Source organism: Nothoprocta perdicaria, unplaced genomic scaffold, assembly GCF_003342845.1.
Source record: "Nothoprocta perdicaria isolate Ctin4 unplaced genomic scaffold, notPer1 scaffold_5, whole genome shotgun sequence".
In the NCBI taxonomy this organism is placed as follows: Eukaryota; Metazoa; Chordata; class Aves; order Tinamiformes; family Tinamidae; genus Nothoprocta; species Nothoprocta perdicaria.
In genome coordinates, this window is record NW_020455754.1 from 5,362,075 (window position 1) to 5,423,022 (window position 60,948).

Consider the following 60,948-nt stretch of genomic DNA (forward strand, 5'->3'; position numbering starts at 1 on the left):
GTTGCAGGCTCCTGCTTGCACCATGCTGGGTATGGGGTGGGCGGCTGGTGAGCCTGGGTCTGTCCTGTGTCCGAAGGGGGCTCCGCACCCTGCGTCGCGCTGCCTCCAGGGAGCCCAACCAGGATGGGCGGCTGCACCTGGGGGAGAGGTGGGAGCCGGCGCTGCCCATTCCCATCCCGCATTAGGCTGGAGTGGCTGGTGGGATGGCTCAGCGCACTGGGAATGCCTATTCATGGTCTCGGCAAAGTCACTGTAGCCGCCGTCCCCAACGCTCCTGTTCTCCGGCGTTGGAGGCAGGGCGCGGAGATGCTGCCCTTCATGGCAGACTGCAGAAGATCGATGTGTTTTTGAAGCCAAATCTGAGTTTTTGCCCTCAAACCGCGCGGGAGCCTGCTCCGAATGCTAAGCAGCTCCTTGGACGGCGGCTTTCCAGCACAAAGGGAAGTGAGGACGCAGCGCTGAGCGCCCGGCCCCCGGGGCCCGCGCTGGCCCTGTCACACAGCAGCGACGACAGACAGAACTCGAGGCAAAGTCCCCTGGGCCAGGCCTGGCCCCGGCGCTCGCAGAGCGTCACCGAGCCCTGTGAGCGGGCGCCCCTCGGCACGGGGCTCGCGGCCTCTGCCGCCTGCTCTGCCTGCCTCATGGAAGCGATTTGCGCCTCCTCTCGCCTGGAAAACCATCCGGGAGGATCCCGCGGTGACATCCGCAGCAGCCGGGGAGGTGGCTGCTCCTCCCGGTGGGATTTTCTCCCCGCTGCTGTTCGAAGGGGAATGGCTGGGGCTGTGGCAGGGGGAGCTTCGCCGGGTCCCTCTGTGTGGGGACCGGCACACGTGGAGGGCAGGAGATGTCACCAGCGTTGGCGGCTCGTCCCCACCACGGCCACCTGGTCCCAGCAACGCGCTGGAGCGGGACGTGGCTGGGAGCATCCTGGCTGTGGAAGTGCCTCAAGAAGCCTCTGGAAGCACCAAACCCCAAATAATGACACCCTTGGGCATTTATTTATTGGGTTTTGCCCAGCTGGGCATAGTAGAGCCTTGAGGAGGTACAAGCCCCTTGTCTTGATGGTGTTGATGTGGCTTTGACTGGAGAGGAGGAGGATGGAGAGCTGCCCCAGCTCTCTAAATCCTTCCCGGATTGGGCTTCATTCCTTGCCTGTCTGCGTCCTGCCCTGACAGTCACCCCGGCATCCCAGCCCTGAAAGCCAGAACTGTTTGTTTGCAGTTTCCTAGGAGAGAAATCACGTTAAAAAAATTAATTACACACCTGAAAACAAAATCTGGCTGCTCAAGTGCACATCAGGGATAAATGTTGTGTTCCAAATTAGACAATTTACAGCTTGGCTAAGTAATGAAGAAACCCACCGTGGCGTGAAGCCGGCGGGGGCGAGTGACCCGGGAGGAGCCGTGGGGACAGGGACCTGGCGGCCGCTGTGGTGGCTGGCCCAGGTGCCACGGCCTGTCCCCCCCAGCACCCGCTTTGCCCTGTCCCCCCCAGCACCCTGCTCTGGGAAACCTGGCTTTGCTTGTGCTCATCCTCTTGGGCTGAATCAGCGGGGAGGCTCTGGCTTCAGCGCAGCAGCCACAGTGTGGGCTCGGCCTGGGGCTTTTTGGGGTACATTTTAGCCCTTTTAGGGCTGTGAGTTCAGCCCCAGGGTCAAGGAGCAAATGGGGATGTTGCAGGAGAGCAACCAAAGCAGACGAGGTGCCGGCTGCTTGCCCTCCCCTTGGCGCCCAGGATGGGGAGTCCAGGGTGCAGGGGCACCCGTGCTGCACCCTGGGGCATCTGCACAGTGCCCTGCACTGTGGGGCACTCACACTGCACCCGAGAGCCCCTGCACTGCACCAGGACCTACCTCGTGCCGTGGTTTGCACCATGGGGCACCTGCTCTGCATGCCGTGCCCCGTGTTGTGGGTCTGGGTGGTCCTAGGGGGGATGCCAGCACATTTAACCCTGTGCAGAGGAAGGACCAGCAGGCAACAAACAGGGAGTTTCAAGGAGAAACCAGAAGCCTCTTGAGCAGTTAAAAATACCGGCCCTGTGCTGGGGGATCATTCCCGGGGCAGCACCGCGGGGCGGGGGCCTGCGTGGGCGCCGGGGACCCGCTGAGCCCCGCGCCGCCTCCTCCCCGCGCCCGCGTCCCCAGCGCGCTGGCCTCTGCAGCCCGCGCTGCGTGGGAGGGCTGCAGCGTGCTGCCAAGGAGCGGGCGCCTCTCCAAGCCTTCCAGAGAGAAGAAAATCATTTCTTTGCCTTGTTATTATTATTATTTTTTTTTTCTCTTTACGGTGCCCCAGCCCATTCTGCGAGTGCAGAGATTTAAAGGGACTCCGCCCCGGTGCTGGGGACCCCAGGTGAGCAGCAGGTGGGACGGTTTTGGTGGCACCCTGGCACCCTCCTGGGCAGAGCTGGGGTGCAGCAGCGCCCTGAGAGGGGACACCCTGTCCCCCTCATTGTCCTGGGGACCCTAGGGCTGCTCCATTGCACCCCTCCACCATGTGCCCCTGAGCTGTTGATGGGCTCCATTGAGGGCAGGACCCCCTGAAGCCCCCCAGGCTGCTGCAGCCATCCCTGTGCAGGGCCAGGACCGGCCTCTCCTCGCCGCTTGCCTCCCACCTCTGCTTGGAATTGCATCGGAAACCAGCCAGCTAATGATGCGAGCTGCGGAGCAGATGGGGGACCTGACGCGCTGCTCCTCAGCAGCGGATTAAGCATGCAAATGGATGTATAGCGACGCCGTGTCTCCGGGCCCGCATCCTCCCACCCCCAGCATGTGTATGGCATCTCAATTGGCAGACCTCAGCCCCCCAAAATCATGCAGGTACAGGCTGGGCTCACGCAGTGCAGCCCTCGGGACGCAGGCGAGGGGTGCGGAGCCGGCCTGGCCCTGCCTGCATGCAGGACAGCGCGGGAGCTGCCAGAGCTCCCCGCTCTGCTCTGCAAACACACGGCCCAGCTGCATTTGCTGCATCGCTTCTTTGGCCCCTTGCTCGCTCCTTTCCTGCAGCGTTGGCCGGTGCCATAGGGAGCAGAGTTGGGAAGAGGGTCCAGGTATCCTGACTCCCGGCAGCTGCTCTGCCCCGAGCCTGTGCTGTCCCACACGGCTGCACCTAGAGCAGGGGAAAGGCTGCTCTATGGAGCAGAATGGAGGTGCTCTGTGTGTGTCCAGAGAGGCACCGTGTGGGTTGGTGAGGGACGAGCGGGCTCTGGAGCAGGGACTCCAGGGAGAGACACCAGGACTGCACATGGAGCTGCTGCCATGCCGGGAAAACCCCAAGGAGCTGCAGCTTGGTTCCTGCAACACCCCTGGCTGCTTCCCGGCCTCCAAAAAGTCTGGAGAAAGCAAGATGGGAGGGTTTGGACTGTCCAGCTGTTGGCTGCAGCTCTGTGGGTGCTACCTCCAAAACCTGCGGAGCACAGAGAGCAGAGGACCCCTCTGCAAAGCTGCCTGACTGCCCCAATGCAGCCTCTGGGTCGCCCTGGAAGGTGCCACCTCACCGGGGAGAGGAGGAAGGACAGGAAAGGTAGAGAAAGGGCCCCCTGCACCCCCGCACCCCCCAGAAAGGTGCCGCGTCCCCGGGCGCCGCCGCGGGCACGGAGCCGCCTGCACCCGCGGCAGGGCTGCTCCCAGACGGCGCCAGCCTCCGAGCGCCGCGCGCCGCCGCGCCGCCGGCTCCCGTGCCCGCCAGCGGGGAGCGGATTAATATTCATCGCCAGGGAGCGCAGCATATGGAATATGAATAATGCTAATTGTGTCTGTATAGATTTAGCGTAAGAAGCTTCGATGCATTAAGGAGGGAGGGAATTAGTCCTTCTCCAAAAGGTTCCAGGCTCGTTTGTGTCGGAGGGACGCCTGCCTGCCCGTGGATTTCGACACGGGTGTGAGAGTAAAACTTCTGTCCCATCGGAGTGCAGAGCAGGGTCAGGGAAGGCAGCATGCGGAGCTGGGGGACCCTCAGCCAGGCAATGTCAGCAAGGAAATTGGTGCCTCAGTGTTCATGCCATTCCCTGCCCAGGGGCCCTGTTCAGCCCCTGTTTTAATCAAACTGGTTCATGGCACGTGGGTAATTCCTCAGCTGCAGCGAAGGCGGTTGGGAGCGGAGAGCTGGACGCTGCGTGCGGTGGGACTGGGGCCCTCATCCCACGTGGGACTCGGCTCCTCCATCCCAGGCTCCCTCTTAGAGCTGGGATCTGGACAGGGAGGTTCTGGAGCCCCGGGGAGGGCACAAAACCACCCCGAGGGCTCTGCTGGTCCCAGAGCAACCCCCGGCACCGGGGCAGGCTGCGGGGCTGCGCACAGGGCTGCTCCGCTCCCTGCCTTTCCCGGGCTTTCCCGAGCCTGCTGCGGGAATTGCTGCCGCTGGACCATGCAGTTCTCTCCCTTTCCCTGTGCATCACTGAGGATGTGGGATTCCTCTCCTGCACTTTGATCTCTCCAATTTTTAGCTCATTCTGGCTGCCTTAGAGGCACTAATCCCTCTGCAGGCATCAGAGAGAATCCACCTACACTTGATGCAGCAATCACTTAAGTCTTATTGTGTAAACAAAATCTCAAACATGAAATCCCTAATCCGTAATGGCTGAGCCTCCGATACCTGTCCCCCCGTGTCCTCCCTGATAGAGGGTGCACCGGGGGGAAGGTCGCTGTGACATTCACCCAGACCCTCGACCTGAGCCCAGATTAAGCAGCCACTCGTGCTTTTAACCTTGGGCTTTTTCTTTCCCTTTCAATGTGTCCGAGCCCGTGAGCCGCCCCCATTCCCATTCAGCTGCGTTTACTCAGCTTAGGGGATCAAACCCGGTGACATTTGGAATTGGGATATTTAAAATGCAAATCTCCCCTCAATAGATAGTGGAATTTGCTCCCTCTTATGAAGGGAACCTCTGGGGAGAGCTGAGCGCCGCGGACGGCCGGTGCTGAATGCAAAACCCCGCCGGAGGGGGAGGGAAATCACTGCCTCCCGCTCCCACCACGCTCGTCCCCGGCCCTGGCACTCCTGGGCGAACACTTGCCGGATAATCTCCCTCGTCGCCAGGGAAGGACGGCAGCCGAGCTTCCCCCAGCCGCAGCTGGAGAGCATGGAGGTAAGAGCTGCAGGTTCGGCCGGGAACGCAGCAATATTTCTGGGATACGGAGAGGGAGGGAGAAATTGCAGTGGCCGTTTGTGCAACCTCAGAATTGATGTTTTCTTCCTCTGCAATCGGGGTGCTGCTGATATATTATTGTCTCTCTCTCTCTCTCTCCTTCTCTCCCAGCTCTGAAATGGAAGCTCTCACCACTTTCCTTGCTGCAGAGGAGCGAGTGTGTGTCTGAGAGGGAGATTTACACTTTGCTTTCCCTTTTGGAAATGGAGCGTGATTTTCCAGCTACTGCAGGCGCTGGGCCTGTCCTGACGCATTGAGCCGGGCTGCCAGGCAGGGAGAAGGAGCGTCCTGCTGTGCCCTCCTCCCTGTGCCCGCTCCTCCACCTGCCCCTTCCCTCCTCCCACCGGCATCCAGGCTCCGGGCTCTGCTCGCTCCCCAATGCACACGCTGTGCTCGAAAACCCCCAAATCACCCCAAATATCTTGGAAAAACAAAAAGAGGGGAAAAAGAAAAGGGCTAAAAGGCTTTTTTGTCCATCTGGTGCAAGATGTGAGATGCGTGGGGGGACTTGGTTTGGAAGGGCCTGGGGGGGTCACAGCCTCCTGCCACAAGGACGTGGTGTGGGTGCTCAGCAGCCTTGCTCAGCGCAGCAACAGTTTCCCTGACGGGGGGAAAAAATCATGAAAAAGGGAAAAGTTCAGCTGCGGCTTTGTGCAAAGCGTGTTATCTCGGGAGCTTTTCCTGAGCTCTTGCAAAGACGTTCGAGGGCAGGCTGAGGGCTTCCTGCAAACAAAGATGCACCGAGGAATAGCTGGAGCCTCCTAAACGCACGCGGGGAGAGGAGGGAAAGGGATTTGAATTTCAACTTTGATGCATAATGTGCTTTCTCTAGAAAAACAGCCTTCTTGGCAGGGACCAGCCAACTTCCCACTAAATCTCCTGGAGGAGCGTTGCCAGTGGCGGAGATAAAACCTCAATGAAACACAATTAGCTTCCACTCGGATTAGCCGAACTCGCCTCCCTCCGGCCGCCGCAGCCGGGCGCCGGGATGGGGTCTCGGCGGGACCCCCCGCGCGGCTGCGGCACCGACACGGTGCGGGGAGGCTGAGCCTCCCTTCACGGCTAACGGGATGTGACGCGTGATGAATCCACGCAATTCGGAGCGCCGCAGGGCAGCTCTGGCAGTGGCGCCGAGGACGGGGGCTCGTCACGGCCGCTTTGCTGCAGTTCGCCGCGTTTTTGGCGTCGGGTGGCAGCCCGAGCTCCGGAGCAGACAGGCGGCAGGGTGAAAGGGGGCAGAGGGGTGAGTGGCCGCAAGATTTGGGTTCCAGGTGGGGGTATCTTCAAGGATGGTATTTTTTAAGGCTCAGAAGTTGGGATATTTGCTAGGCTTGGGGTATTGATGCTTAAGCATCCGCCATGGCCAGGAGGATTTGTCCTAGTTTGCTTATTGCTTCCAAGTGCCTTGCTGGCCCAGGACACGTGTCTGTCACACTTGTGCCCTGGGGACCTTTCCGGACCTACAGCAAATGAGCTTTGGGGTTGGGAAACAGGGTTCCTCGGGCACCCGGAGCAGAGCAAGGGATGGGAAAAAAGCCTCGGACCCACCTTGGAAAAAAACCGGACCGCACGCTCCATCTGAGCCTGGGGCCAAGAGATGCTGGCAGGGCTCTAAGGGCAAACCAGCCCATTAATTAATAGCTTAATTACCCAGTAACGAACGGTGGACTTAGCTCAACCTTGAAACCGGCCAAGCGAATCAAGGCGGCCGGGAGCCCTCGGGGCAGGGGGGCTCGGGGGCCGTTCGCATCGGGATGGTTGGGACCACGGAGCGGAAACCACCGGGGCTGCAGCGAGTGCCTGGATGTGTCCCTGTCCGGTGTCCCCCTGGGTCCCCTGCTCCTGCTAGCGCAGCTGTCACTTGCAGGACGAATGGCCCAAGTGCAGCCCGGGGATGCAGAGCAGGGGGAGCTGGTTGTCCCTGCGGGAACGCGCCGTGTCCCAGGTGAAGGGAGCCCTGCGCCATGGGCATTTCTCTTGGCAGGGGAGGACGTGGAGGCTGTGAGCTGGAAAAAGGAGACGGATTTCTTTGGCTTGGCTTGTTTTGCTGCAGAAAGGCGGTTTCAGCTCCAAGGGTAGGGGAAATGAAACAGAAAAATACCTCCCATTAAGCAAAAAGGATCGAGAGCCCTGCGTAATAGTGCTGTCTGCGGGGGCTTTTCGCTCCGTGTTTGCATCCAGCGCAGCCTTGTGCCGGTGCCTGAAGGGAGCCTGAGCGCAGGGAGATTCGCTGCCTGCTGCCACAGCGGGAAGAGCTCCCAGCCGGTTGTCCTGGGGCGGAGGGGGGCACATCCATCCCGGCCCTGCTTCTCCCGCCAGGCATGGGCAGCACCCGGCTGCCGAGCGGGTGCGTGCGGATCCCTGCGGAGCGCCCGGCAGGCTCTGCGGGGAACCCTCCGGCCGGTGGGGAGCAAGGCCAGCTGGGCTCACAGCGTGTGCATCCCTCCTCCTTTGCTCCATGCCGAGGGGAGCGGAGCACGGGGATGGCTCCAGATCCAGGCTCTTCCCTTCCCCTCCCGTCTCAGCCCTGGGGCGATGGCCCCTCCATCAGCCCCGCGTCCCTGCGCAGGTGGCCGGCGAGGAGTGTGGCCGGGCCAGCTGTGCAAACAGGGCCGGGAGGTGACGGGCAGCACTGCCAGCAAGGCAGGAGCGCCCAGGGAGGGAATCGAGGCTGCTTTGATCCGGGGTGCTTCAATCCCGGGTGCTGGGAGCTGCTTGGACACCTGTGTGGCTGGAACAGGGATGTATCCTGCAACAGTGCGCGGGCTGTGGGTGCAGAGGGGAACTGGTAAAAGCAGGGCGGACGAGTGCAGGGTGCAAGGGGCTGTCTGAGGCTGATGCTGTCCTGGATCATGCATGGGTGCAAAGGAGAGGTTGCAGCAGCCGGGCTGGGGAGCAGCTTGTGCTGCACAGGGGCCGGGGCGCCACGTCCTGCACTGGCAGGGGGGATGGCAGCCTGTGCACGTGCATGTGTGTGTGTGTGTGACACCGGGCCGCGGGGGCGGCTGTTGTACTGTGTTTGCTGGGGGGGATACGGGAAGCGGGGCATCTGTTCCAGCAGAGCTGCCTCTGGCACCCGTCTCATTGACAAATGGTGTTTGGTTTGGTGCTAGAGCCTTAATGAAAGCGGCGCCTGCTGCAGGCACGGGGAGGAGAGCGGCTGCCTGGAGCGCCCGCTGCGGGAGCAGGGCAGGGAAAAGGAGCTGACAATGTTGTGCATAGCCTTTGGCCATGGGCACACGGCTCCTGGCAGCACCTTGGCTCTGCCTGCCTGGCGGGATGATCAGAGCTGCTGCAGAGCGGAGGTGCTGGCCCTTTGGGAGGCCCATTGAGGTGCTGCTCTGTCCCTTGTGCCCCTCTATGACACCAGCCCAGCCCAGCCTGCACGTGCCATGCCCGGAGCAGCTTTCCCTGTGTCCCAGACACCCCAGGGCTGGCGAAATCCCCTCTGCTCCCCGGGACTGCTGCCACCCAGCACCGAGGGACCCCATGTCCCTCCAGCCCGTGAGCTCTGTGGGAGGTGCCAGGGCATGAAGGCAACGTGTGTCTGGAAAACAGCTTTAATAAAGCGCTCTGGACACAGGCTCGTGAGCCCTGGGCCCTTAGGTCTAGAAATGGCCTCTCCTGGGGCCAGGACAGTGTCCCTGTGTCCCTGAGTGCTCTGCCTTTTGCTGCTGGCCCCTCAGTCCTGGGTGTTTTCCCTGTAGCATCAGCACACGGATCCATCCAGTGCCAGCAGCACCATCCATGGCACACGGGTGCCCGGGGCGCCCCAGAGCCACCAGTGGGGACGCGGCCACGGGAGGGTGTTTGCAGAGATGCTTTGGGACTGAATGGGGGGTAACCCTGGCAAGGCACCCCGGTGTTGGGGCCACGTTTCTGTCCTGCTTGTGCCCTCTAGTGGCTCCGTCCCCGCTCCGGTGCCACGCGGGGCACAGGCTGCTCCTGCGGCACCCTGGCCCGCCGGCGCGAGGGGCCCCGCAAGGCGTTTTGGACGGGAAATGCAATTCCTGGGGCTGGCACGGGGAGCCAAAGCCCAGGCTGGGATCCCTGGCTTGTAGCTATGTGGTGACTTCCATCAAAGTGCAGTTTATTCGAGAAAGAAACAAATCTTGGGATTTCTTAGGCAAATTTTCTGATCTTTTGGTGGCTTAGGGCTGTTCCCTACCACTACGTCTCCTCTGCGCTTCATCACACCATAACCTGAGGAGAAAGAAATAAATCAACCTAGCAGATTTGCTTTTATTCCACCGATGTTTGTGTTTCATCTAAGAGAAAGGAAAGCTCCTCTGCCTCCGGCCCGCAGCAGCAAACACTCCTCTCCTGTGCCGTTCAGGGAGGAGACGCTGCAGACCCTGCGGAGCTCCTGCATCCTGAGACTATCCCTGCCCCTATGCCCTGCCTCACGCGGGCACCGGGGGGATGTTGCTCCCGGCTGGTCCCCCAGCCCTAGCAGACAGATAGTTCCTATCTGGAAAAAGCAGCTGCTGTTTGGGAGCATCGAGGTGCTCCTGTGGGAACGGGATGAACGGAGCGAGGCTGGGATTAGCCTGTGCTGGGGCTACGGCGGCAGCCGCGACACGCACGGCAGCCTTGTGCCTTCCAACGCAGCCGCAGCACCATGCAACCCAGCTGCAGCCTCATGCGTGCACTGAGCGGTGCCAGGTCTCTGCACATGACAGGGTCAGCAATGCAGACAGCTACTGGCACAGATGTTCTGCATTTCGGCTTTCTCCCCCTTCCAGCCTCGTTAGTATTGAGATTAAAAGCAAGTGTTGGCGAAGTGTGAATTGGTAGCTGTTTGGTAGCTGTTCTCTAAGACCCTAATTAGCAAATCTCTTCATCCCCCCCAGAGCTGCAATCTAATAATCACAAAAAAAAAGAAAAAAAAAAACCCCAAAACAAAAAAACAAACTACCAATCCACCCAAACAAGCCCCAAACCTTGTTTGATGGATCGGCAGCGCCACTGGAACAGTTGGGAGCGGCTCTTCCTGCTTAGTATGGTAATTAAACGCTTCAATTGCAATTATTTTTGCAATTAGCTAAGTCTCTAATTGTTATCAGAGGTGGCAGGGCTCTGGGCGCTCCCTTCCCGGCTCCTTCCCGCGGCGGGGTGCGCGCGCGGGGGCTGCGGGCGTTGGGGGCGCGCGGGGGCTGCGGCCGCAAGCAGGGGGAGCTCCGAGCCCGCGCTGCCGCCGCCGGCCCTGCCCGCGCCGCCCGGCCCCCGGGCCCGCGGCTCGCAAGCGGTACCGGGGCTGGGGAAGCGGTACCGGGCTGCGGGTGTTCGGGGCTGCGGGGCTGTTCCAGGAAAACCCTTGTCCTGCGGCGGGGAGCTGGGCTGCTTTGTCCTCTCCCCTCTCCTTGCTGCTCCTGCCCTCCTGCAGCCGCCTCCTCCCCGCTGGCTCTGGGGTCCCAGCGGGCAGGCGCTACTGCAAAGCAAGGGGTCCCAAACAGCCCTGGACCTGGCAGAGGAAGGAGAGCGTGTCCAGAGAAATGAGTCGCTTTGTTTTGTTTTGTTTTCCTTCTAGGTTAAGCAGCATGGGGTTTTTTTTTTTGTTTGTTTGTTTCTTTTTTTCCCCTCCCAATAGCATTTACTGCTCCTATCCAGGCTCAGCGCACCAGCACCTCGTTCTTGCAGGGTGCAGGGTCCCAACCCCGGGGCCTCCGTGAGGTGCCCATCTCTTCACAGAGGGTATGGAGCAGGTTTGGAGAGGAGAGACTTCCCAGCATGATCCGTGGGGCTGTTCTGGAGTTGCTGCTTGTGGGGCTGCCTGTGTGCCAGGACACCTGCCCTACCATGCAGGGCAATGATGGGCAAAGGGCTCTTCTCCCTGGTCTGCCTGTGCCCCAAGCCTTTTCCCTCCCAATCCAACCCATGGATTCTCCCCACCCCCTGCTCAGTAGTGTTAGGAGACAAATGCTGGTGCTGGAACCCGGCTCCTTGGGCACTGCCTGGGGCCATGGGCCGGTGTGGGCTCGATGATGCTGCAGGTGTCACAGCCCCGTGGGCAACGGGGGAAGCTCTTCCGCAGCTCTGCTGAGGGCTCTTCTGACACACAAGCCTGCAGGGAGGAAGCTTGAGCAGGCAGAGGCTTCTCCAGGTGCTCCGGGATGGAGTGAACACTGTGTGCCAGGCTGGGCATCCTGCAGGAGAAGAGAGGCAGCTCAAGGGACTGGCAAGGGGTGGAGGGCTCCGTTTTGCCCCTTTTCCCCCTCCTTGGTATGGGGGGTGCTGCATGGGGACCCCCTGGCGCAGGAGATGGACTGTGGTGCTCGTGGGTGACCTGTCCCGTCCCGGAGCAGCCCGATGGGGCCGGCTGGTGGGGTGCCCTGCTCGCGGGGTGCAGGAAGGGGCTGGGGCGCCCACAGCCCCCCGGCCGGCTCTGCCCCACGCGCCCTCCGCACGGGACGGCGCTTCCGCTCCCGCCCCCACGGGGCGCAGAGGAAACCTGCGGTGGCGGCAGGACCTCACATCTGCAAACCTCTCCCCTCAGCCGCCCTCGCTTCCCCCGCTGATTGCATCGGTGATCTCTCGTGCGGGGAGCGGGGGTGTCGAGGGGGGACCTGGTGTTCTGCCTCTGCTTCATAGAAACTAGATGCGTTTTGCAAAATCTCTGCATCACAGCGAGGGAAAGGGCGAAGCGTGGGGCTGGAAACGGCTTCTCCGGTCCCTGCTTTTGGTTAATGATGGGGTCACAGATGGCTGTGCTGCAAGGGGCTGAGCACTGTCTGCCCCCTCCAGGTTTTGCATCTCTCCCTCCCATGGGGCAGGGGCTGTGGGCGCTTGTGCTAGCACAGACGGATGGATGAAGGCTGTGGCCCTCAGCTTCATCACCTGGGGAAGGCCTCCTCCTTCCCCCCGCTCCCCTTCACAGCAGCCGCTGGTGCCTGGCAGTGCCAGGGTTGTCCCTCCTGGGTGGCTCCCCTATGTGACCTTGGCTGTGGGGAGCAGCGACGAGGGGACGAGCGGCTTCGTGCAGTGACCTCCTTTCTTTGCAGGGCACGGTCAATACGGCAGAGCCCACGTTATCGGCAGCCGTGTTGGAGGGAGAGCGCGTGGAGGTCGGGGCGACCTTGCCAGGCTCTCCCGGCAAAGCGCTGCAGCAAGTGGCTCCCTGGGGAGCTCGTACGTGTCCTTGGGTGCCACGGGAAGCCACTGCACCCTCCAGCTGCCTTGTCCAGAGGAGCGCGGTGAGGCTGGATGCAGCACCAGCCCCCTGCCCCGGGAGCCGCGAGAGCTGCTGGTGATTCCTGCGGCGCCGGTGCCACTCGCATGAGAATGAGGCGCTGGCAGCGCGTGCGAGCGCGGCCGCCTCCGCACTGCGCCCGGCAGCAGCAGCCCGAGCAGCAGAGCCGGCGGGGCCGCTGCCCACGGGCTGAGCTGGGCCGGGAGGGCATCAACCTGGTGGCATCGTCCCTGCAGCGGGACGGGGCTGCCTCAGGTGCCCCCGTGCAGGGACAGCAGCCCCCTCCTGGGCTGGTACCTGGCTTCGTACTCACCCTGCGGCCCCTGCAGGAAACCTGGCTCTGTCCTTGCAGGATTTTGGAGGAGGGCAGCCAGGAGCCACAGGCTGGGTGGCGTGTGTCCTTGGGCAGCGGGCTGGCCTCGGCTCATGGGAAAGTGCCAGCGCTGGACAGGGGAAAGATGTGTATGAAGGCACCATAAAAGAATAAAAGAGAGAGAAAAAACACATCAATGGGCTGGTGCCAGGAGAGATGAGCCCGCCAGGCTCCCATTTTCACCTGGCCGCTCTCCCGTGTGCTCCCTGCCCTGACATCTGTCCCGCTCAGTCCTGCTGAGGCCGGCGGCAGAGGAGGGCATTTGAGGACTGGTGTTTTGGGGGTGGGAATGCAGCCATTCCCGGTAGGAATGGCCCCTCTCTGCCCATACAGCATGGCCACGTGTCCCAAGTGTCTCTGAGCAGAGTCTGTCACCTGCAGGATGGTGATGTGGAGCTGCGTGGCTGCTGTGACCGTGTGGTTTCTACCTGCTAGATACCCAGCTGGTGCTGAGTGCTCCTTTTCCATTATTATTATTTTTTTAATCCTATTTGGACCCCTGTGAATGGTCCCACAATGTAAAGCAGAGCCGCGCGCTCTGCACAGTCCTGTGGCTCCCTGCAGTGGCAAGTCCTGCGGCCGCCAGATGTGCAAACAGCTGCTGCTCTCCATGGGGCAGGGGTTGCCTGGCATTTCCACACGGGCCGGCAGGCGAAGGTGTGAAACGAGAAAGCAGGAGCCAGAGCAGATCACTCTGAGCAGAGTCAGACTCTTATCTGATCGCAAGCACAAACCGCAGCGGCGATGCTGTGTGGGATGGGGAAGCGGGTGCTGGATTTATAAAGGTCAAGAAAAGCCCCTGTGCTCACGTCTCCCCCACCACGTGTGTGGGTACGGGCACAGAGCTGGTGATGCCCGTCCCCTCGCTCCATACTGTGCTCCCTAGGAGCAAGCCCAGAGGGAAGCTGAGTTATTTCTCTCCCTGGAAGCATTCCTCCGAGTTTCCCATCGCTCTTATCCACATGTGCCTGAGGGATGGGAAGGGGCTAAACCTGCCCCTCGGCTCAAGGCGAGTGCCGTGGCTCAGCCCTGCAGCTCTCCTGGCCCTGTGCTAGTTCTGGTGCAGCAGGATCCGTCCTCTGCCCTGACCAGGACTTCCAGGTGGGACCTGTCTGCCAGGGCCACAGCGCTGCTCCAGGGACCGGCTGCTGCTGCGAGATACAGCCTGCCAGGAAACAAAGCCAGGGCAGAGCGGGTCTCCTTCCACCAGTGTTGCTTCCCTGCACAATTGGTCTGCAGGTTGCTCGACTCCATGTTTCCTTTGGACGGCTGGCGAAGCAGCGGGATGGGGCCGGCAGCCTGTGACGGAGGCGCAGACCAGAGGACGGTTGCTCCTCTTGCAGGCTGCTTCACTCCATCACCTCCAGCACTGCTTCAGCAAGGTCCCATCGAGCCCCATCCCACCTGCTGCTCCTCTGCCCTTGGCCTGGGGAACAGAAATCCCCTTTTCTTCCCCTTTTTCTCCTTCTGTGCTCATTAACTGGCACTTTCCAAAGGTATCGACTGTTTGCTTCTTCTTTCCTCTCTTTCGGTTGCCAGAGGGAAGCCCTGAGAGCCTGTCCCAGCCCTCCCAGCTGTGTGTAAGGTCTCATGCATGTGCTCTCCCAAGCAGAGGCCTCATCAGGAAGCCGTGCTTTAGCGTGAGGAACCAGCACAGCTCCACAGCTCTTTCCCTGACTCAGTCTGTTTGCAGAAGTATCTGTGTCATGCCAGACATGTGCTGTCTCTAGGTATTTTTATACACCTGCAACTCTGTTTGCCAAGTGTTGTGTTTTCGCACGCTTTATTATTTTCCTGGAAACTGTAAAGGAAGTCCCTGGATCTTGCAATCTTGAGAGCTGTTTGCATTCACCCATCTCTGCACTTGTATCCCGGGGCAGGGTGTGCCTGTACCTAGGCTGCCTCTCCCTTGGGATGAAGTCCCAAGGGAGCACCCGGGGGAAGCACCCAGGGTGCACGCGGAGCCGTTGGGGTGTCCCTGCTCTCCAGCCTGCCCCTCTGCTCTCTCCTTGCCATGGTTTGAGGCTTGGCGGAGCGGGGGGAAGCAAGGGCGTGTGCTGCAGGAGAGCCTGGTGTTTCTGTTGGCACACTCAGAGCAGAAGGACACCTTATCTACACGATGGAAAGTTTCTGCGCTGTTTATCAGGCATTGAGAAAGGTTAGATTAGAGGCTCAGGAGCAGCGTAGTTTGCAGCAGAGCACCGAGCAGCCGTGTCCGCACTCCCAAAGGAGGAGGGGGCCTTCGGGCCAGGCGCCGGCAGCACTGGCCATGCTCTGTGGGATGTGGGTACCTCTGCCTGGGTACCCCGGCCCGAGGGCTGCAGGAGGGTCCCAGCCCCGTGGTGTTCCTGGGGTGATGCTGAAGGAACTTTTGGCTCTAACCTGTATAGCTATACGTATTTCTAAAAACATTCACCAGCCTAAGTTTGGTTGTTCTTGCTCCTTTCCAGAGACAGGAGCGGAACTTGCTGGTGGCCAGCCTGACACAGAGCAACAGCTGAAACACAGAAGCTCCGCAATAAGAGCGTGTGTCTGAGCTGTGACAGGAACCCCCGCACTGCTCAGGGTGCCCACAGCCACGTTAACCCTCTGCACACCGGAGATAATGTGATGTTTCCCCTGCTGTGCTGGGGGGTGACCTCTCCCGAGCCCCCACAGCTCTGATGCATGCCCAGGCTTTGCTGGCCACCACCGTCAGGGAGCAGGACACGGCCAGCGTTGAAGAGCAGCAGTGACTGGTGGCTGCACCTGCACTTTGTGTAGCAGGATCAGAAGGCAAAGCTGTCCCCACCACACAGGGGACATTTGGTCCTTCCTTGAGACGATGCTGATGGCCTGGGTCAGTTGGGGAGCCCAGACAGTGCTCCCTGCACAGAAGGGTGCATGGGGGGTGACAAATTGCTGGGTGATTGTAGGAGCAAGAGCTGTGTGGCCAAGGGGAGAGCTCATTGCTTAACAGTAAAGACAGAAAAGTCTGGGCATAAAGGAAAGCCCAGATATAAAGGAAGTCCAGATACAAAAGGAAGGTCCAAGCAATGCTGGCTTCCCACCTTTACCTCTCTCTCTGGGGATGCACTTGCGCCCAAACCCCTGCCCGTGAGAAAGCTCTTACCTCTCGAGTGCTCCGTCAGCCAGCAAGGTCCCCGTCCCGTTCCTCATCTCCAGGCGCAGGGGTTTTCCCTCGTGCCCACCCTGGCCCTGCTGTTTGCTCCTGGGCTGGGCCTTGCGGAGGGCGGGCAGGCAGCCCCGGGGCCCCCCCGGCTTCCAGCAGTGCAGCAGGTGCTTGTAGGCCACGCGGAAATCCCTGTTGAGGGTGCCGTAGAGGATGGGGTTGAGGGCTGAGTTGGCATAGCCCAGCCAGAGGACGATGGACATGGGCGCTCCCTTCACGCTGCTGTCCCCCCACATGCCCCGGTAAGTGAATACTGTGAAATAGGGGAACCAGCACACAACGAAGGCCCCCAAAACAACTGCCAGGGTCACTGTGGCTTTGTGCTCTTTCACGATGGGCGGCATGGGGGTGTTGTTGCCGCAAGACCACGTGTGGTTTATCCTCTTGGCCTGCTCCCTTGCTATCTTGAATATTCGGTAGTAGGTGATGCACATGATGACCAACGGGACGTAGAAGGTGAGCAAGGCGTCCACAAGCCCGTACACCGGGTTCACCTCCAGCTTGCACTCCTCGCTGCAGTTGGAGGCCGTGTTTTGCACTGCTGTCCCATTAGTGTTCCAGCCCAGGTGGATTGGTAGGAAGGAGACCATGAGTGAAACCGCCCAAATAATGACCAAGCCCACGGTCACCCGCGAGGGAGTGACCAGCTGGCTGTAGCGCAGAGGGGTGGTGACCGCAAAGTAGCGGTCCAGGCTGATCATGAAGAGGTTGAGGATGGAGGCTGTGCACAGCATGACATCCAGACTGATGTAGATGTTGCACAGAATGCTGCCGAAGGGCCACTTGTGGGTGAGCTCGTAGAAGGCAGAGAAGGGCAGCACCAGGAGGCTCAGCAGCAGGTCCGTGATGGCCAAGGAGACGATGATACAGTTTGTCAGGCTGCGGAGCCGGCGGTCAAAGGTGACAGCCAGGCAGACAACGACGTTACCGCAGAGGGTGAACACAATGAGGATGGCGAGGAAGGAGCCCACCAGCACCTGCAGGTGGAAGTCCATGGGTTCTGGAACGTTTGTGAGGTTGTAGCATGGATCCATAGTGCAGGGGCATGGGTGGAGATGTTCCTGTTCTCCTTGGCTACTTGGAATAAGCTCCTCCTGGGCAACGTTGGAGCACTTTTCAAACCTACCATGTGCCTACAATGACCATGCAGAACATTATAGGGCCACTTCACATGCTCAACCTTGTATTTTAGGAATCACATAGCCTAGGGAAAGACATAGGCCTGCAAATCACGTGTGCATATTGGCCCCACCTGGGAGCTCAGTGCTGAGCTGATCCTCTGCAGCTGCTGATGGGTCTCAGCTGTTCCCTTTTCCTCTCTTGCCTTTTCCTTTCCTCTGAGAAAACAACAAGGTCAGGTCTTGTGTGGTCTTGTCCCTCTGTTGCTTTTTCTGTGTGTTTACATCAGAGAAAGCAAGAAGAAGACTGGGCTGTGTGTCTTCCCACTGGCAGTGCTGCAACTGGGACAGAGATTTGCCACCTCCCAAGGAGAACCTGGAAAAATGAGGTCAAGTCAGAGCTGCAGTGGGCAAAGGTCCTTTGAGCAGCCCCTCTTGGATCCCTCCTGGCTGTGGATGTGTTTGCTGCTCGCCTGGTGCTCCAGCCCATTTAGACCCAAGATGGAAAGTCCTTCGGGAGCTGGGAACACCAGTCCCTCCCAGTCTCCCTCCTCCATCCTCTGAGGGTGACTATATAACTTACAGCAAGGAGGTCTAAAGGCATCGAGTTCCTACAGGCTTATGGTGAAAAGGGCCCTTGGAAAGGATGCAAGAAAAGACTCTTTCCTGGGAATTTCTAAAGCTCAAGTGCCCTTTTAAAAGTAAGTACTTGCTTGTTAAATTTTGCCTTATTAGCTGTATTTTGGCCGGTCCTTTGGTAGCCTGTGCCTAGTGCTGCCTCAGTCAACCCAGAAAGGAAATCACTGCTTTGCTGGTGACATAGATGTGTCTGGAACGTGCTTGAGGTGACTTATGCTCCCAGTTGAAGGTGTGTGGGCCAAGCAAGGCAGCGTCCCCGAGACTCCTCAGCAAACAACTGCTGGTTGCTGAGACCTGATGGATTAGAGGGGATACCTGCAGCCCTGCCCTTTCCCAGGGAGTAGCTGATGAATGAGAAGGGATGATCCAGCACATGGGAGGGGGTCTGGCGAGAAGCGCAAACCTGTTGTTGCACGGGGGTTGTCTGGATACCGGGATTCAGCTCACTGGGGGATGGATGCGCTACCCTGGGCCGCAGCAGGCACGTGCAGAGCAGCTCCTCACCTCCTGCTGCAGCACAGGCTCTTGCCACGGGAAGCTCTTTGTTTGCCTACAAAAGGAGCACGGAGCAAGCTGAGCACTGCCTGCCCACTGGCAGAACAGGTTGTTCCTACAGAGGGATATTTCCAAGTGAAAGGGATGTTTTTTTCATTGCTCCCAACGTGCTGCAAAAGGCAAGGTAAATTATAGAGGGGGGAATAGCACACTAGGAAAATGCTGTGGGTGGATTGCAGCCTCTGCATCATCAGCAAACTGCTCCCACCACTGGCTCTTGCAGCGCAGGTGGGCTCTCCTGGGCACCCACTTGCAGCGCTGCTGTGATCCGGATGCATTGGTGTCCGCAGCATCAGCCACAGATTGTGGGGATCTGCTGCTTTCCTGAAGCTCTGACACCGTGGAGGATCCCTGTTACGCTGCCTGTGCTCCGTGGATGAGCCCAGCACAGCGTGGCCTCCTCCTTCCTCGCCAGTGTGGGGCTTTGGCTTCCAGCCCCTAGCAGGGACTTGTGTTCACATCTCCCTGTGCAGGCTGTGCCATTTGCCCCCCGCTCTGGCAGCTCCAGGGCTGGCACTGCAGTCCCAGTTAGAGGTGCATTTGCCTCTTACTGATTTTCTCTTAATGCAAGAAATGGGCGCTTTCTTTTTTCTTTCCTGACGCTTCCTCTTTCCTTTAAACCCTGGGGAGTTTGCTCTGGCCCAGGATGGAGCAGGACCAGGTGGCCACGGGCAGCTGTGCCGCAGTCGCATGCTCCAGTCTGGCCAAAAACCAAGTCTTCTTCCAAAAGCGAGACCTTCTTTGTGCCACGAGGTGGACGGATCGTCCCATGTCCCCTGGCCCATTACCTGCATGGAAACCTCCCCCCGAACGACCTCAGCCTCCGTGCCTGGGCACGGCCTCGCGGGAGAGGAGGTCAGAGGCCCGCAGGGATAGCAGGGCTGGCAGGGGACCCGGCACGGTGCAGTCCCCTGGGAACCGCACCGGGCTCGAGGTGCCCGCCTGCCCTCGCAGAGCATCGCGGCGCTGCTGGCCGCACGTCTGCCCCTTGGTGTCCGCCCGCCTGACCTGCGGCCGCGGGTCTCGCCGCGTGGCTTCGGCTCCCGCTGCGTTTCAGCAGAACGGGCTCCTTTCCTCCCTGACCTATGCATCGAGCAGCTGTTTCCCTTGATGGCCATTCTAGGAAAAGGCTAAAAAATCATGTCCTTGCGGTCCTGTTTCCTGAGCTTTTGCATTCCTCTGCCTGGCCCTGCTGCCTGGCCCTATTCCTGGTCAAAACCACCCCTAGTGTGGGTGCAGAACAGGGCAGCACTTCAAGGAAGTCCTTCCAGCGCCTTTTGCAGGGGCACTAGCACTCTGACGGATGCTCTCTGCCACAAAAACTTGTCTGACACATCCTAAGATTGCATTTCTTTCCTTACAGCTATCCTGAGGTTGCCTAAAAGCCAGATATTTGTCCTGTGCTCTTTTCAACTGCTGAGTCCCAGCATCAGGTGGCAATTTTTGCTGTTAATCCCTAAAAGCCAAACCATTTTGGCTTCTGCCACCCATTTTGTTTCTATCAATTTTCAGACTCTCCGGTTCTTCACTGTAGTGTTTTTAGTGCCTCATTCAGTTTAAAACTTCTCCCAAGCTTCTTATCAATATATTTTCATACAGGATTCTTTTTTTTTTTTTTTTTTTTTTTGAGCCTGGATATCACTAATGAAAGCCATTAAATAAAATTCATCTCAAGACCGATCTTTGAGAAACTCCGTTAATAGCCTTCTCCAGCGCGATAATGATCCTTCCATTGTAACGTAATGTCATCTCCCCATTAGGTGGTTCTTTAAACTCCTTACAATTCTTATAGTAATTCCTGCCTGAGTGGATATTTTCTGCTCTGAAGGCCACGTACTTTGATCCACTGTGTTTCCGTTTAAAATATCAATTATCTCCGCTAGGGAGGGGGCCTGTGAGTCGTATGTGGTAAATTTCTATTGCATTTTATCCTGTTTTGTTCCTACTTCCCTGTCTGCCTTGCAGCATCCTTTCCCGGAGCACTGTTTGTTCCAGCACTTTGTGCCCTGCTGCAGCAGGGCTCATGGGAGGTAGGGTCCGTTTCTAGCAGAGGTAAATGCATTTACTGCTCTCTACTTACGCGCTTCCACTTCTGGCACAAAAGGGTTATTTAAAATTAGTGGAGAGTCTAGGTACATCTGCAGCCCTGAAGGATGCAAGTGCAGGAAGGAGCTCTTGGGGAGGCTTAACGTGGCAGCCCGTCTTTGGGAAGGGTTTTCCACCACCTGCAAGGCCATGGGCAGTGTCAGTGGATGCAGGACAAGCCCTGCATTAAGTGTTTTAGTCATTCTGGGGATGCGGTGGCTCTGCACCCAGGCAGACCCTCTCTATCTCTTGCTTTAATGTGCCTTTGAGCAAAGAGCTGGCAAAAGTCAAGTAGGAACAAAGCAAGTTCCCTGGCCTCGCAGCACTTGCAGCGAAGTGTCGGTAGCTTTTTCTAAGATTGTGCTCAAGTGCTTCCATGGATTAAGCATCTGGGTGTCCTGTGTGGTGCTTGGGGCTGGGCTGTGCGGCTGTCAGGAGGGTGGGGATTGCTCCGGTCTGCAGGAGGATGCCGGAGGTCGGAAAGCAGGAGTGGGGAGGGATGTGGGGACCTTTGCAAAGGGGCTGTTTCACCCCTCTGCTGGAGCCGCGAACCTGTTTCACAACTGGGAAAGACCAAATTTGCCAGGACCTAGACTTGCGAACTATGTGAGAAGGAACAAGCGGCACAGAAATCGGCTTGTCCTGCTGTCTGTGGAGGGTTTGCTGGGGCTCTGGGACCATTTCTGGCTCATGTGCGAGCAGCCTTTGAGAAGGAACATTCCTCCCCTGCTGCCTGTCCCACTCAGCATCCCCTGGCATCTCTGTGCATCGCTTTCCCTGCACCTTGGCTGCTGGACTCTGCCACCTTCTCTCCCTCTCTTGCCCACTCTGTGCACCCCTGGGGCTGCGGGGGACACCAGGCTCCCACGTCGCTGCAGTTTTCTCTGGAAGTTTTGCCCTATGTTGTCTGTGCCCTGTGCTCTGTGACCAACTCGCAGCCTGGTCCCATTCCCACGTGTGGGGAAAGGCAGGAACAATCTACTGACTTGCACAGGTCTTTTCTCCTAGTAGAGATGCATGGGCTGGCTCTGTGGGAGTGCTGGCACGGGGCTGTCACCCCTGGGGGGTGAGCAGAGGGTCTGGGGAAGCAGGATGCTGCCCACCCTCCGGATGCTCCCAAGGGAAGGTCCCTGCTAGACCGGGAACTCTGCAGGTAGGAGAGAGCTCAGAGCGCCCAGAGACAGAGAGAAGAGAGATTCACGGAAGCCCACAGAGAGCAGACAGCATCTCAAAAGTTTCCTCTGCAAAGGTTTCCTGAGGGAGGTGAAACTGAAAATGCAGCGCGGGGCTCGTGAGCGCTGCTGGAGCAGCAGAAGTTACTGCACAAGTCCCTGGATTTGTCTTCCCGCCCTAAAGAAGCCCCATGGCTGGTGGCACAACCAGTTTCCACCGCTCGTGCCCTTTGCGTGGCTCCGGAGGCTGCTGTGAGCGCTGGGTGGGATGGGGACCTGCGGCTGCTACTGCCCGGAGGGCAGGGAACGGCCCGGGCAGTGACCTGGTGGAGTGGGAGCAGCTGGAGCATCCTGCCCGTGCTCCTGGCTCCGTGGGTCCCAGCAAGTCCCCAGGCTGCGCTCTGCTCTCACCGCTCCCTTGCTCTGACCCGAGGCAGCGCAGGGTGCCCAGCACATCCCCGCCCGCATCCAGGAACCCCCAAGCCCTCTGCCAAGTCACCAGTGCGGAGATTTACCTGTGTAACTAGTAGTAGGAAAGGAAAATGAGAGCGCTACCTGGGACGTGTTGCTGTGGCCGTGGGGAGCAGGTGAGTGTCCTTCCCGGTGCTGTTTCCTCCAAGTTGTAGCCGGCTGCCGCGTGGTCGGCAGCACCAGCGCGCGCGGCGCTGCCTCCGTCCCTCCCTCCCTGCTCCGCCGCGAGCAGCAATATCCAGGCAGCGGTGACTGCAACATGAGTCAGACCACAAGTGGGTGGGATCAGAGCGGTGAGCTCGGGCACGGGGGTTATCATCCGGCCCGCTGGAAATGCTGAGGTGGAGCCGTGTGGCGGCACGCGGTGCCGAGCCGCGCTCGGTGCCGAGGGCGCCTTGGCCCTCCCGTTTCCTTGTGCGCGGCCTCGCGAAGGCTTTGGTGTCATCGCTGCTTGCAAGGACCTGACCAGGTCCCAGCAGCAGATGCGCTTGCTGCTTTCTGGGAATTGGGGCTGGCAGGTGCAAATCTGCTTCTCTGGTAGTTCAGGCAACTGGTGCGCGAGGAGCAGGCAGGTCCCCAATGCAGGCAGCGCCGAGAAGCAAAGGCTCCTGGTGCCAGCGCAGGGACCATGCAGGCACAGGGCACGTCTCCTGCTGGCCTGTGCTGGACATTGTCCTCTGCATGTGTGATTGCAGGGGGGAACGGGGCCAAATACCGAACAGGCAGCGGCAACCTCCTGTGCCTCTCAGATCTGTCATCTGCGGATGCACTGTGCAAATACCAGCTGCCAGGACAGCTGTGCAAGAAGCTGTTTCCCCTCTGAGATGTCTCTCTAGAGCAGGGCTAGTCCCCAGGCAGTGATGCACCGAGGGCAAGGTGCTTCAGTCCTCTCTGCCACCTGTAAATCCTTATCCAAACAGCCAGGGACTGATTCACATTGGGCTCTGGCAGTGGGATGCAGCCCTCAGGCTCCCTGAGCTGGAGCAGGACGGAGCCTCCTGCCAGGTCGGCCCAGTTAAGACCCCTCAACACCTTGCCTGAACTTATCACCGTCTCCTGCCCAGTCTCATGGGAGTGCTGGTGGCACTGGTCTGTACAGCAAAGTGTCTTTGATAGGTTTATCTGCACACACCAAAGCCAAGATCAGTCTTCGATAAGCTTATGATCTGCTGAAGCTCAAGGGTTTTCCTGCGGCTTTGCAGTCCTGTGGCATGTCCATGCACGGGAGGAGAAGAGGCCGCTGTGAGAGCAGCCGTCTGCGCGGCAGGTAGCACCGTGCTGCTGCCATGGGATCTGTCCCTTTATGCAAGTTCCAAATCTGCTCAGGAATGTCCTTGAAAGCCAAAATCGCTGTGGTGGTGACTTATGCTGAGTCCTGTCCCTTGGCTCCCTTCTAGGGAGGATTTTTTTGTCTGGAAATCTTGGGAAGGGAGATGTGATGGAGAAATAAAAGCCTCTGGTTGTCGATGCCACATCACCGCCTTGCTGTAAGCCATCCCAACAGGTTTCAGGGGGACATTAGGCTCCCCAAGTTTCTTACCGTGTTCCCGCAGATGCACTGTGCCCTGGAGTTGAGGTTTCTGCACAGTCCCCTGTGCCCCATGTAAACCTGTCAGCTCCTCTGAGGACAATCTAGGGATGTGTCATGTGGCCAGGCAGTGTGCGGTGACAGAGACCTGCCCCGCAGGGCCAGCCCTATGGATTTGTCCTCAGCCACAGTCCTTGGCCCCAGCTCTGTAGATGCTGTTGCATTCGGTGCAGGAGCAGAGCAGCCCTGGGGCTGCAGGGTTGTCTCGAGTGTCGAGACACGGGGTTTCCCCCTTTGCATGTAAGTCCAGCACCTCTGCAGTCTCCTGACTGCAGAAGATCCTGGGAATCTGATCCTATACAAAGGCTGGGTTGTTACAGAGCTCCTGAGGGGCTGGTGTGCTGGATCAGAGCCGCTGAGAGCCGAGCACCGGAGGTGTGAGCGGTGCAGCCTGCACGAGCAGGCTCTGCGCCCGCCACGGCGTCCCAGGAAGCGGCAGACCCAACACCTGGAGAGCTGGCATCTGGCAAATATTAGTGGTGACAGGCTTCACCTCGGAAAGAGGCATCTGGGAAGCATCAGCCTTGGGGCTGGCCCGCTCTGCATCTCGACAGCGCAACAACATCTGCCTGAACCAGCATGACGGGGTCTGTGTGGAGCAAGTGGAGAAACTCATAAATTGGGACAATCCCCAAGTGGGCTTCGCTGAGCAGCGGAGTGATTAATGAGACAGGAAATGAAACGGAGGAGCCTTTTGAGGTCTAGCATCTGTGCTTGTGCGGAGCAGCAGTCGTTAGAGGTCTCGGCAATGCTGGGAGCTGGGAAAGTGTGAGGGAAGCCAGGGAAAGGGGTGCCAGGAAGAAGAGATTTGGGAAGCACGTGAGCTGCTGCAGAGCCCTGGATGAAGGAAGTCCAGGGAGGCAGCAACCATGAGTCACCTGTCACAGCCCCATGTGGCAGCTCGGCTATGTTCTCCACGTGTCTCCAACATGGGCTGGATTTGGAAGAGTCAAAAGTTGAAGGTTGGAGGGACAGGGAAGGAGCCCTGTGCTGAGGCTGCTGGGTTCACGGCCTCCCCAAGAGCAGGGAGAAGGAGGCTCTAGGGGAGGAGATGCAGCCTGCTCTGACCGGCTCTGCGATGCATCTGGGAAGGGAGAGCCTGCGGCTCCAAGCTGCTGCTCGAGTCCCTGCCGGGAGGTCGGTGACCACGGGGTGAACATAAAGCCAGCAGCAGTGGGGCTTGTCAGGGGGGCTGAAAGGACCTGGAAAATGGCACTTTTGGGGTGCGAAGCAGCTGTTCAGGAGCAGCAGGCACTGGGCAGTGTAAGCTGTGATGGTCCGGAGAGGAGACCTGCTGGGTTTAAAGACATCAGTATGGACTCTAGAAACAGATCCCAGGACTAGGAAAAGAAACTGGTGCTGGAGTTACTTCCTGTGGAAAAATTGAAGATAAAAATCCACAGAAATGTCCTGATCTGGTCACAGGGCCTGGACAGACAGAAAAGGTCACGTTATCACAGCACTTTGAATTCCACTTGATGTACAGTAAAAATATAAGACAGAGATTTCCCAGATTTACAAAGTGCCAGTAATTATTTTTTTCTAAGCTGGTATGTTTCAGTGAAAACTCAGTCCGGGAAAAAATGCTAACAACTACGAAAATCTTGGATTTCTCCCTGCTTGGGGGTGTGTAGTCCTGTTCATACTTGTGGGAAACAGTTATCCCAAGGAAAGGAAATGTGAAACAGCCTCAGCAAGCTCAAACCCAGGGTCCAGCCCACCCATGTCAGCCTGTGAGGAAGTGCTCTGTGTGAGCAGATCCAGTGTGGGACCTGTGCTGGGTCATGGCTGGAGTCCAGAGCAATATCCTGTCAGAGAAAGACTCGCTCACTTGTGTGTATTTGCAGTACCGTAATTATCAGCTATTCCAGGGATATCTCTGTCCAAAGGCATTTTTCCGGGACGTGACCTCTGCATCCTGGAGAGCAAAAGAATGCTCAGGCCTTTCCCACCTCATCCACTGGATGGGGGCAGGCTGTGATTTCATGGGAAGCTTTCTTAAGCTTCTCTTAAGTGAAGAGCAAGGATGCTGAAGGTATATTTCCAAGTTGTTGGTCTATGGGTGTTGCACAAAGCTCTCCTGTCTTCTATATCCTACAGGTAGCTTTGAAGGAAGAGACTTGGGAATAAGCAGATGCAGATTATTTGTGGTCGCATGGGTGCGTGGCTGACTTGAAGCCTGTGAACCACAGTGATCCCATCCAGGCCTCCTGGGGAACTCCCAGCTCTGGCAGCATCTTCAGGAAGCTGAGGGCTGAGGACTGTTTCTCCTTTCCTTGCCCAAGGGCTAATGATGGTCTGAACTCGGCTGTTCCCAGCAATATGGTGAGAGATTAGAACTTCATGGCAGGCAGAGAGCAGGCTGGCTCGTAGATGAGGAGTATGTACGACTCCTGTGCAGGGCTTTTCTTCTCTTTGATGCACTGTAAGGAGCAAGAGGAAAGCCTGAGGTCTGCGTGAGGCTGAGACAGCTCTGCCTCACCAGACCACAAGGCTCAGAGGTGAGCGTGAGCATCTGCAGCACATGCAGATCAGCCGGTGTGCGAGAAGCATTCCCAGGAAGTGAGCAAGCTGTGGTTTTGAAAAGTGTGCTTTTTCTTTTGCTTTTGATTTTTTTAAATAGGCTTTTTCATTGAACCTGATGAATGCAATCATCAATGTCCTTGTTTGCCTGATGAATGCTTAATCCTGCTCTGAACGCTGCTGAGAGCAGAGCCAGGGTGGTATCTCGTGGCAGCGGCTGCGTTCCGGACTGCACAAAGCTCTTCCTCCTTCCAGGCGTGGAGGAGGCCGCTCTGCCGGCTGCTCCAGGTCCAGCAGCAGGGCAAGAGGCTGGGATGCTCCAGGCTGCTCAGACACCTGCAGCATTTTTGGCTCTGTCGGGACACCTGTTTCAGTTTTGGGCCAGTGAAGTGTGATCCACATACCTACGTGTCTACCACGAGGCTGTTCTGGTGCTCAGTGCCCACCTTGCTCCACCTCAGCATCCTCCCTCACGTACAGCTTGATAGCTGGAAAGCTTCATGGGAGAGAAACAGGAATGGCAGAGGCCTGGAGGATATGTCCTATGAGGAAAGACTGAAGGGATTGAAGGGGTCAACACGGAATTAAAGAACCTACAGAAGACACTGCGAGCAGTGCATGACTGACCACCCCTGCAGTGCCTCCAGCTCTTCAGTATATATGATCCATACATACTATGATTTTCTTTCAGCCATCAACACTGGAAAGACTGCAGCAGCTCAGGGTTAAAGATCTGGCATCCAACAATAATCACCTATGAAAAATGTATAAGCGTGTGGAGAAACTTCCCCAGAATGTTCCCCCTGTGCAGTGCAAGCTGAGACTTGTTGCAGGCGCTGGGTTACCGCTGCTCTTACAAAAGAAAGCAGCCGCTTGCTGTGCTAAGGATGAGCTCTTGCCAGGTACCCCGGTCAAACCCTGCCTGGTTTGGGAGGCAGGCGAGCTAGCTTGGTAGTGAACGAAATTCCCAAATATTTCTTTCTCTTGCACAGTCTGGAATGAGGCCAAACACGTAGGATTGGAAGCTCTCTCCAGACAATTAATTGTTGAAGACAGATAATTTGTTAAGTAAGAGAGGCTTTTAATTTGTAAGAGCTGATCTATTCTTATTGTATCCTTTAAATTGAAGGAAATAGGGTTATTCAAAATAGGCTTTGAATAGAAGATTTTAATTTACAGGCTATGTTTGAGGCATTGACAAAACTAGGAAACAGCCTTGTGAGAAGAGCACGTTCTCCCCCAAACCTGACTGTAGTCTGCAGAGAGTGCTCAAGAACAATTAAATTCATTACAAATGCACTTGCAAATCTTTTTTTTTTGCAAAATTCAACTGGATTTGCTCAGAGAAGACAAAGCTGTCTCTGCTGCTAATTGTTGGGAGGGGACTAGTAGTGTTGAGCTAAGGTGGCTCCTACCAGTATTGACCCTGTTCCTATTTCCTTGCTATCTAGACCCTAGACTTTGGATTTGTCTAGATTGTTGGGGTGGGACTTTTCTTTTATTCTGTGTTTGCAGAACACCCCAAAGAGGGTCCTGCTCCAGGGATGAGTGCTCTGATAACACGGATAACACTCCCCAAATTCAGGATACTCCAGCTGGTTGGTGCTGAGGGACCCCAAAGATGCCTGTGGGGTGCTACAGGATGCAACGTCATTAGAGCTGTTTTCATGTGTATGAAGCCAAGACTCTTCTCTTGTAAGCAGGCATAAATCTGGCCCTAGGCCAACAGCCTCCTCAGAAGACCTGCCTGAAGCTGAGGAAGACATGTCAGTCTTTTCTCAAGAGAAAAGTTACTAAATGTGAGTGGGCCTTGTGCTCCCAAGTGCCACTGGAGAGAACATGGTTCTGTGACCCAGGAAAGCATGGGAAGTCCTATCAAATTTGGGCTATGCAAAAGATGAAAGAAAGGAGGGTGCAACTGCAGTCCTGTGTCCACCTGCAAGTGCATGTCCTGCAAGTGTGTGTCCTGCCAGTGGCTGGGCTCGAGCAGCACGTGGAGCCGATTCCCGTGCATTGTCTTTGCAAATGCCCACGCTCGTGGTTATTCTGGTATCACTCCTGTCCTGGTTTTGTGACGTGACGTGATGTGAGGGAATCACAGCGGCTTCCTGCAGTATCTCCCCATGCAGCTCTTGCCCTGGGCTACCGTGGAGCTCTGCTCGAGTCAGGGCCAGCGCACATGGGGACAGTCACACTGCTCTGCATGTCCAGCCCTGCTGCCCTGCTCAGCCACATAGAAGCCAACAGAGGATCCAGAACCCATGTAGGAAAGGGAATTGCATAGGGAACACTTCCAATGTAGCATGTTTTTTTCAGGAAAAAAAACATGGATTCTTCAAAGCTGACAGCTTGCATAGGAAAGGATGCATTTTGACCGGTTCTCCTTATTGCACTTGTTCTTTTGAAGTATCTATATTTAGAAGTCTTTGTGAAGTCTCACTCTGGTGCTTTTCAAAGTAGATTTTTTTTTTTTATTTTTTCTTCTTTGAAACAACTTATTTAGAAATTTATGCTCATCTGCAGCATAAGAAATAGGTTGGGCTATAGAAAAGGCTGGAAATGGAAGTGAAATGACCCCTTCTGTCATTTAGAATACCTAATTTGCAATATACATTGAGATCCCAACTTTTCCCAACTTTCCCAGATCAAGATGGGAATCACTGGGGTTTATTTCTTTTTTCAGGCTGTGCCTAGAAGCCACGTCTTGTTTAGTTTAAAAACCGCATGAAATAGCGACTAACTGAAAATAAAATACTGCATTCTTTAGAAGATGAGAGCCTTTCCCAAAATGATGCACTGCTCCTCAAGGACTGCAAGTCCGTTGAGAATAAGCTTGCTGTGAAGGAGCACATCAGACGTCTCCAGGAGAGGAGCCAGCCCTCAGGCAGCTCAACGGGAAGCAGAATCAACTTTGTTTACTTCAGTTTAAAAAATAATAATTGCCAATGAAGTGAAGGCAAAAGGGAAAATGGGAGAGAAATTGAATTAGAGCTGTGTTTGTTGCGGTACTCCCCTGCGGCTGTCTGCATGCTGAACCCCCAGCCTGCTTCCCTGCCACATCTGGAGCTGACCTTGCAAGGCAGAGATAGGTGTTATGGGAGGGGATTAATGCCACTAGATTCCTTGCAGGGAGCGTGAGAAATTCAAAAGTAATTTGCTCCAAATAAGCAAAGCAGCCCCACTGCTGGAACATGCAGCAGCTGCCTGTTAGCAATGGGAGCAGGGTGCGCTGGGTCTGCTCTGGGGCATGAGATTAGCCTAGCTGATTAAGGCACATCCTGGTCTTGGTTTTTGGCTTAGCAGAGCATGGGATTTTCCTAGAAATCTCTAGAAATCGGATGGTAAATCGAGTGTTTCTTTTATGGAAAGGAAGTTTAGCACTCATGCGTACTCCAGAGGCAGGGAGGAGCTGAAGAGAAGGGGATATTTTTCGAGTGGTTTTGGCTTGGACGAAAACTGGTACCAAGTGGTGAAACTGAGATGTTCCCACCGCAGCACTTGAATACTCTTGTGTCAGATGCGGTGGCAGCGACCCTGTGCAACAGGGGCAGTCACAAGGGCTTGGCAGTCCCTGATCCACTGGCACTGCTGGGGTTGGGCATTCTCCATCACAGGCAAAGGGTTATCCCACCTTCTGCCCTTTTTACCATTCCAAGCAGGCAGAGAGGATGCTACATCCCTTCAGTGGGGCTGGGTTCTGTGAGACCCTTCCTTGACCCTGCTCCATGATCATCCTATTCATTGGGGTACCAAGATCTCAGCCACATGGTCCCAGGACAGTTGGGTGTACTGAGAGCAAGTCATGACCCAGGTGTGATGATGGGAGCTGTGCAAGCACAGATTCAAGGATGATGGCTGGATTTGCCCTCTGCCATGCTGAATGTCCTCTTTTTCCACTGTGCAGATCCTCAAGTCACCTACATTTTTCTTGTATGAGATCCAGATCTTCACGTGCCTGGGACACTTAGGTCAGCAAACGTGGTGAGCACAATCCTGTTATTGTGCTTAGGTTTTTTATGAAGATCTTTGCCTAGCCAAGTCTTAGACTCTGCTGTAGTCGCCCATGTTCAGGCTGTGGCCGTTGGCAGCGCTCTGTCCCACTCCTTCCATCTCCGACTCCAGCAAGGTGCAGATCTGCCTCACAGCCCTTGGACTAATCTCCATCTCTGCCAGGTTATCAGAGAGCTGGTGGTGAGGTGCTCTAGCAAATATTTTGCTGCAGCCGAGGTAGAGTAGACCACCCTCATTCCTCCCATCTACCGAGGCAGCTATCTTATCTGAGAACGGTATCAGGCGGTATCTGGCACTCCTTGGTAATGGAAAATGCATTGATATACCCCCGAGCTCCAACTGGCCCTCTCCTTGGACTTTGCTCTGAACCTGGCATGTGACATGGGATACCGCAGTGGGCTGTAGTTGATAAACTGGCACTTTGCCCTTGCTTGGGTCAAGGTGCTGTGTTTTCCATTCCCTTTTTGCTGTGCTTTGTGAGCGCTCAGTTGGGCAGATTTGCAGTTTAAGGGTCAGCATTCCAGTATTCTGGCGCTGGGGAACAGGAAGCAGCCATACCTCATGACGTGGGCTACCTGTCCTCTAACTCTCCATCCCAGAGAGGATGTACCATTTGCTACTTCCATCTCCTCCTTCTTCCTTTGCACACCAATGGGACATTAAAAACAGTCGGATCACACTTGGATTGGCTTTAGTCTATACCCCGCCATCTTTGCACTGAAGGTCCATTTCTTCTTCCCTTCTTTTCCTCAGATGTATATGGCTAAAACTTCTCTTGTAATTTGTTTTACAGTTTTCCAGGCAATGCAGTCTGACCTTTGTCAGTTCTCACTTTGTATCTTGGGCGTCTCAAAACATAAAGTGAGACTGTCTTTTCTTTGCAACGCGGTCCTTTCCCCCCTATTTTTTATCAGCTCTCTCCTTCCTTTTATGTGGTTGTTTCCTTGGCCAACACAAGAGCTCTTTCTGGCTTTAAAACACGTATTCCATAGATCAAAGGTACAAAACCTCTAGAAGAGACTCCAAACTGTCCCTGCATGCAAATGGCCACACCTGCAGTCCCTGTTTCCACACACAGGGCAGCACCAGGACAGGGTCCTGACGGGTACCCCTGGGCATAGTGCTGAGCAGGGGCTGAGCAACCAAAAAAATGCACAGCAGAGGAAATCCCTCATTACAGTCATAGTAATGAGTGGGGATTCCAGTGGTCTCTTTTTACCTGGCTATTCTCTCTTTCTTGGGGCACTCCCATGTATAAAGTGATGATCAGAGCTGCAGTTTAGCTGCTTTTCTAGCTTTGGCCATGCACAAGTTTTGTTCTGTCTTTGCATTGAGGGAGGGAACAGCCTTTGCTCGTGCTGTTTATTTTTAAAGCTGGGATATGTAACATAAAAATGAGCCGTGGCCATCGCACAGGGCAGAATGAGAGCATGAGAGCTGGGCTTGATTTGGGGCATGTGGGTCCCAGAAGATTCATTAGGGAAGGCAGAGTAACGCAAGGCTTAAGCCAGTGGGACAACACTGTTTTGTTTGGAAACATGCTAGAGATTAGCAAATAAATAATTTTAAAAAAGGAAGAAATGCCCAAATCTTTTGTCCAGATACCCAGATACCCCCAGAGTTTCAGGAAGACCAACTCTGGGATTTGGAGTCACCCGGGATCTTCTCTCTTTATAGCCAGAAGACAATTTTCAATTAATGCCACCAAGAGCATGCTCAGGTCTTCTCTGAAAGCCCACGTGTGGTTTGATGTGTTGGTGGCACAGCGGCACGGGGGCAACGCTTCTTGAAAAGAGCTTCCACCCTGTGCGTGAGAGCAAAGCATCTCCTGTGGTGCTGAAGAGTCTCGGGAGATCCCTCTGCCATGGGGGCATGGATGGAGAGGAGAGGAGAGGCTGGTTGTGAGGGATGGCCAAGACTTCTTGACAGTGACTCTAGCCCATTAGCAGCCCTGGCACCAGCCATGGCTCCAGAGTGGGAGCAAAATCAAACCAGATGTTCGTCAGTATGCATACTTGAAACAAAATCACTGTTGGGTTATTTTTGATAATCAAAGTAATTGAATTTGAAAATCCTAAAAATTAAAGGAAATCATTATAATAAAAGTTCCATGCTGGAGAAGTCACATGTTTCTTTTAGGAAATGTTGACGCTGACTTGCATGGCTTGCTCTGAAGGGCTCCTGTGCAGTTGCTGCTCCGGATGAAGTTGCTCCAGAAGGGAAGGGAGCGGATGCACCCCCAGTTCATGGGGTATGTGAGAGTGAGGGGCTGCTCCGGTAGCATGTGATATCTCACCTTTGCTTCAGGCTGTTGGGTCCCGGAGGATTTCTTAGGATTTCCCACAGCTGCTTCTTTTGCCTGTACTGGCAGCTAAATCCATTCCCATGGCAGTGCAGGGATCTGCGTGGGATAAAATGGATCCCAGACACCATGTAGAGAAAAACTCTGACAGGAAGGCAGACAGCTACTCCTTTCCTCCCAAAGCCCAGGCCTGGGGCTCGTTCTGAGCAGGATCCTGGGCAGAGAGAAATTTCATTCTGTCCTGTGTTGTCTGGAGCAAACTTCTAATTCTGGTGTTTTTGCCATGTGTTTGCACATCCCCTCTCACCTCATCAGACAGCTCTTGCGTTTCATAGCCTAGCTTTAAAAATAACCCCCGCGTCGCCGAAGGGGAGCGTTGCTGTCGAGCTGCACCTCAGGAGGCCGTCGTGGTGAGCCGGAGCAGCGGGTTCGCAATGTGGTCACCTCGGCTCCTTCCTGCTCCTCCAGCTCTGCAGAGAGAAGTGACATCTTTTTGGTACCTTGAGATCTGCTGCCTTCGCGCAAACTTCTCTTGTAGACCCTTCTCGTGGGAGTTGCCAGCTTTGACCCTGGTCCCATTGCCAGGGCTGCTCTGACTCAGCGCGGGGATCGTGGAGAAGGCATTGCTGGAGCCTGCCGGGCTAGGAGACATGTTCCATCTGCCTTGAATCAGGCAAAACATCCACAGAGGCCAAGGGCTGCTCCAGCAAACAGGAATCTTTCGCTTTGTTGCCAACAAAAGTGTTTTTTCAAGGCATTGCTGTTGCCAGAAATCTGTGGAGTCAAGACCTGGTATTTCTCCACTTCTAAATAGCACAAACCCCACTTCACTTTCTGCCAAGTAGAAAAGCTCTTGGCTCAGGGGATAAAACCAGGCATAAAGAGAGATTCCTCTCCTTTTCAGTAATGATTAACTGGTGGAAGAATTACCTTGCAGGGCTGGGAGGTGGAGGCATAGCCGGGATGTGCTTTGGTCTGCATATAGGAGCTCAATCGGCGCTTGCAGGATGTTTCCAGCCTGTCTGTCCTTCTGAAAGAGGGTTGGGCACCTTTCACAGGTGCCTTAGGCACTAAGAACAGCACGAAGGGCTTGCTGCCACAGCGCCTTGGCAGCTCAGCACAACGCTCATGCGTGAAATCCCCAGGTAATTTACCCGGAGTGGGATCCTGCGATTTGCTGACATTCCCCATAAACTGAAAGGAACATAAAAGAAATGAATGCAGACTTGCTAATTTGGAAACTCATTTTAAATAACTTCTTACTGATGCGGTAACGGTTAGCAGGGAGCCTTGGTGATAAATAACAGTAGCTGAAATCCTGAATTGGCTATAAATTGCCATGAAGAAGAGGAATCCCATGCACGAGGCTGAGCTCAGCTCCCGGAGTTACTCCACACACCACTGTCATCTGCAGCCACGAGTGAAGTCAGAGATGGTTTCAGCTGCACGAGGTCTTAGTAGCAGATGTCTGGACACACACAGGCTACACGATCACAGGCATCCTCAAATGCCAGGTCTGCTTTACATCTCTTGCTGCTTCTGGGAGCTGTAGGGCTTAACACCAGCAGGTTACCCGCCTCCCTCCTCTGCCAAGCACTCCTCCGTTCTAGCTGCTTGCTCTAATTGCTTATCTAGTGGGAAGATCCCAAAGGGATCATTACTTTTCCGCGCAGAATGCTTTTCCCGCTCACATTTCACATTATCTCCTGAAGGCGTCCGCGGCGCTGAGCGCTGACGCTTGCAGGGCACGGTGGCTTGCTCCAGTCACAGGGCTGCAGGGCCAGCAGGGCAGAGCTGCTGTGCTCAAGGGGGCTGCCAGGCGGGACCGCGTGGTTCACAGCCACACCAAGGGCTGGAAGGGTCCTACGTGGTGGGACCGTGGCTGTGGCCACCGCAGGGGACACAGGATGAGCTAAGTCGGAGCCAACACTAAAGGAGGCAGAGGGACAGACGCTGTGCTATAAGCAGCCAAAGGAGACTTGCATCTCTTCAGAGGCCATCAGACAGAATAAATATCATTAGGATGAGAAAGCATCTAGTATGGAGAAAACTCACCAGAGCTCAGACCCTAGAAAATCTCCCCATTTGTGTTATTTCTGTTGCCCAGATCTTTCTGGGGACATTCCCTCTTACAGGAGGAGCTGGTTCGCAAGCCTGGTCCACTGTGGGTGTCTGCGGATCTCAGCCAGACGTGAGAGGGAGGGAGGCAACTGGGAGGCTGAAGGATGTGTAAGTGCCGGTGGTGAGAGCAAAGCGTGAACTCAGGCTCTCTCTGCTGAGCACGACTGTTTTGGAAGCTGGGAGTCTGCGCTGTAGCAGGGATGAAACTAGGATTCTTTTCACGATATTTTGCTTTTCAAAATTGCTGCTGCAGTTGCTCAGGTAGGTATGATTGCAGCAACGTGCTCACAGAGCACAGACTTTGCTTGTCAGATGGGGAAACTGCTGTCAAAACCACCAGGTTTGTTGATATGTGTAGCTAGCACATGGCTCACCAATAACTTGTAAAGTTGTCTGCTCGGTGAGGACCTCAGCCAGGTCCCCAGAGCAGCATCCACCAGTGCTGTCCTGCAAAGACATTGCAGTAGCAGACTGCAATACTTCTCCACAAAAAAAAAAAAAAAAAAAAGAGGAAAATAAATGTCTGTGTCTGTCAAAACCTTGTCCTCACTGTGGTCGGGCACTGCGTGTGCTGGGGATGAGTCACACAGCCCAGAGACTCTTCAGCTCTTCAGCTTTCCAGGTAGGAATCTGGCCATGGAGAAATCTGACTCAGTCCTACAAGCTAAGGCTCCCTCAAATTTCCTCCATCTGTGGAACGTCAGGCAGCCCCATCCGCTGAGGTGGTTATAGCCTGGTTTTGTTTATCTGCAAAGGAAATTGCTGTACAGATTGTGAACTGTGGCAGTGAGACCACGAAAGTTAGGCAGATCATCTGGCACAGAGACATAGCAGATCTTTTCTGACGATGGATTTGCTCGAGAATGATGGATGGGAGTTCAACATTTCACTTGGTTAAGATGTTTTGAGTCTACTAAGTGCTTTGATTTATTATTTCATCCTAATTGTATGGTTTTGGCCTCACTAGACTCAGTATTACTAGCTAGGCTCCCTGCCCACATATTCCCTACCTCAAGTTATTTCTAAAAGTTGTTGGATCATAAATGTTTCTTCTTTCTATCCCTTCCCAGATAATGGGGGTTAGACCCCAATAGATGTCGTGATTTATAAGGTACTTTCATGTCAAAATATATGATAAATATCCTTGAAATATGTTATTCCAAGTGACTCCAGGGAAATAAACACTGCTTCAGGAATGTGGCTTTTGGCTACACATCTTTCAGAAGGCATGATACGCTGTCTAAGAAACATCTCATGTTAGACAAACTGCTCACAGGCTGCTGACATCCAACAGCAGCCAGAAATGAATGTTTCATGCACCAGAAGATGCAAATCTCATCTTAATCCTGCCTGTCTTGCGACCAGCTTGCCGTGTGCCACTTGCTGCTGTACCTTGCAGGTGCATCTCTCGCTGCTTGCAAGGAGGAGAGTTGCACTCCCTTCCCTTGCTCCACAGGCGTGCAGGGTTCCCAGGGCAGCTCCTGCAGCCGGCGCAGACCTGGAGATGCCGATGGGGAAGGAGGGCAGCTCTGTGTGGCCGAGAGATCCTGTGCTTGGGATAGGGACATGAATTTCCGCATGCCGCTGGGAGCAAAGTGACCTGTTTCACCCAGATTCCAGCTTTCCCAAGAGTAAAGGCAGTGGGAAACCAGTCTTGTGAGAGCCATCCCATGAAACAAGAGCTCAGAGAGACACTATGAGGGAATATTGGGCCCTCCCCTGCCAGGAAGATCTTCCTCTTCCTCCCTTTCAGTGGCTGAGTGCCCTTGTCTAAGATTTGGGTATTCGGAAATTCAGCTAGCTATGAGCAACGCAGCTGTGAGTAACTCTGACCCGACCTTTCCAGCCACTTCTCTTGAAGTGCTGGGGTTGGAGCACAGCCCTGCAAACCAGGAGACTGATATCAGAATTGCTTCATGCAGCGACGTTGGGAATAGATAATAAACCCCACTAAGAGCTTGTTAATTAGGGTTCAGCTGATGCATATAAGTGGCTCTCTTGCCCCCTTTCATCCCTTACTTACAGCTGTTTCCTGGGGGTGGAATTTAGGCAGGTGAGATGGATTAATGCTGCTCAGGGAGATGGTCAAAAGCCCCAGCTGCAGAGTCCCATTTTCCTCCTGGCTGTGGTGCAGCAGAGTCTGGCAGAGGTCTGGCAGAGCCAGGGTGGCCAAGGTGTCTGCTGAGCCTGGGTGAGTGGCTGGTTGGAATGCAGATGGTGCATTTGTTCTGGGAATGTGGCACTGGCAACAAACCTAATTTGGGGATGTGATAGAGAGGGCTGTGAAGGAATGAAAATGGAGCTTTGAAATGCTATGCATCATTGCTGCTGGGACTGATCCTGGCTACCTAGCAGACTGGAACTAGAAAATGCATGAACATCTTCCCCCTCTTTTGGACCAAAGAAATGAAGAAAAAATAGAAAAAGGGGTTTGAAGTAGGAGTTAATTAAAAAAAAAAAAGTTTTTTTTAATATAGGGTGCTCCTTGCCCCGGGAGAGACCTGTACCTCTAGAATTTTTGCTGTTCGGTGTTGTGGCGGACTGTTGCATACACCTACTCCTTTCGTACTAAGTATCCTGAGCATGAAGACCCAGGGGATATCTGGCAACGTTTATTCCCAGCTATTTGGGACTGCAGGTATGGGAGGGTAGGATTCTGGAGCTTCCTGTTTGCCCTAGCCCTGATCTGCAGGTTCATGTTGCCTGAAACATGCAATGAGAAGTTCCCCAACCCTTCCCCTGGAGCATCCTATGCTATATTTCTCACTCAGTTTCTCTATTTACCAAACTTGTGATTCTTCTGTGAATATGTAAGTGGGCCTGAACTGATGCTTCCTCAACAGCATCACAGGGAGAAAAACTGTTTACTTTGTTATAAAGCAAGGCTGGTGGTTAAGACTTTTTAGGGACTGAGGCAACAAAGCTGTGGGGTTTTGCATTCCTTGGCTTCCAAATCCTAATTCTGGCACTTGTCTCCTGTGAAGTTGAGTCAAATTCCTCCAATGCATGTGAATAAATGCTGTGTAACTTCCCTTCAGGGATTTGTGTTAATGTTTTAAAGGCATCTTTACTTCAAACCCTCGCAAAAATGAAACCAAACATACTTTGAATGAAACAACTGAGCAGATGACTTGGAAATGGCTCTTGCACGGTGCTGGCATTGCACGGTGTAGGCATATGTCCCCTGGTTCTGTGAACTTAAAAGTAAGCGAACAGTAATCGTGTTCACAGATCTTGTTTCCTTCTTACAGAGATCAAAGCAAGAAGCAGGCTGGATTCTTGTAGCAGAGATGGCTTTTGAGAGATATCCTCGCTGAAGCTTCTTATGGAAAATACCCAAATATCTGCAGCTGAGAGAAGAAATAAACAGTTCTTTTTGCACAGCCCTGAACCTTTGCTGCAAAACATGGATTTATTCTGCACATACCCTCAGCTGAGGGGCAGAATCTCCCCATAGGTGATGGCAGAGAGGGACTCGGAGTGCTGCAAAACAGAGCGTGGGAGATGCTGTTTGCTGCTGTGTTTTTAGGGCTGTGCTGAAGTCTGGGTAGGAAGGGAAAATGCCTGGACATTCTTGTGGAGATGTGAGAGTAGTGAGCAGTTCTCTGCTCATCTGGCTGCAGTTACTGATTGCTGGGTGCCAGGTAAGGCAGCAAGGGTGTGAGAGCAGGGAGGGTGCACCAGCTCACCTGGTTGTCTTGGTCTCAGCATCTCCCTGGGATGCCAGTGGTCTCCCATGGTGAGTGTCTTGGGATGGTCCAAGGGAGGCTTGCAAAGGGGAAGAGGGAGGCTGACTAGCCAACAGGACAGGACTTTGAGGCAATGATTTAGTCAGGTTTAGGACTAATGCAGGATAACTGCAACTAGCCTTGGTTTTTTATTTTTTGACAATGGCAGGGCTAGGACCCATAGGGTTACAGTGGTTTTGAAACAATGCCCAACTCCCTGCACTCGATTTTTAGGACTCAAGGGAGAAAATATTCCTTGAATTATAGTCGAACTTGTGGTGTACGAGCACACGATGTGCGGTGGCTCCAAGTGCTCTTGTTCCTGGCATCCCATTCTGCATTTCCCTCCTGGTGATGGTAGTGCAAAAGCCACGTGTAACCCGGTAAGGCGCATCAGTGCCTACCTGGAAGATGCTGCCTTTATTTGGAACGCCAGGCAAGCTCATCCTGCTTCCTGGAAGCTGCAGGGAAGCCTGCCCAGCAAGTCCTTCCTGTGCAGCAGAGGCTGGACTGCAATGGTGCAGCTCCCAAGTGCCCAGGGGTGCCTCTAGTTCACTCGTGCATTTCTATGTCTGGAGCTTTACACAGGGGGAAGTGCAGGGAGCAGCTGAGATGTTTCAGCAGTCACTTTCTGGAAGGGCTGCACTTGGCAGGCAGAGGGACCTGGTGACACTTGCTCCCAGTCTCCAAGCCTGTAGAAGGCTCTAAGATGCCTCTGGCTCTGTGTTGCATCTGCTGTGAAAGCAGGAAGAGCATCTGTGTAGCACCTGGCTGGGAAAATGGGTGTTTCCTCTTACTTTTTGCACCAAACAAGCTGTTGGGAGCACGGCTGATAGGGCTGCTGTTCTGACTTTAGGTGGAAAAAAAAAAAAAAATCACACTCAACAGAAAGAGCAAGTTGATACATGAAAAGGATGAAGCTTTTTAAAGCAAATACCGGCGGGGAGGAAAAAGCACAGGGTGTGCTGTAAGCTACGTGCTGGCCTCCTGAGGTCTGTGCTCGCGCTGCCAGGAAAGGCAAAGCTGCTGGTGTGCAGAGCCCTTAGCTGGCTGCCGTGCTCTGGGCTCCTAGCAGGAGCTTGCGTGCTCCTGGGATGCCCAGGGGTTGCGTGCTCTGGGGCAGATGCTGGTGGTACCATCTCCTACCTGGATGTCTGGCCTTGAACACTCCGGGTGCATCCCCAGATGCACCTTGTGCTCCTGGGAGGCATCTGGGTGGGTTTGCAGAGAGACGGGGTGTCCTCGAGACACCTTCTGCAGAAAGAGCTTCTCCCTGCCTGGGAGGAGCTGCACTCCGAGCCCACGTTTGTCTTGCATGGTCCCCTTGCTCTTCCTGCTCTGTGCAGGGGGAAATGCTGCTCGGAGCCTCCCAACATTCCTGCCTGTGTTTCAGGAAGTTCCAGGCTCATTTTTCCAGGACTCTGAGGTATTCTTCCTTAAGGAATCCTGGTAGTCTCTGGCAGCTTCAGAAATGACCCTTTGTCTGATTCCTCATTGTGGAGATCCCCAAAGAGCCTGCTGCTTCCAGCCTTTCCAGAGCAGCCGTCCTGGTGGTTTGAGGTTTTGGCAGGGCATCTCTTTTTGGAGGACTTCAGTGTTTAATTGCACCATCTGCTTTGACTCTTGCCTAATGTTTGAAAGCTCTTGAAATACAAACAAGACCGAATCTGACATATTCTCTGGAGTAATCCATACAAATAAGTGCTGTGAGAACAAGTTTTAGGATCATCCCAACTTTTGCATTGCAAGTGCATTAAATATTGCATGCAGATGGACTGCTTTGGAGTATCAGCTTAATGGGTAGGGCAAATATTTTGAGGAGAGCCCTTGGGCATTCAGAGTGAGCTGCTTTGCTTGCTGTGCTGCGGAGGAGATGGAGCGAGTGCTGGTAGATCTGGCACGTCAGCGTGTGTTTGGTGTGAAACGTCAGGAAACGTCACGTGGCAGAAGTTTCTGTGAAGTTCTTAAAAAGGAAATCCCAGACACCATTGACTGAGCAACAGAAATGCTTAGTTAAGAAATCTGGAATGTTTTGTGCTTATTTTGACTTGTAAAAATCTTAGTGTGTAGTTCGTGTGAAATATAGGACAGAATAATTCTGAAGTGGAAACTTTGGGGGGGGGGGAAGATTTTTTTTTAGAAATTAATTTCCAGTTAATCTCAAGGAAATGAGCAAGCAAAGCATTCTATGAGGAAAAACTCCATTCTGATATAACAGCTTTTCTAGTGGAGAGACCTGCAGCTGGGGGACTCTTGAGGGGTGGGTTTGTGAGATTTGCTCCTAGACAGAGGGACATGTGGAAGGAGAAACTTTCACTGGTACATGACAACTGAACTGACATAAATTACAAATTACAACCTTAAATTTCATGTCATGAAATCCAGAGAATCCTCTGTACATCTTGGAGATTTGAGGTAGCTTTATGTGTGGATCCAGTGGACTAGGAGGCGGCAAAGACCAGCGGCCAACCAAATGAAACGGGTCTGATGATTTTTGCCACTGCTGCTCAATACCACCACATCAAAATCCCTTTGGGCGCTTGGCTACGTACTTTGGATCACGTCCTTGCGTGGGAGGGCTGCTTGTTTCCAGAGCCCCTGTCAGCGGGTTCTGGTATTAGAGGCAATGTCTGTTTTGCCTGGCACCAGCCAGGCCTGTCTGGTAATTTGGAGGAGAATTAGCTGGCAGTGCTGAGCAATAGCTATTAAACTGGGCACCTGTGGATCCTGCCCGGTGCGCCTGTGTGCTACAAGCCCGCACAGGTTTCCACAGCGCCTGAAAACAGCAGTCAATGTTGGTGTCACTCCTTGGGCTTGGACAACATAATTATCTTTAAACCCACCCTCCCACCTCAGTGCAATTTGCTGCCAGTGTTGCATTAGCGAGATGGGGAAAAAATAGTGGCAATACTTGTGGTGTGAGGATAGTAATAGAGATGTTTGTGTGGCAGCTGTGACCGGGGTAATTTTTGGTGTTAGGTGGCTGTAAGTGGGATTTAAGCAAAGATGCCCAAACAAATAGCTATGAGTTGGATGGTCTATTAGATCCCTTGAAACACTTGGTTCAGGAAGTCTTTTACCCGGTTTACCATCCATTGGCAGTGCTGGATGTGGGATAACAGGTATGGACTCAGACAAGACACGCCGACAAGGAATGGGCCAGACTTCAAGTATAGCACAGGGCAGGCTTCTAAAGCTTATATGTCAGCTCAGAACGTCCTTGTCACTTGGGGCTTGGATTTCACCGTGTTCAGTGTCCACTGCAAAGGATATGTTTAGCACTACACTCTGAGCCTGGTGATGCAGCCAGTTTTTCACGTATGTGTCCAATGAGCTAGAAAAAGAGGACCCCGGAGCAGTGCTCTTTAGATTTTTATTTTTGGTTGGCTGGTTTCAGTGCTCGATGCTTTTGCCGTGGCTTGCAAGCAGTATTTTCATCTAAGGAACTGGAGAAGTCTGTTCATGTTTGGCCCCAGCCCAGTGTGCCTGGGCTACCAAGGTCTCTGTGGTCCCAGCACGGGCACTGGGGAGAGGGTAGGTAGATCCTGGGAGAAGGGACACAGCGATGGCAGAGGCAGGTGGGTGATGTCCGTATGGATGTGGGGGAGTGATCTGGCAGCAGAAGGGCATTTCCTATTCCAGTCAAGACTGACAAATGTGATCTCCCTACCTATTCTAGGCACAGAGGTCCCTCTGCCAGCTCCAGTAGCACATGCAGCTTTGAGAGCCATGATTACATATACTGCACCCTTATAGAGCATGAACTTTCCCAAGGCTGTGCAGATAGGGCCGAAGTTTGTCAGTGAAGGACAGACAAGGAAAACAGAAGGTCCAGGGCCAGCTGGTTTCTGTGTTTGTGTGAAGTTGCTTTATTTGCCCTGGCTCCCACCCGGCTGCTGGGCTGTTCTCCCTCACACTCTTTTCCATGGTTTTATTTTTGTCCATGTGATTATTTATTGGCTTATTTTTCTAAAGAGAAAGGAGCTCAAATGGAGTTAGATGGAAAGGTGAAGAGCTCCTTCCGTACTAGAGCTCATCAGGAATTAATTTGTGACGTCCTCTCCTTGGTGCCGTCCAGCCTTCATTAAAGCCTTTGCCCAGCTCCTCCTTGCAGCCAAAGCGTGTAGCAGGATAATTTGCATCTCCCTGTAGATCACACTGCGCTCTGCCTCTGGGTTTGCTTGGGCTCATTTAGGAAATGTTTGTGTTGCTGCTGCACGGAAGGGACTCTTTGTGCTGTTTCTTTTTGTACCGAAACTGAGTAGCAAGAGTACCTGCTGTCAACAGGGTACGGAGCAGCAAACCAGCTGAGGAGGCAGGGAGTCCCTGCTGCAATTTGAATAGAAATAGAAGTGGAGCTGGAAGGAGAAGGGACTGTGCTTGTGGCCCTAAAAATAGGATGTGAAGTTAGCACTTGAGTGTGTCTCATGAAGAAATGGATGTATGTTTTTTCTGGAGCTGGGTGTGCAGCTGACCTTATTCTTAAATGGGCTGTGTGCATGTGTGTGCACAAATTCCCATGTATGTGCATGCCACCCTCGCAGGCTAGATCTTCCTTTTGCATGTGATGCAGCATTGCAATTGCCAAAGGGGCCGAAGCTGCAAAGTTGGCTTTTCTGTTCTTGATCAGACCACAGACAAGCTGAAGTTCCAGCAAAATAGCTGACTGCCTGACCTGGGGAAATGCATCGTGCTGCCTGCCACATGCCCTGCTCTGGGGAAGCAGCAGGGTTGAGGCACACTGACATGTGATTTAATTTCATTTGCGGTAAGGAAGGTGGGAGTCTGATCAGCTCTCTCGAGATGGGAAAGATCAGCCAATCATGATAAATGTTTCTAGGAATTTAGGTCTTGGGTGTCTCTTGAATGGATAATGCACTGGTGGTGTGGGTAATTACCTGCTAAAATTATACTGCAGTAAAATTTGTTCTAGTTTTCCTAACTATAGGAAGCACTTAATATATAGGCGTATTCTGTACCAAATGCTAGAATACCCCCTTGTATAGGGAGGGATTGGGAGGATATATGACTGACTTAATACGTTGCAGGAAACTCACATTTGCATGTGCAGCATGCTGAGATCTTAACCCTTGCAGCTCTGCTCTAGGAGAGCACAGGCAACCTCACTTGAGCATGCATGTAGTTCTGCACTATTAGACATGGCATTATTCTCACTTACACGTACATAATTATATGTAGCAACTTTTAAATAGTTGAAGGCAATGTAATGACTGTAATTAGGCTGCCATATATTACAAAAAAGGAGAAAAAATATCCCCCAAACACAGAAAGCAATGAACTGGGGCTTTATTATTATTGTGAGAACTAAGTTTTTAAAAAAACTGAGCCTTTACTACATCAGTACTACATGTACTGATAAATCAATGGCCCGGGACTGGCTGTTTGCTTGTGCTCCATGTGGGCACAGATGCCACCCTATGTTATCTGCAGTGCAAGTGTGCAGGGTGTCCAAGTGGAGCCACCTTGTCCCAGCTTTGCAGTCCCTGTGCAGCCTCCATTGGGAGCAGGATGCAAAGCTTCCTCACTGTGGCGTGATGCTCAGGTAACTGTGTTCAAGGGAGCTGTGCCAGTCAGCTTCTCCCCTTGAGCTCAAGCCTTCCTGCCAGGCAGCATCAGTCTTTAGGCTGGAAAAAAATGAGGGGAAGGAAAAAAAATAAGAGAGTTAAATGGTACACCGAGTGGCACAGAAGCTTGCAAAGTGAGGAAAACCAAAGTGAGCACAAGTGGACTTCTCTGTCCCTTTGACGTCCTGCAGGGCTGCACGCCGATGCTTGGCCGAGCATGGTGCCAGTGCAGGCGTTGGCAGATGCACACTGTGCTTATTTGTCGATCCCCACTCTGCTGTACTGGCTCTGTGGGCAGCCTCATGCTCTGTGCTCATGGCACTTGTCCTTCCTAAATGACTTGCTGCCTGTGAGAGGCTCGTGGGCATTTTCAAACAGATTAATTCTAATTCCAGTGGCCTCATGTTGTAATGGAATCAGGGTCATTAGTGAATCCTTAAGTAAACAGTCAGGAACTAGAGAAAAGAAGGCTACCAAGAAAAGCAAACAAACAAAACCCCCAAAACATACAAAAAATCCTGAGGTATAGTGGCCAAGTATCAGACAAAACACTTGCTTTTACAAGGTTTACCCCAAGAAAACCTTGAGGTGGACAGCTGAGACCAGAGCGGCATTTTTTTGCCCCCCGCCTCAAAACAAAAACAAAACCCAAACTCTAAGCAGAGATATGTGATTAAGTATGCCATTTATTCCTTTTGGCTTAGCTTTTAAATTCTTAAGCAGGAAGTGGGAGTTTATAAAATATATATGGATATTGGAAATGGAGGCTTCTCACCGTGGCTGATGACTTTGCAGATCTGCAAAGAGGCAGAGATAACAACTGAGGAGCAGCAGGGCAAATGAATTCTGGCATTGTCTTTGCAGTGATATTGTCAGTCTTGGAAGTCAAAATGTGTGGTGTTAAAGCTAGAAAAGCAGGAAGTTGCCAGGACTGTGTGTGAGGCTTTCAGGAGCTCTTAAGATTTCTAGATGAAGAAAATGTTAAAGGAGCGAGACTGTTGTTTGACAGACTGTGCTGCGAGCTATTAAGGTGAAATGACTGGTGTTGTGTTGTGCGTCGACGAAGTAGAAATGCCAAAGAACTGTTACAAATAATGCACGATCTTCTCGGGTCAAAGTCTCCTCTGAGGAGGATGGTAGAAAAAGCTAAACTGAGTTTGACCAAAGAAACAACAATGGATAATAATCACCTTTGGGTTAGGATAGAATAGGGGACAGCAACAGAAATAGAGGAAAAAGAATGACCTAGCAGGAAAGACTGAAAGAAATTGTTTCTCAAAGAGTGAGGGAAAACAGGAGAAGAATGAAGCTCTTCAAATGTGTGAAGGCTACTGAAAGGAGAAAGAAAATGCTTTTTTTCCCCACCCTCTCTCTCTCGTGGCTAGGGCAAGATGTCATGAGCTTAAATCAAACCAGAAGGACATAGACAGCGGGAAATGGTTTCTTGAAGAAGTTGCCGAAATTCTGTTAATGGAGGTCTTTGAAAAGGCGCTGGAAAAACACTGGATACAGCCAATCATGATATGACCTCCTTGGGCTCCTTCAAGCCTTATTTTCTATAAGTGCATTAATTTATGGCTATTAACATAATATTAAAGTGATTAATGGCACAGCTGTTCACAGCATTTTGGAAGGATTCAGCTACAGTGCAGGGTACTGCTAAAACCAGCTCCAAGGGCAAAATCTAGAGCTAAAACCACAGACTTGTGCCTGAGTGTTGACTAGAAAAATGAGGCTGTGAACAGAGAAAATATGTCTCTTGCTGTTTAATTATGCTCTTTGTAAATAAGCAGGAGCACAGCGGAAACTGCTCCACTTTCCTCCTGTGTAAGAATAACACAGGCGGCCCCAGGATGCTGCTGACTCCTCAGTTCAGGAGGTGTCTTGGAGCATTGATTTAGGCCTCCAGTTTGGCTGAAATGATCTAAATGTATGGATCCAAATGTATTTCTGTGGACAGCTGAGCACTTCCCCATGGTGCTGTGCAGATGGGGAACTAATCTCTGGACTGTGGCTCTGTGTCCAACGTGACCTGGTTTTACTGACAGGGCTGTGGTTCTCCCCTAACGTGGCTGGCTTATGTGAGGATGCTGGCCAAGACCTTCCATTTGAGTTGTTTGAGCAGTTCTGCTAGTGGATGGCAGCCCCTCATGTGGTACCTCACATTTCTTTTCATCTCATTTTTGTACTTCCCCCAGGGAATTTGGAAGGAGGAAAAAAAAAAGGCACAACTGATGAAGGACCTATTGTGCTGCAGGCACAGACCTGGACTAGATGGACCTTTTGGGCCTAGAAGAGCATTCATGTGTCCTTTTAAAAACTGTATTGATTTTCTAAAGAATTATGTCTCCCTTGACAGCCTAGAAATAAAAGCTCTTGTCCCGGCCTGGCTCATGAGCCTTATGATTCCCGCATATCGACAAGGCAGATATCACACTGTCTAGGCTCAGGAAAGATGCTCCTCAACATGCTCCATCAGAGAAAGAGAAAATTACATTTCTGCACCTCCTGCTGCTTCCTGCTGCAGATCCCCCCTGGCTTTAGAGGCAGGTATTCGTGTGCAGGCTGATCTGTGGCGAAAAGCTCAGAGGGGTCTGGTCAGTGCTTTTGCCGCCTCCTGATGCAGGCAATGCCCAATTAGGCTGACTGCCAGAGTACAAGTTTGCAGTGATATTTTTAGTCATTAATGTTTCTGTTTTGTCCCCAGATTTATCTTTGTGGACAGAAAATAGCGTGCAGAGCTACCCTTTGCACCCTAGTCCAGTTGCCAGCTCATATCATGGGGTTCATCCGAACGTATCAAGAGCAAGCGAGGGTGCGGTGTCACCCTGAGTCTTTTGCATGGAGCACCTGCAAGCCAGGCTGGTGACCTGGAGTCGTGAGGGTTGCTGCACATGTAGAAAGGTTCCTCAGATTTGATATTTTTTAATACCAGCATCAAAGAGGGGGTGTGGAAGCTGTTAGCCCAGTGACTCCACCACAGCTGTATTGACTCAGACTAAGTTATAGTGTCCAGTATACACAAATGAGGCTATTTTCTTCCTTTCCTTTTGGTCAGGACCTTGCATTATGCTACATTATGCATATTTTATGTGCTGTTATACTTATGGGTTGGGATTTTTGTATTGAGAAGCTTTCCTAGACTCCAGGATGGCAGCTGCCCTGTTTTCAACACTCGTGGTTTCCAGCTGTGATCTCTGAAGAACAGGTCCTGGAACTCTTTTCTGCTAATACCTGTTCCCCTTTTTATTGCAGTAGGTCACCTGGGCAGGGTTTTCCAGAGATTTAAGAATCACAGATTAGGGTAGCCTCAAGAAGCTCTACATACCATCCACCGTCCACATTAATGGGAACTTGTTTGCATGGGAAACTGCTGTCAGGACTGGTTACTAAGGGAGACCTTGCTCTCATAAACTCACTTCTGAGACTGCCTGTTCAACTATGCGACTCTAAATATATATTTCCTGGACCAAATATCCTATTTAGGTAAGGCCTGTACTTTGCACATAAGAGCAGGAGAAGCATGGATTTGCTGTTGCAATAAAACAGTTGCCTCAGAGGGAGGAACTGTCTTTAAAGGCAGTTGGATCGTAGAAGGGGAAATGTCCTCTGTCTCCAGCTCTAACACAATTGTGAGCTTTGATTATAAAGGTGAATAGCGCTTTCCTTAATTGCTTCTTGGGAAGTTACTTTGTAACCAGACGGCTGTTTTTCTTGACCAAGAGTTTGGAAATATTCATTGCACCGAAGTAAAAAGGAATAGCAGAAACAATGGAGTCTGCATATCCAGTGACCCTGTTTATCTTTAAGGTTCAATCGCGTTTTCCAGAGAAAGACCTTGGCCTTGAACTCTTGCTTTGTTTCTGTGTCACCATCACCCTTGCTCTACAGAGGGAGCAGAAATGTGAGGGTCTGTCCAAGGCTGGCTTTACATGGCTTGCTGTAAGAAGGTCTTTAGCTGGACTTTCACTGCAGCTTTCTAGGCACTCTGGACACCTGCACTGTCCTGTAAAGCATCCAGTCTAGACTAGGAGGATCCTACTTATGCGTCCTCCCTGCCCTTCATCTGCTAGGTCCCTCCAGACATTCAGAGGAGAGGAAGTAAGCCCTGAAGCAGCTGCTTTGCTTCACTGATGCATTGACCCTCCCCACAGCATCCTGAATCAGCCAGAAAGGAGACAGGGAAAGTCATTGTTCGAGGCAACTTCTTGTTACTAGTTAACAAATTCCTGTGTGTTTGAGTGGGGTGAGGAAAGAGGAAGAACTAGCCTATGTAACTGGGCAGCTAGGAAAGCTTTCAGCCCAATGGTGGTAACTGCCAGCAAGGCATTTAGTGTCTTGCTGGAGTTGGAGTCGAAGCCCCCCAGGGCCTGCTGGTTTTGACATGCTTTGGATCAGATGTTTTGGCCATCTCTGTCTTGTGCATCGGCTCATCCTTAGCATGTGCGAGAGCTCCTGAGTGCCTCTCTGCCCCATTCCTGCCTGAGCTGCTGCTCCAGTCCTGCGCCAGCTCCTGGACTCCTCCCCACCCTGTCTCAACCTCTGATGGGCCCAGTTCAAGGTCTCATCTCCCTATAGCTTGTAGACCTTTGCTTTTCACTCTACACTTAAAACCCATCTATGCCTGCAGGAGCTTGGAGGGGCTGGATGCCCTGGAGTGACCCTTTGCGAGCATCTGCCGTCCCCAGGGAAGGCTGCATCCCTTCCCCGTGCCAATGCTGATGTCAGGAAGGAGGGCTGGTAGGAGCTCTATGATTAATGCATCACATTTGTTCCCCTGAGAGCCATGTTTACCACCTACGAGCAGGAGGTCGGCCTTGACCTTGCGCCTTTGTGGCTTGGAGCTGCATTAGCGCTGCCTGCCCGCCAAGGCGAGCTTTGGGGCTCGCAGCAATGCAGGCTCTGGGTTGGCATCCTCCACTGCGCTGGGGAGCGAGGGAGAGGACCTGACTCTTTCTGAGGCCAGCAGCCCCTCTGGGGGATTTTTTATTGCACATGTGGTTTTCTATTTGCGGTATTCCTTCACTGTTAGTAATGAGCTTATGGTTTTAGAGAGCCCACAGTCCAGACCTGCTGAGCGGTGGTCCGACAACAGGGTATTGTTCAGGCCAAGGAAGGAAACGCTCCCGCCTGGGAGCTTTCCAAGGGTGGCTGTGCTTAGCTGGGGAGCAGCAGAGCTTCTCAGTGTCCCTTGTCTGCAGCACTCACGCTGACTGCAGCAGTGCCACAGCCCTGCCAGCTCGCACAGCTAGAGGAATCCAGCTTCCCATCAGGAACGGTGCAGAGCTGGCACATCCAGCCCTTCTGTCCTAGGCTATAAGTGGAGTGTGTCTGATATAGGACAGGAGCCAGAAAACTCACATAGAAACCTTGGCAGGTCTGCCTTCTTGCTACCCTGGCTTCAGAGGGATGCTTTACTTGGGATGCTCCAGAGTCCTGGAAGATTACCAGCTTTTCATGGGAAACAAGCTGTTGCTCTCACTTGACCTGTCTGTAACAGCTCAGGGACATTTTAAGGCATAAAATAAGATGTTGCTTCAAATTCACAACCCCCATTCTCAACAGTTGCTTTGAGTCTGAGGGAGTAATAGGTTTGTTAGTGAGATGTGTCCACCAGCACTAACCAGTGACTGTCCTGCTGTTGCCTGCTGAGTTGCATGGACAGCCTGGCTGCAGGTGCATTGGTTCACAGCCACTCATATGACTACAGCTCTTTCCCATGCGTTTGCCAAGGACAGCTCTTCTCCCAGAGAGCTGTGGCTTAGATGACAGGGAATTTGCACCCTTCCACTTCAGCGAGGCTCTTGCTTTGCAGAGAATTCACACTGCAGGTGGGACCATGCGATTCTTGCCTGACCTCAAGCTCGTCTGTGCAGCCCTCCATGACACTGGTGTGCCTGTGGTTTTCTAGGTAGCTGATGAAAAATTTGTTTGTATTTCCTACCTATACTGGTACAGCTGCTGTCTCTTGTGGAGGTTGTCACAGCAGCAGTTATGGGGAGAGGAAAAAAAAAGTGTAGATCTAACCCCAGAGGAAAAACCTCCATGTGCCTGTTCTGAGGGATGCTGCCTCTGTGCCCTTTGCTAAAACAAATGTGCTTCGTTTGGGTTCATGTCCCATGACCAGGCAGCCGTGTCCCAGCAGCGGGGCCTGGCAGCAGCCACAGGTCTAAAGAAGGCTCTGCTTATTTTCAGGCGAAGAAAAACAGACTTGGTGGTGGAAATGTGGTTAAAATAGAAGCCTTCTTAGTGGAGGGAGCCTGGGGAAAGCTGCAGTGGGATAAGAGGATGCCAAGGCTGCTGCTTCCAGACGGTGGAACCATGTGAAGCTTCCAAGAAAACAAAGCTTCTGCTCAACTGAGGCTTTGTGTTTCACTAAAATACCTCAGTCCGTCTAGAATCCTGACTTTGCAATTTATTATCATGACATTATAAAGTAAAATGCCATCAGCGATGAAAATAAATGTTCCCTCCCAGGAAGGGGCCTTAGTAAAATGTTCCGGGACATTGAGTGGGGATGGTTCCCCCTGATTGAATTTTGCCAGTTATTTTGCAGGCAGGAAAAAATCAGTCTTAAAGAAACAAGGTCTTGTGATTGGCAATCCCTCCCCTGTGACATGCCTGAGTCTTGGTAGCAGCCAGGGCTGCTTTGGGGGCACCAAGCAGAGTGTGGCTTTGCAGGAGGAGGATGGTGAGGGAGAGGAGGATGCTGCAGAGGAGGATGAGCAGTGTGGTGGGCTGGGTGCTGCATCACTCTGTGCCTGTCTATGCCTGGCAGAGGTTGCAATGGGACCGGGGGAGGATGTTGAGCCCTTTGGCTCACGCTCTCTTCATGTGCAGGGCAGCTGCAGACCCCTTGACATTCCCCGTCCACCAGGCTGAGCTGCCAGAAGGGAAGGAGGAGGCAGGTTGAGGGCTGAGCCCTTCGTGTGTCTTGATGAGTCCTGCTTGTCTGCATCACTGAAAATGCATTTGGAGCTCACATGAACACTCCCTGCCATTGCAATGTAGCATGAGAGGCTACAGTGATTTAGGAAAGCAAAGGGAAAAAAGAGTTGAGGATAGGAAAGTGGTTTTGGCGATGTTTCCAAAAAAAATGGCTTTTTTAATCCCAGACTGAAATAGGGACAGGAGTAGTTCCTGCCTGGAAACTTGCCATCAGTTTGGCCTGTTGTGTCCCTGCTGTATGGAGCCCAGACTGTGACCCCTGGTGCTCTGCTTCCCATAATCACCAGCCTGATAGGGATCTCGCTGCAGGACGGATGTGGCTGACATTTAGCAGGAATCCTAGTTCTCATCAGAATAATGCCTAGGGAGACGCAGCCGGCACTCAGCCGTCCATCTAGTGTGACCTGCTGCTTTGCAAGCTTGGTGCAGTTCATTGAAAAATGCTTTTGGCTAATTCTGTGTGATGCTTCCCAGAAATGGCAGGGACAGGAGAAAGATTTTCCTTGGCACAAGCTGGCCTCGGCGTAACGCCTCCGGCACTGCTTAGTGGAAGGAACCAAGCTGTGCTTTGCTGTGCCCCGGTGCCCGAACAGCGAGTGAGATGCACGAGGTGCTCCAGCTTCTCCCTGCCACCCCTGTGCAGGGCCCTCCTGTCAGACAACACACTCTGTTCCTTGTGCTGCAGTAAAATGGGGAATATCCGAGTTATGGGAAGCAGAGATCCCTTACCCTTGCTGCTCAAGGATATCGGAGCAAGCTGCATTCACAGGCCCGTTGAGAATATAATCTTTATCACATTCATTTTAGATATGTGCAAAGCGAGATGTTTTGCATCTCTCCCCTGACAACAGACTTGGTAGATCTGGGAAGAGCAGCCAGCGCTGCCCCTTCTTCCCAGCTGCACGGGGCTGCATTTGACTTTTCAGATGAGCACTACAGCTTTTTCTCAGCTTGATCATGCATTGTTTTTGTTTCTAACAGCTGCTTCCAGGAATACAGAACGAGAGAATCACACATGCTTCTAAGCAAAGCGAGGTTCATGCTGTACTAAGAATGAAGCTTTTGGTTTTCCCAAAAGCTTTATATTATATATTTATATAATATGTATATAAATTATATATTTATAAAATATGTATATAAATATATTGTTATATATAGAATATATATTATATATCTATATTGTATATTTATTTATATTAGCCCTTACTCAAGGGCTATAACAAAAACTGAGGGAGGAGACCAGAATACTGTTTTTGATGAAGTGAGATACAGTTCAAAACTCTTCTCCTGTTCAACATCTGCCTCAAAATTTTGGGGCAGCTCCTGTTGCAGGGATGAACAGCTCCCTGTCTGCCAGCTGCATCCCATCGCCTGCTGCATCCCTTCCTGCAGGAACTACTCGGATCTGTCCTCCGAGGCTTGTCGGAATATTATTACTCTTAGTGGAGATAGGGGCACTTGAGAGCAGTTTCCATTGCCAGCCGTGTTCTTTGCCTGCAGGACTTGCCGGTGATGCCTTGCTGCAGCGTGTGGCCACCTGGCAGTTTTTGAGGCTGGAGGTTTTGGGGCTGCGGGTGGCTCTGGGTGCAGGTTGGAGCTCCGGGCTCTGCTCCGGCCAGGGCTACCTGCTGCCCGAGCCCAGCTGCAGGCTCCCATACCGGCTGCAGGCTCCAACGGAGCAACAGCGGCCTCCAGTGCCTGAACCTCCTCCCTCTCTCCATCCAGGGAGCCCGCACCCTTGTCCTCTGCTGCGCTGGCCGCTGGACCTCACCCCGAGCAAGCTGGACCTGCATCACGGTGCTGGTCGTGTCCCTGAGGCCAAGAGACAAGGCTGAGGTCCCTCAGCTCAAGCAGCCAGGCTGGACTCTTCCTCCTGGCACAAGCCTTGGAGCACTGGCTTGAATGCCCAGTACATTAAAAGTCTCCTTCCATGCACCCCTCTCCTGCTACACTTGTCTCCTTCTTTTTAGGAAGGAATCTTAGGAAAAGAAAACAGAATTGTCTGCACAAAACAGTCTGCTTGTTATGTCAGAGCCTGGCACTCTCCTTGGGAATGTCCCAGCCTTTCTCTCTTGGGTTCTGTCAATTTGCTCTCAGCTCTTTATGAATGTTAGCAAAACAGACCATATTTTACTGGAAGATATTCTAAATGTCAGGGAAAGTGGTGGGGGGAATGTGGTTTGCAAGAAATCCCAGTGCAAGGCATTGAAGTGCTTCCATTTTATTAGAGGTTTATATAAGCAAAAGACATCTTGTGCTGTCTTCTCCGGTGCTGCTTTTTAGTTTTCAGTGAAGCCGGAGCGTGGGGAAGGCTCCTGGCACATTCCCCTCTTCTTTATGCGCACGTTAGTGTTCCTTTGTCTAAAAAAGAGGTTAGATTTGCTAGAGAACGCCTTAAAGTCCCTGACACAGAGCAGAGTTTGAATTGAGGGGTAAAGAAACATGTTTCATAAGGAATGGGCTTCATAAGGAAGCCCGAGCATTTATGACAAGCAGTTCAGGGTTGCCTTGGACATGGGCTAATTAATTGTGCTAAGCCCTAGAGCTAGCACTTACTGACACCTTCCAGCAGAATAATTCACCTTTTTGCTGTATGGCAGTTGAAGGACACCTCTAATGCTTGTCTGGCTGCAGTTGATGAATGTTATGACTTTGTTTGCATGGGCTTTCTGTGGATAAATGCCATCACTGTGTCTCACTTAGTCTTGTGACCTGCTTTCCTTCCTTAATGAATCCGTGGTTCTTTTTAGTAGCCCCAGAGCTTCTCTCCTACCACTGCTGAGGTCTCCCTTCCCCTTTGGAGATGTGCTCCCCTTTTTGGGGGACTCTATTTCTTTACTCCAAGACCCAATACCACCTTACCCGCTGCATACCTATCCAAACCCTTCCTTGCTCTGATTAAGCAGCTTTGGGGGCCTGGCCAAGGCTGCCAGAGCTCTACTGTAGCATTCAGGCAGCAACTGGTGCAGGACAGCAAGCTTCTTGCATGGTCATTCCCTCTGGCCAGCACCTTGATGGGTCACTGGCTGTACTGCCTTCACTTGGGACATCCCTCTGACATCTGGCTCCTGAACAGCCTCCCCTTTGGCCTTAAAATATTAACTCATCCTTTGGGAAGGCCAGGAGCAGAGTATTGGGCAAAGGCTTTTTCTAGAGGAACAGGAAAGCTGGAATTTGGTCTCCAGTTTGAGATGTCTCTGCTGACAACAGATAGGCATTCACGCCTATGACAGCTGGATCACTAGAAAGCTCTGTCTTTGCCAGGCTGAGTCAATGTTAAAACTCCTTTAGCCCCCATAGGCCATGGCATCTGGTTACAGATTAGATTCAGCCGTTACAACAGGGATTTTTGAACCAATTAATAGCACTGAGTTGGAAGGAATTCCTTCTCTTGCCCGAGACAGAGTGCTTACATTGTGTAAAGATGCTCAGAATCACCTAGGACTCAAGCCAGAGGAAATGAATCGAGACTTGCCAGATATTTTGTTAGCATTTGGACCTGGCCTTCTGCTAAGACGGTGGAATCTGGCATCAGCACAGATTGAACAAAAGATCCATTCTTAAAAATATCCTGAGAAAACAATAACCTTGCATAAGCAGAGAAGATTAAAAGTAAGCTCAGTTTTGAATTCCCAGCATGAAGAAACACAGCTTTTTCTCACCTACTGCACATCTGAGGTCACCTGGATTTTTTTTTTTTTCTGCCTGGCTGTGTGAGATTTGGGCAGATTTTGAGGATATTGACACTTGTCCAAGTTCCTGGACACCCTCTAGTGTAGCCTGAGCACTGCATGAGTGCAAGTGCTTGGAAATGTGAGCATGCGCTCCCTGATGATGGATCTATGCTGCATCCCGTGTGCCACCAGCTGGACACAGCAGGCCTGTTTTGCAGTGGGTGCTGTGTGGTCAGAGCAGCAGGGGCAGCGGCTGCAGGAAGGAGAGATTCACACCCTCCACCCGGAGCAGTGAACACCTTTCTAAGGAAACCCAGACATATGTGGTAGCCCCAGCCTGTGTTATAGTTACCCTTGTACAGAATCCAGCTACTCACAGGTTTTGAACACACAACAGGCACTCATTGTTGTATAAGACGTTGTCTGTGCCACAGACAGGGTCAAAGATCCTAACGCAGCCTTTCTTCAGATTATAATTGCCACAAGCTGCCTGGAGAAAGAAAAGGGGAACGATAACACTAGATGTTAAACACCCCTTCAATTTACCAAAGGAACTTTTCCCTACAGAGAGACACTTTGTATATCTGGGTAAAACAGCTTCCTTGAAGCTCTGCTATGAGCTCTAGGAAACATGGAGATACCCTTCACCATGCTGTCCACTGACTAGCTGAAATACACCTAGCCCTCCTGTGAGCCCTTAGGGGAGACAGTATTTAATAGGTAATGCTCCATGGGCAGCATCTGTTCATGTTCTTCCCAGCTTTTATTTTCCGTGGCCACAGGTGTCCCTGGGGAGCAAGCTGCCCTCACATTTGCCTGCCGCAGAGTAATTGGAGCTCAGCGGATTGCCTTTAACTTGGCATGCAGCAGCAGCGTTCAGTTCATGCCTATCAGTCTGTCTACACTGAACGTGGCATAATACAAAAGGAAATCGGTACCATCTGGGATAATACAAAAGGAAATCAGTACCATCTCTTGGATTTGACTGTGGCACAGCAGGTGGAAAGACATTCCCAGGCGCCCTGGCCTTTGGAGAGCCAACCCAGTGGCTCACGGTCCTTGAGCAGCACTGACTTGCTAGCGTACCAATCAGTGCTGTCCCACCAAAGCTGGGTGCACCCTTGCACTACTCTGAAACAGGAGCCTTTACCTCGGTTCCTGTGCCATCAGCACTGTCCGGATCAGCATGTCCTAGAGTGGAGAGAAAGAAGACTTCTTTCAGAGACCTTCACTCATGCTGCCTTCAAGGTGGACTCCACTAAAGATGCTTTAGGCTGAGGATCTTGGCTCACACAGCCTGGTCCTTTCAGGGCCCCAGCGAATAACAATATCTCATCCTTCTCTTGCACCTCTCCTGTGTTGCATGGCGCTGCAGGACCAGCCCTGCTGCATCTGAGTGTTCCTCTGCACCCAGTGGAAGCTTCTGCCAGTGCCAGGTGCACCCTAGTGACTTGCCCTGCCGTTCACTCTCACTGCCAAGGAGCAAAGGTAGCTTTCCTTATCCCTTATCAGTGGTTCATGGTAACTGAAGAACTCCTGCTGGTGCTAGGTTGATGCTTGTATCAACCCAAAGTGGTTCCTCTGGTCTCTCTGCTTTATATCAGAGCGAAGTAGAGCAAAAGACAATTTGCTGAGGCAGAAATGGGGTATCTTTTTTGCAGACTGTGGAGTCTCCAAAGCCAGTGAGCATAAGCCTGGCTTTCTTGTCCATGAGCTGGCAGCTGGGATCAGCATGGACTGAACATGTGGCAGTGTATTTTGAAAAAACAACCTGAATTTTCTCAGCCAGTAGCAGTACTGGGGAGAAGCCCTTAGGTTCCCCGTAGTTCTAAGCATGATCTACAGAGAAGATTTAGGCTACATCTACATTACCAAGCAGAGTGATCCCAAGAGGAGTGGGTCTGCAGGGTGAAGCAATTTGGTGCTAAGGACCTGCTTACTCCATCTAAAAAGAATCCAAATTTTCCCTCAGAGTGTCTGCAGTGTCAGCTGCAGCACGGTAAATAGGTTGACAGGGGACTTGTTTCAAAAGCCATCCGGTCCTGAACAAATCCACTAATGCAGACACTCCCAGGGATTGGGACGTAAGACAGCATTAGCTCATGGTCTTATCCTTATGCATTGTGTGAGATCTTTCTTGATAACACAATTAGTTTAAATGTGATGCTGGTAACAAGCGCTTCATTTCCCTCCCTGTCGATACGTTTTGTATTTTTTTTTTCTTTTTAAATACAATATGGCATTGATCGAAACAAATTGCACTGTTTGAGAAACAACCAGCTCCCAGGCAGAATTCCACCCCTAAAGAAAGAGGGACAATCCGTCTCTGTTCATTTTGTAGGTACAAGGCACTCTTTAAAAGCCTTTGCTTTAGACCTCCTCACAGATGGCTGTTTGAATGCAGATTGGCTTTGCAGCCCTCTCCAGGGAACACTCCATTACTCTGCCCATGTCCCAGCATCCAGGTGTCCTGTTCCCAGGCTCGCCTTCCTCTGTGGCATATCCGGGAGCTTTTGCAGAGAACTTCAAAGGAAAACGTGGCACTCACCTGGGTAGCTGCAGAAGGCCAGGCAGAGGAGAAGGACAACACAAGTTTCCTTCATGGTCAAGGTGATGGTTTGAGGACAGCAAGGAGGAGCCAAGACTCTTCTTTGGCTTTTGGAGAGCCTGTTTTGATAGCGCACATGGGGCTTTTATACCTCTCCCCATCGCTGGCACCACCCCCGTGGGCAGCTCCACCTCGCAATGTTATGATGACAACATTGTGAATACGGGAATAACTCAAGGTGGCAAATGGCTCATTTATCGTGGCACACAAGGATAAAAGTCTCTCTGAAGCCAATGGAGGGAACGGCTCTTATCGCTAGCAAAGGCTGGAGCTTTATCTCACAGGTGGGAGACAGCCTTGGGTCTGCCCTGCAAAGCTGGGAAAAAAGGGACTTTGTCCAAAAGCAAATTGAAGAAAACGACTGAATGGCAAAAAAAAAAAAAATACACGCCTGGCTGACCTCCCGTTTAGCACAAGTGGATATTTGAATAATTATCTGCCCCTCTGCCTCATTCACCTTTCCCAGCTTGATCAATGGAGCGGAGCTGGGGCGCTACCACCCTGGGGCTCCCCTTCCCACTCTGAACAGGGAGGCAAAGTCATCGGGACCTCAGGATCACTTCTGGCTGCTTGCTGTTATTTTGACAGGATTCTCCATGATGGGGAAAAGGCCATTAAAATGGGCTCACCGGGTCGGATGCTGCTTCCTTCCTTCTCCCTGCCTCCAGCTCGGAGCAAGCTCCGGGGATTGCCTGCATTTACTCCACACTGCCAGTGGTGCACTGTGGAGAGTGGATCTGTCCCTTGGGTATTACAAGGATTAATTAATGTTTCTAAAGCACTTTGATATCTCATCCATAAATCACTGGAGAAATGCAAAGCAAATTATTACTAATGGGGGCTTATGACTCAAAGACAGATTTTTAATTAGCTGAGCAGGAAGAAGTCAATGCCAAGAGCAATTCAAGGAGGTGTTTGCAAGACAGAAATCTTGGTTCAAACTGGTAACTGCTTCACTGTCTGCAGGAGACCACAGCCCATGCACAGCTCTGATGGGACACTGTCAGGGCAGAAGCAGCCCTCCTCTTCCTCCTCCTTGTGGGCTGGCTTCAATGGCAAGGGAGACTTCCCTGCGCCCTGGTCTCACCTCCCCTTGATTCTTTGCTCACTGCCCAAGCACGCCAGGCTATCCTGCATTTAAGGCTGGAAGAACTGCTTTTAGTGGTGTCCTTCATCTCAATATCTTGAGAACAAAGGAAGGTTTGTGCGCGACCACCTTGGAAGCTGTGCATACCTGGGCTAAGCCCTCTGACTTTTCTGGAAGTCAGGTTCATGTGCCATTATCACCCCCTGAGGGGTGAGAGAAGAAGACAGGATAATGTTTTATAGCTGAGCAAGGTTCACCTCAGTCCAGAACTCTTCCTACTGCTCTTCCAACGCAGCGGTCACAGTGTGAGTAAAGCATTGCAATGCACAAAGGTGCTTTGGTTTCACCTCTCTAAGTAGACAGGAGCCTTAGCAAGGACAGTTTATGGTTATAGACTCAAATATTTACAAAATCAGCCCAGTTTGGGAAAAGATTTTCCTCTTCAAGCTATAACACAAGTTAACGAGAGCAGAAGAGGCATTGCTGGAAAGAGTTTATCTGACTACACTTCTCTGGGATGTGCCCACTCCTGTTAAAACACACTTGCACATTTTCTAGTTGAGAGAACCTCACCAGGGCCAGGAAATGTGATGATTTTCACTGTCCGGAAGCCAAAACATCTTTACTCAGATTCCTTAGAAACATCTAGGCTTGTCTCCAAACTGGAGTTTGATGGGTAAATCCTCAGTGTTTACAAAGGTGGCTGTGTAGCTGGGAACCACGTTGGCCTTGGTTATGGTGCCTTCCTTCCATGTCCATAAGCCCCACCAGAGCTATGTGAGATTGTTTTAAGTGCTCTACTCCGGGTTGAAAAAACCTGTATAACAAAATGAACTTAATGAATTAACGAACTCACAGATTCAACAGCAATGTCATTTCTGCCAAAAGAAGACTCCAGCACAGCTAGTTAATACTGCTGGAGCTCAACAGCATCTGCAGGAGGATTTTAATGCAGTTTTTCTGCCAGTAATTCCTCCTCCTTCTCCTGCACCTTTTCTGACACCTATGTGGTCATGAGCCACCTTCCAAAGGAGGATTTCAAGGGCACCTATATCCTGATTGACGTCTACTCTTTATCCCTGAGCAAAATCGGACAGAAATGCTGGGGGCTTCTTCGAATGGGGAGGAATGAAAAAAGAGCTTTGAGCTGTTCCTGCGCTGGGTAGAAAGGAGCAGGGAGATTTCCTCAGCAATGTGGGCTTTCTTGGGATGTGTCACCTTGTCAGAGCAGCATGTTCCTCTGAACACATCAGCTGGAGGAGTAGAGAGAAATGAGTCAGGCGGGTCTGCCAGCAAAAAGCGAAGCAAAAGGGAAGAGAAAAGCTGCTCCCCATTTCTGTCAGTCCTCCTGGGGCAGCATCCTGCAAAGCCCCTGAGGCCTGAACAGGTTGAGCGGTTCCCATCGCTTTTAAATGGTAGCACTGATGGATGGACGAGACCGGGCAAGCCTGCATGGGGGCCAGGGGCAGGTTGCACTGTCACATCTTCCTCCAGGCAAGTTGGTGGGGAGAGGTGCTCCTCCTCCCGCAGGAGGAATGTTTGCATCGTCTTTGGGCTAAATCGGAGTGCTTTAGGGTTTGTCATATTTTCTGAGTAAAATATCTCAAGGAAAAGGAAACTTTGGGCAGCTAGCTGCCTCCCTGCTAAGGCCCAGCTAGTAGTCATGACAGGTAGAGGAGCACTTGTCCTCCCAAGGATGGGATTTGCTTTTTTCGATGGCTTAACCAATGGTGAAAAGCCACTAGTGCTCCAGGGAAACTGCAACAGAGTCACCAGCGAGAAGCACTCAGAGATCCCAAACCAGGCCCAGATGATGATGAATCACAGTTTTGAAAGTACAAGTCTTTAAGGAAAGGTCCTTAAGCCTTTTCAGAATAATGTCACCTACCTACAGACTCATTTGGGATGGTTCCTGGGCTGCTAAGGAAGTCCAAAGACACACTTTCCAGCCTCCTTGTGAATGCAGAGAGAGAAAGGGCTAAAGCCAAAGCAGAATGTCCCTCATGGACCCTGCTGTGGTAAAGGGAATGGGACAATAAAAGGGAAACGTTGGGACCTTTGGCACTAGCTCATGTGAACCAGTGATGCCAGGGCTGTGGGAAGGGCCATATGGGAGCCAGTGTCCTGGGGAGGACCAGGAGATGCCGTAGCTGGAGACAGGCTGAAGAAATGCAAGCAGGGAGCACAAGGATGTTACAGGAGACACTTCCCATACTTGACCAAAATCCCCTTGAGTCTAAGAGCTGCTTGCATTGGATTTAAATGTTAAAAATCCCTAGTACCCTGTTACCAGGTGAGATGTCCAGCCAGCCTTGGCTGTAGTGAGCAGGATGTGTCTGAAAGAAATCAGGCTTGTTCCCCTTTCAGTGCAGTCCGTGCAAACCCAGTGGAGAGGCATGACCGAGTGGGAAGCAGACCATCTGCGCATGCTGGGCTGCAGGGCTGCTGATTCTGCCTAGGATGATTTCCCATTAACACTGGGAAAAACATTTTTGCTTTGGATGCATGGAAGATGCTGAACATTCGGGTAATATAGGAAAAAAAGACCCTGTGATGACAGCCAGTGTGAAAACATCACGTATTTATTTCCATCAGTAAGAGACGCTTTGGAGCCCAGGACAGTATGTCAATTTATTTACTTTCCTGGAAAAGTTATCCCCAGGGTGTCTGATTTGTGGGGAGGATGCTGCACAAAGCCACAGGAGAGAGTTAACAAATGATCATTTCTCCTTTCACCAAAACTTCTGTCCGTTATCCTTCAGCAAGGTCATGGTAATGACCTTTGGGAATCCACAGGCGTCGTCGGCGTTGCCTGAGGACGGGGATGGCTGACAGCAGTGTCCGAAAGCAAAGCCGTCAC

At 52.7% G+C, this 60,948-nt stretch overlaps 2 protein-coding genes and 1 long non-coding RNA gene across 5 annotated transcripts in view; 1 reads left to right on the forward strand and 2 right to left on the reverse strand.

Moving 5' to 3' along the window:
• The window catches only part of HRH2 (histamine receptor H2), a 27,153-nt gene extending 10,150 nt beyond the window's left edge, over positions 1–17,003 (reverse strand). Inside the window, 3 exon segments of the mRNA XM_026047517.1 lie at positions 11,196–11,242; positions 11,244–11,285; positions 15,814–17,003. Of these exon segments, the coding sequence (XP_025903302.1) occupies positions 11,196–11,242; positions 11,244–11,285; positions 15,814–16,907 (1,183 nt within the window). The 5' untranslated portion in view covers positions 16,908–17,003.
• A 19,590-nt stretch (positions 17,004–36,593) lies between these two features.
• On the forward strand, positions 36,594–52,501 carry LOC112954406. 3 transcript variants are annotated; one of them, XR_003250692.1, is made up of 3 exons: positions 36,594–36,649; positions 36,936–37,096; positions 52,445–52,501. It is a non-coding gene; the product is annotated as an uncharacterized LOC112954406 (long non-coding RNA). The 3 variants fall into 3 exon arrangements; XR_003250693.1 differs by lacking the exon at positions 52,445–52,501 and adding an exon at positions 45,970–46,104; XR_003250691.1 differs by lacking the exon at positions 52,445–52,501 and adding an exon at positions 37,710–37,802.
• Positions 52,502–52,998: 497 nt separating this feature from the next.
• Positions 52,999–56,996, reverse strand: LOC112954345 (pancreatic secretory trypsin inhibitor-like). The gene is made up of 4 exons (XM_026047520.1): positions 56,942–56,996; positions 55,544–55,584; positions 54,771–54,883; positions 52,999–53,080 (listed from the first exon to the last, which is right to left on the reverse strand). Exons 1-4 carry the CDS (start codon positions 56,994–56,996, stop codon positions 52,999–53,001), a joined length of 291 nt encoding a protein of 96 aa, XP_025903305.1.
• Positions 56,997–60,948: the final 3,952 nt, after the last annotated feature.

What these genes read in the sequence shown, in the direction of transcription:
- LOC112954345 (XM_026047520.1), bottom strand. Translation starts at nt 56,996, where the DNA reads ATGAAGGAAACTTGTGTTGTCCTTCTCCTCTGCCTGGCCTTCTGCAGC. An exon ending in GGCCTTCTGCAGCTACCCAG is followed by an intron (nt 55,585 to 56,941) that starts GTGAGTGCCACG and finishes TCTCCACTCTAG; the next exon opens with GACATGCTGATCCGGACAGT. An exon ending in CTGTTGTGTGTTCAAAACCT is followed by an intron (nt 53,081 to 54,770) that starts GTGAGTAGCTGG and finishes CCTCTTTTTTAG; the next exon opens with ACAAAGGAACACTAACGTGC.